The sequence below is a fragment of the Meriones unguiculatus genome, chromosome 2, assembly GCF_030254825.1.
Source record: "Meriones unguiculatus strain TT.TT164.6M chromosome 2, Bangor_MerUng_6.1, whole genome shotgun sequence".
NCBI lineage: Eukaryota > Metazoa > Chordata > Mammalia > Rodentia > Muridae > Meriones > Meriones unguiculatus.
Genome location: NC_083350.1, coordinates 40,901,744 through 40,973,832, shown reverse-complemented (window position 1 = coordinate 40,973,832; position 72,089 = coordinate 40,901,744). Strand labels below are relative to the sequence as shown.

At 42.5% G+C, this 72,089-nt stretch overlaps 1 long non-coding RNA gene across 1 annotated transcript; it reads right to left on the bottom strand.

Annotated features, from left to right (window-relative positions):
- Positions 1–23,425: 23,425 nt before the first annotated feature.
- Positions 23,426–52,125, bottom strand: LOC132652316 (uncharacterized). The gene is made up of 4 exons (XR_009589814.1): positions 51,980–52,125; positions 25,253–25,360; positions 24,519–24,685; positions 23,426–24,344 (listed from the first exon to the last, which is right to left on the bottom strand). It is a non-coding gene; the product is annotated as an uncharacterized LOC132652316 (long non-coding RNA).
- Between the last annotated feature and the right edge of the window lie 19,964 nt (positions 52,126–72,089).

The window sequence follows — 72,089 nt, the reverse complement described above, 5'->3', positions numbered from 1 at the left end:
GCAAGATGTGTTAAAAGTACAACAGTTCCCACCCTTGCAGAATTAGAGGCAAGGCAAAGGGTTAAAAAAAAAAAATAAAAAGATTAGTAGGTTTCGTAGAAGGTAGGTTGCTATTGCTACATCTTATAAAAAAGCTGTTAGACTGATTCTGAACTGCCGTGACAGTCTTCTGGCAAAGTGTTTATGAAGAGCCTCTCTAGGAGAAGAAAACATCATGAAGAGCTAGTATTGATTATGAAGCCGTGGCTTGAAGGGTTAGGGCTCTCTATGCGCAGCCCTGGAAACGCTAGTTCTTGTGGAGGTAAGATGCTAAACACTTCCTGGAAGACAGCAGGCCAGTGCTGAGTTTCCCAGTTGAGCCTCACAATGAGCTTTCCTCTCCATGACATAGTCGCTCAGCTGTATTCCTGTGATCTGGGATCTGTAGCTCCATCACGTACTTGTGATGGGATAAGGTCCTCAACTTCCATGGAACCCACCCTCTTCTCTATTGGGTAAAAATACCAGCCAAAATTGTTCACAGCTCTCCAGGCTACACAAGTAATGCCTAGACAAACTGAAAGAAAAAAAAGAACATAACAAAAAGACAGGCAATTCTCATTCCTTCATGACACTTTGGCAGTTTTAAATTTTATCTTCCTATGTGTGTAGTGGGGGTGGGTGGGAAGAGTGTATCTTATACTACTCTCTTACTTCCACTTTTCCTATCTCCACACTCAAACTCAGTCAGCACGTCAGTGAAGAGCCCTCCTGCCAATGAGAACATAGAGAAGATGTGTTCCTTTTATAATCCGGCTGCATTGTCCGCAGTTTGGCCTGGACTGGGTCTGAGCCTGAGCCTGATTCAAGGCCAATGACTTGAGTTCGGAGCGTCCATTTGCTCATCTGTCAAATGGTGTGAGGGCGGTGACTGCCTCGAATTCAGTGGCGAAGATGATGTGATAAAATGCCCAGAAAGCTTTCAGAAAAGGATCTGGGATTTACTAAGCACTCAAGAAGTAGTTATTTCAATACCCTTTCAGAACCGCTGGCCGGGGAGGCTTGGGAATTGGAAGGAGATGCCGGTTTGGAGAGTCTCCTGCCCCCACATCAGAAAAGAAGCCCCACTACAGGTTTCAGTAGAAGTTAGCTTTCTCAGCTTAGCTTTTCTCGGGAGACTGGCTCTCTGAGAGTGGAGCCCCAACTGCCTGCCTAGCCCCCCACTGGCTCCCATCTTTTTGTTGGCACCTTGTTGCTGCTGAAGCCAGCCCTACAAGGCCCTAAGAGGACTGAGGGAGAATGTGGAGGAGGGGAGGAAGGAACATTAGCCCTACCTCTAAAAAAAAAAGGAAGTTAGAGTGCTTCAAGTACACCCTAGGTGGTACCCCAAGCTTGACACCCATTTTATAAAACCTGTCTTTGAGAAGTTCGTCCCTCACTATGTGGAGGGCAGGCAGTCGAGTGGCTGCTCATTTGTTTAGCTCTGTGGTAGCTAGAAATAAGGTCATCATTTCAGGGCCACAGTGCAGGATAAAATTTACGGGCTGTGTTCAGTGACATATGTTTTACTGCTTTATTATAATACTGGTTTATTAGAGGACTAGCAAGGACATGTGAAAGACACCTTGGACGGGTTTCACATTGCAGCCTTGACTCCTAATAAAACGGGCTGTCCCCACTAGAACCTGGCACAACATCCCACAATACATCAGTCCAAGGAGGCAGCGGCAGGCTGCCTGCCAGGGTCTCCGCACTCACTTCATCTGCTGAGGCTTAAGCACCAAGACTGGTTCCCCTCAGGGCCGCCAGGCCTTACAGCAAATTCCTGGCCTGAAGGGAGCAAGGGCTTTGTGGGAAAATGTGCTGGGAGGAGGGGAAAGGCTTCTGGGGTTGGGGAGCTGCAGAAGGAGGGGCTGGAAGCCAGAGATGATGATAGAGTGAGATTGGGCAGTGCAAGTTATTAATCAATACACAGCCAAATCTCCTTGCCAAGAACACACACTCACTCCTGTGCTGCCAAAAGACCCGGTGGAGGAGTTGCTGTCAGAACTCCCAGCTATACTCACTCATGCAGCTAGTTAGAGCAATTAAAAACAATGTGCAGGTTATAGGAGAGGATAACGTATCACACGGTCCAAAAGCCTTTCAAATGCCCATGATTGATGATGTATTAGTTCATTTGTGTAATATGAGGGATGGTTTTTCAGTTCTCCAACACGCAAGCCTCCCTCCTCCATCTTATCCCAAGAGTTATACCAATAAAGAAATATCCCCGTGCCTCCTTCTGTCATCTTGACACCTGAAATGAATTGACAAGGCTGCACACAATTCATCTCTTCTTTAATCCTTGGTTGCAACATCCAGGGGATTTGTCTGTGCAGCTGTGTCTGTGAATGGTGTGCGCAGAATCTAGGTTTACTGTGATATGAAATCCAGGTGTGTGGTTCTGGTTTTATGTGTCTTGGATTTTTTTTTTTAAACAGACTTATGTGATATCTGTGCATTGCAGATTTGGAAAAACTAGACTGTAAGTGGCACCTGCTTTGATGGACGATCAGGCCTTTCTGTGGAAAGGGCAGCAGATATTAGTGGACAGGATTGCATCGAACACAGCATTGCCACCATGCTTCCCTCTTCATTTACAATGTTATAATTTTGTCTCTGAAGAATGTTTAAGAGCTTTAAAGAATTTTTACTCCTGGTGAGAAAGAGCAGGTGAGTGTTTGTAAACTCTGGTTGGTTAAAATTTTCAGGCCTATCAATTTTTTTTTTTTTTTTTTTTTTTTTTAGGAAAACAATTTAAGAGAGTTTCCCCAAAGGTGCTTGGTTTCCGAACACAGATGTTTTTGGTGGAGCTAGATTCTGTAAGACTCAGAAGATTTCCAAATGCAGACACACGAGAACAAAACAAGTGGAGTGAGCCTATGCAAAATTTGCTTTTAAATTATTCTGTGAATCAAAGTTATTTGATAAACTCTCTGCTGAATGGTTACTGGAAAAATTTCTTTGCAATGGTTTGAACATGCAAAAACTAAAGATCATCGCTTAAACTTACATAATAATAATTGAATAATTACAAAACATTATTATAAACATTTTTCTTAAACTTTGTAATTTATTAAATATAAATGATAATAGAATATATATGCCTGATGTCTGTGGAGACCAGAAAAGAGTGTCCAGGCCCCTGGAACTGGAGGTACAAATGTTTGTGAGCTGTCGTGTGAGTGCTAGGAAAAGATTCCAGTCTTCTGGAAGAGTAGTCAGGGCTCTCCTGAACCATTTCTCCAACCCCAGAGAATATTTTTAAAGAAGTATTTACTGCAAGAACCACAGGAATTGCAAAGCTTATTACATTCAATGCTACTTTCTAGAGTGTTGGTAAAGTTGACTGGAAGTATGAGAGCGCTCAGGAGAAGAGGGAAACAGTCAGCCAGGCTCTAGCTGCTTCGCAGCCTTCATGCCAGTTCCTCTGACCTCAGGGACATTGGGACCTGGGGGCTGCTTCTTTGTAGGATGATGAATTTATGATAATTATACTCACTCATACATTAAAGGTTATTTTGATGATTTATGTCCTTTTTCTATGTTTAAACACTGTGCAAATGAATGACCCTGTATATGTGACTTTGCAAAAATTTTGGATTATAAACCTTTAATAGAGCCAGCTTCTTGTTGAGTTGAGGTGTGAAATGTATATCTGTGTGTTCAAAACTGCCAAGTTTGCCTTCCAAAGAGGATGTGCCAATTCTTACGCCTGCCAGAACTTTATGAGTTGATCTATTCTTTCACATATGCCAACATAGGCATATTCAGCTCTTTGGTCTTTATTCATCTGTTAAATGAAAATGACGTGTCAGGTTAGTCCTCATTTGCCTTTATTTTCTCATGAGGGGAAAAAAAAAATTCCAAACAAAACCAAACCCCTACTTTTGTAATCTGTTTATCTGCAGATATTTGCATTTTGTGTTCTTTTTATTTTGGGGGGTTCTCATCTTTTTTTATTTGATCTTATTGACCTTTATTATTAGTCAATATACCCATTTGTTCAACACGTATGTTGCAAATGCTTTCCCTAGTTTCCCTTTGTCTCACAGTACAGCTCAATGCCCTGCAATCCGGCATTGTGAAAGTGTAGACAGTGATATTTTGAGCCACGGGTGGCAGTTTTTCACACTGCACTGAGGACACTGTCACATAATAATAGGCGACTACCGTCAGGCCTCCAGTGCCTTCCCAATGGGTCTTGGTGTATTTTTCTTCCCCCTAGCATGGTTTCCTCAACGTTAAGATTTTTAGAAGCAGCTTGATAGGCTCTCGTGACATCTGAGATTTCATGTGCTACCATAACTGCCACCTCCCATGTGCTGGGTTCCTTGAGAAACAGATGCTGAAGCAGCACCCAGCAACCCTTATGAAGGAGGTCCTTGGGGAATGCTTCTTGGACAGAAATGGAGATCGTGAGGAGAGCTGGGGAGAGGGACAGAGATAGCCACAGCAGATACCAAAGGAAGTTCTGGGTGGGGTGGCTTTGGGCATGGCAGTTCCGTCCAGCTGGGGACAATGCTTCAAGAACAACAAATCTAGGAGTTGTCAGTGGGCACCACCCACAGTAGCTGACAGCAAACGCTGGTCCTCAGAGAGAGCCCTGAGCCTCATTCTGTTCCTGCTCTTATTTGGCTTTCCTCCTCTCAACTTAAATCTAGCCCTGATCCCTTAGCCCTCAATGCTCTGCCAGCTTATTCTCCCTCTAGTTTAAGCTCTTTAAGAACCTTTTCAGTGGTATTGAATAAGGGCCAGTAGCAAGCCATTGGCTCAAGTTTTTATCCTCCCTTGTCCCCACCGGCTCTTTCAGATTCCTTGACACCTTTCACAGAGATGTGAAAATGCCATAAAAAAGCTCCCATGCTTGCAAATAAAGGGAAGCAGGCACAGTAATTAAAGAGATTAATATGGCTTCACATTTAGGTGTTTTGGAAGATTTCTGCTTCTGTTTTGCCACAGTGAAGGAAGGAGACAGAGGACCGAGTTTAATTAGCCCCAGTCCCAGGCGACTCCTGATTTTCCATGCCTTTTAGCCACTCCACACCAGCATGATGCTGAGTTGGAAGCACCTTTCTGGATGGTTTGATAGGAATTGCGAGTCCTCTCTGAGGACCCCTTTCACAACCACAATAGCCTGCCTAGCAAAACATCACCACGTGTTCACAGCACCACTTCCCTTTTCAAGGCTGCTGTCTTACTGGAATCAGGTTTTGCCCCCATGCTTGCTTTGGCTCCCAGCCACCAGCTGCTTCTGTGCTTGAAACAGGGCAAATGATGGAGAGTGGATAGTTGCAGCAGATGCTGCTGGTACCCTGCCCACATCCCCTCAGCAGGCCCAGTTCTGCAGGCTCTCCTTGGCTTTGATGTACTCAGAACTAATGACACAGGAGGTAGCCCTCTCCCAGTTTCCTTTTCCTGGAGCAGGGCTACGTAGAGGCTTGCTCAATGCAGTCGCCCTGTAGGGCTGGGTCCCAGTGGCTCACAGTGAAAATCTGCTTGTTAGCACACTGCGTTCTGGCTTCCTTCCTTTTCTCATCGCACTCTCCTACTCTCCTACTGCTGTTTTCTGGGATCCCTCTCCAACTCAACACTACAGCTCACAAGCCTTATCTGCCAGAATCAGACAAGCGCCAAGGTGTTGAAGTTGCCAGGCAAAGGGCACCACCTGGGAAATCAGGACCAAGAGTTTATGTCCTGCCTTCTCCCTCTATGCAAAGTCAAACAAACAACAGAAACAAAGCAAGCAAATACCAACAACAATAAAATCTAGCAACATCTGTTATGTTGTCTACAGAGGATGGGTCCTAATTGTCTGAACTGGTCTGTGCAAATGGATTAGTTCTTACATGGCTGGCTTTATAAATGTTTCCAGGGAAGTATTCCAGCCATCCTACCTACTGACTCTTAACTTGAAGTTTGTATAAGCCTTCTAATTCTTGATGTCATACCCAGCATATTACCTCGGAGTTGTGGGAAGGAGGTTTTTGAAAACTTTCTGGTACCCAGAGGCTGGTACAGATGAACACATCTAATTTTGATTGTGCCATTGTTTTCTCCATGCTCGTATCAATACTCTGAGATGATACAGATTAAAAGGGAAAAACAGGGCTTGAGAGTTTTACAACTCCTGTAGGAATTGGGATGTGGCTTTCTATCTGTCACTTTGATTGCAAATTTAAATCATCTCGCATTGCAGGCAATTGGTAGCCTCATAGGGTACAGAATCTGACAGTTTATAGCTCAATCTGTGACTTGCTGACTTTAAAGGAAAAGTAGTAAAAATTAAAATTAAGGGAAACAGACAAACGTCAAAGTCCTGGGTGCTGAGATGGTGCATTTTGTAATGATCACATCTGCTGTGAAGTGCCTGAAAACCAGCCCTGGAAGGTTGTTGGCCCCACAGGACTGCTCACAGTGCAGATGAGCTAGGTAGGGTGGGATGAAGGTTATAGGATTTTATATAAGAATTGAGCATTGTACGCGTGAGGACGGCAGGTTCTTTCTCCCAGCGTGTCTGCTGCAGTTGCTCTGCATCATCCAGGGCACATGAGCCCACAGCTGCACCATGGGGTTGCCATGTCACGGATTAGGAAGGAAGGGAGAAACAGAAAGAGACAGCAGCTGGGGGTGGGAATGGGAACATTTCTGGAGTTTAGAGTTTGATGTTTGATCTTTGGGGTGATCCTGTATGATTGTCATGTCAAATATTCAAGGTTTCGTGAAATTATTATACTTAATAAAGGGAGTTAAGGAGACAGCATTAATGGTAAGATATTAGCTGACTTATGTGGCACGTGTGGAATCCATGCTTGTACTCTAGCAAACATTAGGGGTAGGCACGATTTTATTATTATCCCCCGTTTTAAACATTGTGTATGTGTGTATGTATGTATGTTTTTATGTATGTGTTCAGTGTGTATGTTTAAGGGATATATGTGTGTATAGGATCATGCCTCAGAGTCTATGTGGAGGTCAAAGGACAACCTCTGGGAGTCCATTCCCTCTTTCCACTATATTTGTCTGGAGACAGAACTTGGGTTTTCAGGCTTGGCAGATGTCTTCATTCACTGAGTTGTTTCTCTGGCCTACCTTTCCATTGTGAAGATGAGGACATGAAGGGTGGCAGGCTTGTAGAACTTAGAGTCAATGAAATTGAGGTGATTGGACTGTATCTGCGTCATTCTGATTTGAGTTAGAATGACATCCATGCTTTCAAAACACTTTGCCAACTGAGGCAGAGAGTAGAGGGCATGGCTTCCTTTACCTTTCACACCCTGGGCAGTTTGTTTGCTCCCATCCTCTTTGACTGACACCAAGGGTTCATTAGGCTTTAAATACCTATAACAATCGGCAGAAATCTCCTCTCAGGGACACTGCATATTAATGTAATATAGGACCATATTCTATAGCCAATGAGCTACCAGGACCACATCAGGAGTTGGAATACTGGAGTCTTGTGCTAGTTTGAGTTTCTCCATATGCCAATCCTGGATCAAAAATAAACTTGAGACCAGATGTAGTGGCACATACCTTTAATCCCAGCACTCAGGAGGCAAAGGCAGATAGGTCTCTGAGTTTGAGCCCAGCCTGGTCTACATAGTGAGTGCCATGCCAGCCAAGGGTGCACAGTGAAAGCCTGTATTAGAAGAAGAGAAGGAGAATGAGAAGAGGTGAGGAGGACACTGGCAAGAGACTGATGGACCAAAATTGGAAAAGGAAGGCAGCTAGATAAAGTGGCTTTATCTAGCCACTAGTTCTGTTGGCAACCCCAGCTAAATCATCCTGGGGAGTATCTGGTAGAGATTTGTTCTAATGAGACAATGCTTGTTTTAGGATTACCCTGTTGAGGGGCAAGGAAAGTCAGGCACATGTATACTGCTCCCTTGGTCATGACTGAAAAATACTGAGTGTATGGAGTTGTAATCTTTCCTCTGTGACCCACCAGCCAGGCAGTGAGGCTGTGGTTAGCGACACTTTGGGAGCACTGGAACTTGAGGGGTGGGACCAGCCCCAGAATATGTGACTGTAGGCTCTGTATGAGCTGCTGCAAGCATCCTTGGAGCCCTGAAAACGAGGCGCTGAAGCTAGGTGTTCCATTGTGAATGAGCATCTACCCTGGCTTCCCAAGACACTATCGTGTTTCTCATTACGAGACCCAGATAGCTGGAACGAGGAAAGGTAATACTGGGTATCTTAAGTATTTTCTACAGCTCTTTTTTTTTTTTTCCTTAAAAGCTTTGATTTAAAGGCCAAAAGCTCCCATTATTGCCTCTAAGTCTTTGTTTAATAGATTCGAAACTGTTTCTTGCTCTGCGTGACTGTTACCAATCCTAGGTCCTCAGCTTTGAATGGCTGTACTTATTCCTGTGACAGTCCCACTGGCTCTTTGTGCCATTCTATATGACTACTTTAAATGATAGTTACAGCACTGTTTTTTTTCTCACTCTTTTCAATGGGCCCTTTGTGAGATAAATGGGTAGTTAGCACTCTCTACACAAAGGACTTTGTAGCCTCGATAGACAATTGGAATGATTTTTTTTTAAGAGGTAAAATAACTAATTCATTCTCTAAACTCTTGTCTTAAGAACAAATAACTATTGGGCTGAATTTCTTTTCGCAAATTCTGTGTGTGGGGGTGGGCATGTGGTCTAGAAAGATTGTCTAGAAAGGTTGCTCTCAGTCAACAAGCGCCAGGCTGGTGGGGTGATTTCTAGGTAATGGAGTTGTTCTAGACATCCATGTGAATTTGGGAGAGGTTGGTCTTGCTGGGGTACATCTGCTTATTTTGTGAGATTGTCCATACTGTGTGGCTGTCTGTTTTTCCTTTCCCTTATTGCCCGTGACCCAGGACAAATGGATGACCTAGGCTAGGCTAGCTGAACCAGACATGCAGAGAACATATGCTCTACAGAGGTGGTTCCTAATCTACCTAATGCCATGACCCTTTCATGACCCTTTTATGGTAGTGACCCCCACCCATAAATTATTTGTGTTGCTACTTCATAACCATAACTTTGCTACTGTTATGAACCATAACATAAATATGTGTTTTCTGAGGGTCTTAGGCGGCTCGTGTGAAAAGGTCAGTCAGCTTTCAAAGGGGTTGTGACCCACAGGTGGAGAGCCACTACCTGATCAGAACATCGGGACTGAGGTGACAGTAAGCTCTACCTATACCATGGTGAGAGTTACATGGGTCTGGTACCGCTAACATTCTGAAGGATTCATTTTTCTTAGTTCCTTCCATAAACTTACTTAAATAACTACTTACTGAAAGGCTGTTCCAAGCCATCCATTGTCGCAGATGCTGGGTACACAGAAGTGGACAAAGCTGACAAAACTCTGGGATCACATCTAAAAATAGACACAATTCCTCTCCCTGCATCTAGGATCTTGTGAAGTAATGCTACAGGTCCTACTAGCAAGAGGTAGAATCTAATTTTTTTAACCTTTTAAATCTGGGCTGGCTAATTGAACTGTCTACTGGAAACATGAATCGTATTTTATGCACTGGACCCCTGTTGTACTTAAAACTCTGTGAACCGTACTGTTAAGCGTAGGCTAGCACCTGGAGAATAAGACATCACACAGAAAAGGAGATAGCAGCAGCAGTCAGACTGTTTTCTCCTGAGCTACTTTGATGAAAGCAGATGATGACTGAGTGAGCTTCAGGCAAGACCAACCAAGCGTGCTCCAGACCAGAGGGCCTTCTCTGCTGCACCTGGCCCAGATTTCCAAACCAGGAGACTGTGAAGTAACAAGTAACCTTTGAGAGCGGCTTAGTGTTTGGGAATTATCTTGTGATGGGGAGAAGGCTGGGTGGGGCAGTTTTACGTATCTCTTGTCTATATGCACATCTAAGTATGAACTTTTGGGAAATCTGCTGGAAATTTTTTCAAAAAGGAGTACTTAGTACGCACAGGGTTTGATTCTCAGCACAGAAGAGAGCTCTCTGAGGGGAATATTTGAATGAATCGAGGGCTGGAAGCGTGGCAAAATCGGGAGAGCATCTATTTTAGAGAGAGGACCCAGAGGGGCACATTTTGTACATTCTTGGGGAGAGGAGAGAGCCAGTTGTGAACTGAGGGAGAAAAGGGGTGAGAAATGAAACCGAAGAGCCAGCAGGGAGCCAGTGATCAGCACAAAGATGGAACAATGACCCGTGATTTCAGAATGAAAGGATGTGTTGAGACACTACGGGCGCCCAAGAACCACCTGTGCTTGCTCGGACCAAAGAGAGGAAATGAGCCAGGAAAGCAGGATGAGCAGGGCCAGCCATCTGGAGAAGTGTGAAGGTGTGATGTGTGTTGGGGTGTGTGGGGGCTGGGAGGTGAAAAAACTGAGAAAAAGCATGCAAAAGATAATGGGAAAATAAGTTTCTCTCTTTGCCATTAGTTTTTGGCTCCCCATGCACAAATCATCAAGTTGGTAGATAATCTTCCAGGAAACTAAAGTCCCTTACCAGCTGTTCCTCTTAGACATGCTTCTGCCTTCTTCCCTCTCATGTCTTCTGCACTGAGCGGTATGTAACCAGGGCCATAGCTTTTAATTTTAGCCCGGGAATAAACTAATTAGGAAGATAAGTCTGTTGATATATGAGAGAATCAACCATTTTTCTCTTTTTAAAGTCAACTTGAATTAAACAAACAAACAAACAAACAAACAAACACCCTCAAGCCACAGAACTCCATAAGGGATTACATCAAGTTTTCTGTGTTGTTTTCAGGGTGAAAATTATAAACAGGAGCAATGAGCATAATACACATAATAGGGAGTTTGTGTGTAACAGAGGTTTAGTTCTGCATGGCCAGCTTCATTTTTCAAAGAATATTATGAGTGTGAACCAGACACAATATAGGTTTGTGACTAATTTACTACCCAAAGTCCTGATGCTGTTTTTCTAAAAATACCTTGGCATTTTCTGGTGCTATGGGCCAGTCAGCTCCAAGCAGCATATGCAAGTTAAGGGAGTGCATTAAGTAATTTCTGGGAGCTTGTACCAAGGGTTAGATGCAGAGATGCATTTTCAAGTAAAGAGGCAAGGCAGGAACGACTCCGAATGCCTAGTAGAAGTTAAATGTAAAGTTATAGCAAAACCTCAGGCAGCAAGGAGAGGGTTGACGGGTAGTTTTAGGGAGAAAATGGGGGGACTAGTCAACAGAACCTTTTATATTCTTCATTCAATACCCAACAGATAAGATTTATATAAGGAGCCAAAAGGACTGGTGGTTTTCTAGGAAAGAAGGTATAAACGAACTTTGGTCTTTATCAGTGGTTGAGGAATGTTAATGAAGAGTCAGTACAGAGAGAAGCAAGGATTTTCAATCTCAGTCCTCAGTGGAGAGGAGGTTTGGGCAGCTTCTGAAGGGTAGAAGAGTTGTGACTGGACCGGCACTGTGTCCCTCATACTGCAAGCTCGCCATCCTGTACGTGGTTTCAGTTTGTAAAGGTGGTGGAGACTATGCTTTCCACAGAACTTCCTGTGATGATTGGCATATCTGTATCCATACCACCCATCGAATATCTAAATTAAGACTAATTTAAAATTGTATTTGGCTTCTCTTGGGGTGAATGATAGAGACTGAACCCAGGCCTTATTATGCATGCTGACTAAATGTTCTAACACTGAACTAAATTGTTAAAAAACAAACAAACAAAAACAAAAACAAACAAAACAACAACAAAACATTAATTGGAAAGGCTGGAGAGATGATTGAAGAGGGCCTGGGTTGTGTTTCCAGAATCCACTCTGGGCTCACAACTGCCTGTAACTCCAGTTCCAGGCCCTCTTCTGGTCCCCAAGGACTCCAGAACACATGGGGTGTAAGCATACATGGAGGTACATAAACATACACATTAATTTTTTTAAATAAAAAGTCACGAAGGGTGGTGGTGCATGCTTTTACTCCTAGCACTTGGGAGGCAGAGGCAGGTGGATCTCAGTGGGTTTGAGGCTAGCCTAGCCTAGTTTAGTGAGCTCCAGGACAGCCAATAATATCCAGAGAGATCAAGTCTCAAATAAATCCCAGCCAAAAATAATTTGAGTAGTTGTCCTAGTTAGGGCTTCTAATTGCTGTGATGAGACACCAAAATCAAGTTGGGTAGGAAGGGTTTATTTGGCTCGCACTTTTATATAGTAGTCTGCCATTGAAGGATGTTAGGATAGCAACTCAAGAGAGGCCGGAACAAGGAGGTAGGAGCTGATGCAGAGGCCATGGAGGGATGCTGCTTACTGGCTTGCTCAGCCTGCTTTCTTATAGAACCCAGGACAATCAGCCCAGGGAAGGCCCCACCCACAATGGGCTGGGCCCTCTGCCATCAATCACTAATTAAGAAAATTCCCTACAGCTGGATCTCATAGAAGCATTTTCTCCATTAAGATTCTTTTATTCAGCTGACTTTATTTGTGTCCAGTTGACATAAAACTATACAGTCCCATAGTTGTATGTACTCAGTGGCCATAAACCCTACTGGCAAGGAAAATTCAACATTATTTGCATTAATGGGGAGTCAGGGATTTCATGAAAGCAGAGACTTCACCTGTTTTATTATGGGCCCTAAAACAGAGTGTGATGCAGGGTAAGTGCTGTTGATTACACTAAAATGGCTGAGCAAGACAGTTAATCACACTTGAAATTCTTAAGGCAATGTTTGTTCTCAAAATTTTACTAAATTACTATACCATCTTGGTTCCCATTCTGGGGACAGTTTTGTTTGGCCCAAGATGAATTACAGAAAATTATTATTATTATTATTATTTTGAAAGACATTTGCTGAGGGCAATGACAGTGAGTCTCCATTCTCAGGTCTTAGTGGTATATATATTTTTGAAATGTTTATATCCAATTAATGCTGAAAAATTAAGTCAATTCATTAGAAATGCTGTCACTCTTTAGAGCACTATGGGTCAGTTTTTAAAATAGATTTATATATTTTTATTTTACATGTATGAGTGTTTGGCCTGCTTATATGTATGTGTACCATATGTATGTGGTGTGTGTGGAGGCCAGAAGACAGTGTTGGAATTACAGATAGCTGTAAGCCATTATGTGTGTGCTTGGGACTGAAGATGGATCCTCTACAAGAACTAAGCCATTGCTCTTAGTTGCTGAGTGGTGTCCCCACCCAACTCCTCACTCATATTCTTAGCATGTGAATACAGCCACAATAACTGAATACCCATTGTATGCCAGGCTCAAAATTAGGCACTTTGTAATTACCACTTCTAACCCCATATTACCAATGAGGGAACTGATACTCAGGGATATTCACTTTATTTGTCCTAAACCCACTTTCTAAGGAGTTGGGCTGCATGTCCTACTAAAGTTGATGTTCTTTTTGCTACACTATCCTGACCCAAGCACTGAAACTGCATTTTTCTCAAGGGACCCAAGAGAATAAGAATATAGAAAAGCAATAAAGTTCACTGAAAATTGCTCATTTTGTAAATGTATAACTAAGGGGAAAATGACCCATTATAATAGCAGGCTCTGTGTTCCATGAGCCCCAGTTTCATTACGAAAATCACCAAAGCACAGGGCTGCCCGACGGAAGAAGTTGGTATTTATCCCTCATGATGGATTGCCTCACACAGGTAATAAATATGAGAGTTTTGTGGGGGATGATGACTGAGAAGAAAGATAAGAGTTACACTTGGGAGGCCGAGAACAGGGTGGATAATTACGATGGGAAGTTTATTTATGTCGCCACTTTGGGCTTTTATGGGAAATCCTAAAAGCTACATCTCTGGAGCTGGAAAGTTGGCAGGAAGACAAGAGAAAACGTCCTGTTTCCATCTAAGGGGGTTAGTAACATGGTGGTCATGGGAGTCGTTTGCTTTCAGGGAGTGATTGAACCTGGTGCATTGTGATCATGGGGGAGGAACAAACCTCTCCTACTTCACCTTGGCTGACCCGCAGCACCTGCGAGGAAGGGCAATATCTGACTTCATTTCCACCAGGACTTAGCAAATATGCCAGTAAGTATGTGAAGTCACACCCTGCACAGCATTACTGAAGAACTAGGGCATGAAAAAAGAGAGAGAGAGAGAGAGAGAGAGAGAGACCTTAAGCCCTTGGGCTCAATTCCTTCTTTTGAGTGAACTAAAGAGGAAGTCCAGGAACTGGAATGAGTAGCCTAAGGACTTCAAGTCGGTGTGGAGAACAAAAACTCATTCTTTAATGAACAATGCAACTCTGCCCTTTGGCTCCAAACCACCTGTAATCCTTTCTCCCCATTGCTTTACTCATCTCCCATGGCCTTTAGTTTTCACAATCCTTTCTCTGGAGTCACAGTATTCCATGGGTTCAAGCACTGCTGATAAGCCTGTCTGCTCTTTGTTACCATTGTGACCCCCTTTACACCTAGCAGGTCTTGGTTGCTTATAGACTCGGATGGTGTGGGAGCCTGCTGAGAAATATGGATAGTGATAATAGGACATGTTTTTGCCACAGAGAAACTCTAGGACATTTCTAGAAATTCTAGTTTGGACAGAGTTGTTAAGTAACAAAGCTGGCTGTGGTAACAGACATCTTTAATGTCACATTTAACAACTATTGAGTGTATTGAATAAAAATGGTTCCCATAGGCCCGCAGAAAGTGGCACTAGTCGTAGGTCTGGTCTTGTTGGAATAGGTGAGGTTTGTTGGAGGAAGTATGTCACTAGGAGGCAGGCTTTAAGGTTTCAAATGTTTAAGCCAGGCCAGTGTCTCTCTCTTCTCTCTCTCTCGCACCCCTTCTCTCTCTCCCTGATGCCTCTTCAATTAATGTTCTCCTTTATAAGAGTTGCTGTGCTCATGGTGTCTCTTCACAGCAACAGAACACTAATTAAGACAAGTGCTTACCAGGGACTAGGTTTAATGTCAAAACATTTTACAGCCATCCTCTCTCTTAATTCTTTGGTTATACCTACAAGGTGGCTGCTGATGTTTTCAACCACTGCTGAATAAGGAAATAAGGATGTTAAGCAGAGAGGGCTTAATGTTTTGACCAAGGCCATTAAGGTGGCACATGCCTTTAATCCCAGCACTTTGGGAGGCTGAGCAGCCAGATCTCTGTGAGTTCCAGTCCAGCCTGGTCTACAAAGGAAGTCCAGGACAGCCAGGGCTACACAGAGAAGCCTTGTCTTGAAAACAAAACAAAAGAAAAAAATGCTTTGCATTTGCATTTTCCCTTACTGCATTCAGGGCCTTGTACCAATAGAGCACTAGAATTTCTTTGCTCATCCTTCTCTAGGGAACTCTAGCAATCTCCGAGAACTGGATGCTAGAGTGATGAAGTCCAGGGTCCCTAGTGCTGCCCGGATCTTCTAGGGTCTTTCAGTGGGCCTCTCCCTCCTAAGACGCCTTTTATCCATTGTTCTCTGACCCTGAAGGAGCGTGTTAGTGTAAAAATATAGAAGCAGAGTGCTTCAGGTGATGAATAACCATTACCTATTGAGAATGGATTTAGGGGAGACTCCAGGGCCAACATTTATCCTCCCAAGACAGTCTGTAACTATTCTTCAAAATCTACCATTAGCTCCACAGCCCAGGTTAAGCTCTGCTGTTTCTCACACTACCTTTAAAACACTATCTTAGGTTCAGTTCTAATTCAGAAGCCAGCAGGGTCATAAAAGATTGCTTAGTGTTCGTTGGTTGAGGTACACTTTCCCACCAAAGCCATGTTATAAACATTGGTTAGATTTCTATTCTGGTCCACAAATCCTTACCTTCTTAGCCCTAATGTACCTGTCACTTGGTACCAGTGTTACCGTGGTGCTGTTTCAGCTCCATTGAACTCCTGACTGAAACTGTTACACTAGGAAAATGCAATGAGCTTCGCTCGAATGCCAAACGCTTCCTCTAAGTTGCCTGTGGACTAACTTCCTGTTCTTCCATAAGAGTGACAATAGCCATCTTTTCCCCTCACCCAGAAAATGCGCCGTGAGTGGCATTCGAAAGCTGCCGCTGCTGTGTGGAACTATGAAATATTCAGAGAGACAATGTTTAGCGGAAGATAACCCAAAAGCTAGGTACACTGTCTAATCTACGAATCAGAAAACCCACAGATACCTGCTTTATAGTCCAAAACTACAGAATTTGATCCTCAGAAAGAAAAGAATTTGTACACACACACACCAGAAAGAGGGGAAGGGGGAACATTCCATTGTTGTTTAGTAGCAAAATCTAAAAAACGTGTCCACCAGCAGACAAATTAGGCTCACAACTAAAATGGAATAATATGCTGTGTTTTGTTTGGTTTTGCCACTGTGACCATGAGATGGAAGATAAACCCTTCCCCCCTAACATTGTCTGTTTATCTTGCCTCCACTTTTGGAGGCTGTAGTCCACTATGGCAGCTTAGACTCTGCGCATATGGGCAGACCAACTCTCAGAGAGAGAGACTGAAGCAGGCTGGGGTGTAGCTCTTAAGACCTACTCCTCAGTGATTCCCCTCCTCCAGCGAAGCTCCCACCTCCTTAAGATTCCACAGCCTTCTGAACACCATCACTAACTGGGGACCAATTGTTCGATCATGTGCGTCTTCCGTGGGCATTCCTCGTTGAGTCCTCAACAATGCAGCTATCAACAATTCCAGTTATTACTGTGTCCTCAGGCTTCATATGTGTATGAAGTATGGTGTCACAGTACCGTGGGAGAACATGCGTGTTGCAGGTAGATTTTGTACAGTAGCTTCAGCAACAGCTGAGAGCAGATAAATGATTGTCGGGAGGCTGGCATTCTCTGTGACCGTGTGACGTGGAGTTGAAGTGAACACAGAGAAGCAGACAAAATGAATCAGGCCAGGGGAAAACGACAGAGGCTTCAACATGGAAGCAGAGCTTTAACCTGTAGGCAGTTCAGATCTCATTTTCTCTGTCCCCTGACTGCATATGCGCTGCTTGCTCTTCCGAGTTTTGAAGTTTCTATTCAGACTTCCGAGTTTTGAAGTTTTGCTTCTAGCAGAATCAGAAGTAAGAATGAGATGGAGGAAAACAGAATATTCCCAAGGACCAATTTCTCCACATGTGCTTTCGTGTGACTTAAAGTGAATCTTCTTCACCTGTGACCATAACTCCCAGCATATCTGAATCATTTATGGTCAGAATGTCTCTGATGTGGAGATTAAGAAGTAATATTTCTCACTCACCCCACCAAACAACAACAGCACCACACACAAACATAGAAACACACACATAGACATACACACACACAATGGGGTAGAGCAGGCATTTAAAGATCTAGAGAGAACTTTCGTTCTGTAGCTAAGGAATTGCTGAAACAGAGATGACTCCTGGTTGAAGGAGCCCACTAAGCCATTTATGCTGTAAACGAGGACAGGCTAATCAGAACATTCTCTTATATCCATTGTCCATAGCTTGGCAGAAGAGCCCAAGCAACCTGCCAAGCAGACAGTGCAGCACAATGCTGTTAGGTGATTTATGTCTTGTTGAACAGTCATTTCCCAGTTCTGTGGGAGCATCAGCGTCACCTGCCTTTTTCTGCGCGTTGATAACAAAAGGAGCATCGTCAACACGCTGAGCATTAATACCTCATCAGCATCCACCTCGTGACCACCCGGGTACAGTGAGTGCTCCTGTTCCAGGCACTCTTCTTAAAAGCTTTCTGGCCATTATGTCATTTCATCTGAGCAACAGCCCTATGAGGTAGGTTTTATTATTACCTTTGCATAACAGACAGGGGAACTGAGCCAGGCCTCTGACGATTGGACTCTCCATACCATGCTTTCTGTCAACTTTGGAAGATAATTATCACCATATATATTTTAGGGCACCAACCTACTATCTGAGATCTAACAGCAATAAATACAAAGTAACACATTTGTTTTCCTCCAAATCCTTTTCCTCAGTCTATGCCGATGGGGTGGGAAGAGCCTATCAGTCATTTTTAGCTAATCGTGAGTCACCTGAGTCCATAGTGTGATGTGGCTGTGAAACAAGTCTCCCCCTGGTTGAGTAGATGACCTGCATGATAATGCCATGAAGTGCCAGGTCTGTCATTACCCATTGCTTAAAAACCAGAAGCAGCGGGAATATTTTTGCCTCGGATGAAATCTGCATGCACCGTCTAATCTGATCCTAACAACAGCTATGAGAGGTAAGTGCTCTGTCTTCCTCAGAAGCGAAAGTAAGGCTTGAGGTGCCCGAACGCTTGCTCTAGGTTGAGCAATTGAGGAAAGTGGAACAGCGGTTTCCCAGCAAGCTGCCTCTAAGCCAGGGCCCATATAATTCTGGTCTACAGGCAACTGCAAAGCAAGTTTAGAATGTTTCCAAAGAAAACGAGACTTCAGGAGAAAAAAAGTCCACTGTGATTTCTTCTAGTGCGACTGTCATATAGATACACCTTGTTGCATCTGTGTGGGTATTGTTTTTCCTATATGTTTTCTTTATTATAGGAATTTGCACAGACCTTTGTTGCCTACTTGATTTAATAGACATTAAGTATTGGTTGTGGTGGCACATGTCTTTAATCCCAGCATTTAGAAGAAAGAAGCAGGTGAATCTGAGTTCTAGGGTAGCCTGGTTATATATAGTTCTACGTCAGCCAAGCTTACACTGTGAGACCTTGTCTCAGAAAAGTGAAAAAAAATTGCCAGGGTTGTTGGTTCATGACTGTAATCCCAGCATTTGGGAAACAGAGGCAGGTGAATCTGTGAGTTCAAGACCATCCTGGTCTACATAGCAAGTTCTAGATCAGCCAGGGCTACATAGTGAGACCCTGTCTCAAAAATAAAATAAATCATAGAGCAAAGAAAAGCTGTAAGCAGTATTAGCATTTATTCATAGCTTCCGGAGCTTCACAACATCTGCCTATTGCAAAGGCCGGGGCCTGCTAGGTCACCAGGGCATCTATGTGCCTCAGCTAATTGTCCATCCACTTTATTCACGTAAGTTGCCTCCCTGTCTTCACGGAACAACAGGCAATACCGTCTTCTGTCTACGCCCAGTGAGCAGTAAGTAGAGCAAGTTGAACATTTAACCCGAGATGCCCATAAGACAGAGGTGAGTTTCTCAGCTGTGGAAGTAGCCAAAGCTTGAATCTTTAAGAGAGTACTTGTTAGGTAAAGAGACTAAGATAGAAAACATATGATGTTAAAATTCTGGCTCACTTACAAGGTCTTTCATATGTGCCTTCAGGTTTCAAATCATAGCTGGATCACTTTTTTTGCAGGAGTATTTTCATTCAGGAGAGCAGTGCCTGTTAAATGGGAAAGGGAATTCACTGTGCTGTGTTTGCCTTCTATTCTCCACTGAACATGTATCATTGTGGGTTTTTTTTTTTTTCTGTTGTTGTTTTGAGATGGGATCTCTCTACATAGCCCTGACTGTCCAGTAACTCATTATGTAGACCAGACTGGCCTTGAACTCACAGATTACCACATGCCTATATCTCCCAGGTGCTGGGATCAAAGGCATGTGCCATCACCCCCAGTGACAAATCATTGTCTTTGTGATAAAGAATATGTTAGAAAGGCAGTTGAGAGTAGCCAGATATTTAACTCAATCAGGAGTTTCTTTGTCTATAAGAAGTTGGATATTATTTTCTGCCAGTTAATTTTCCTGTAAGCAATTGGAATGTTCTCGTGTATGAGTGTGGACATTTACAAATAATGTTTGAATTCCTAGAGAAAAGGGTTTTTTTTTTTTTAACAAAGCTAATACTGACACTTTTGAAGGCTTTGGAGAGATGCTTAGGAAGTTAATGTATTAAATAAAAACGAGAACTGTCAGGCCACTAAATGGATTTCTTGTTTATAACATTTCAATGGAGAAATGCTGTGTATGATATTGTTTCCAACGGAATCATATGTAATAGTTTTCAATACATAAAATTTAAAATTTTACCCGCATTTATAAATAAAATATGACAAAAATGTTTATCATAAATACAATACTTTGCATTTTTATTGTACGTCTCCAGGCTCCACACCACTACTGCATAACAATCTTCTGTGAGACATACTCAGTTAACAAACATGCGATTGCAATGTTCTGTTTTGTGCCAGAGCAATTTGTATTGGTGTCACATGGCACTGAGTGGGCAGTCCCATCTTTTGCACAAAAGACAGCTCTTTCATTATTGTTCATTCACAGGCATTAATGGAATATTTTGCTTGGTGGATTTTACTCAATTGAATATGTAAGGTTACCGCTAAGACTTTCATTGCCTGCAAACTCTCAGGAGCATACACAGGGCACCTTACAACTTGAGTCACAGCCCTTATGTTCTTGGAGGATTACTAAACGCCAGTGCCTGTGGAGCAAGGCAGGGAATGTAGTTGAACAAATGCGAAAAACAACAGTGCAAGCACAGCAATAAATGACAAACCACATTTGGCCTTAGCATTTGGGAGAGCAAATGCTGTATATTGACCCGTGTGTAATGGCATGTGGCACTCACTGTGTGGGGGGTGTGTGTGTACAGGAGCTTGGGTTCCAGAGGTTAAGCAGGCTCTGCCAATTACATGCACTGGTGTGGTATTTAGAAGTTGTGAGTGGGTTTTTTTTCTCAGTGTTGTATATGTGAAATAATATTGCAGAGTGTAGGAAGCTGCTGAAAAGCTTTGTAAAGTATATCAAAGTGCAGTGACACTCAGTGTCTATGAAATATTGGTTTCAGAATTCAGATACCCAAATCTGTGTGTGCCTAAGTCTTTTATACAAAATACAATAATATTCACATAAAACTTAGCCAATTCTTCTTTCCTGTATACTGAAGATCATTTTCTGATTATATAGATTATATAGTTGTTTTAGTTAGGGTTTCTATTGCTGTGAAGAGATACTAGAGCACAGCAACTCTTATAAAGGGAAACATTTAAATAGGGGCTGGCTTACAGTTTCAGAGGTTTAATCCATTACCATCATGGTGGGAAGCATCACAGAATGCATGCAGATATGTTGCTGGAGAAGAAGCTGAGAGTTCTACATCTGGATCCACAGGAAGCAGGAAGAGAACTCTGAGCCACTAGACCTGGCTTGAGCTTCTGAAACCTCAAAACCTACCCCTAGTGATGTACTTCCTCCAACAAAGCCACACTTCCTCCAATAAGGCCACACCTCCTTTAGCAAGGCCTCTTACTAGTGCCCCTCCCTATAAAACTATAGGGGCCACTTTTATTCCAAACCACCACGACAGTTATAGATCTACTTATCATACCTAATGCCAGGTAAATAGCTGGCATTAAATAAATAGCTATTATACTTTGTTATTAGGAAAATAATACCAAGAATGAATACATTTAATACAGCTGCATTTTTTTTTCTGAAAAATTTTAGCCTCTATAATTATAGCCCAAATGTGCACAGGCCATCTGCAAACAATATACTATGATATATAAATTGAGCTTGTGGACCTGCATTTAAAGTCCAAAGAAGAATATATATATTAGAATGCTCTTAGGAAGTACCCCTCTTGGGGGTCACGTAGCAGATGCCCCACATTTCAGATGTGTACATTACAACTCATAACAGTAGCAAAATTACAGTTATGAAGTGGCAACAAGATAATTTTATGGTGTGTGGGGAGGGTCACCCCAACATGAGGAACTGTAATAAAGGGTTGCAGCATCAGGAAGGTTGAGAACCACTGCCGTAGAGGTAAAGTGCCATTTTCATCACCTCAGGTCAAAGTAACATATCGTCAATATGAACGGTCATGCTGAGCTTGCTCACCTGTATGTGTTGGTGCTTGTTGGGGTTTTCCTTTACAAACTTACTCCTTGACATTTTGTATCTGGTGTCTGGACATCATCATGCATAGCTCCATCTTGGGATAGGAGTCCTTCTCTTTCAGAATGAAGCAAATGTGACCAGCTTGCTGCTTTTCTAATTGTTACTGAATTCAGCCATTTGTTTACGTCAGTATGAAGTAATGGATTTGAAAATTTTGAATTATCATTCAATATATTACTTCTTTTGCTGGTGGAGTTGAGGCAGAATATGAAGACAGAGAAAGTATGCAACATGGGAAGGGAAAAGAGCCCCTCACCCAGGAGCCTCATTGAAGCTGTTCACCAGCTGAGAAGCAGGAGCTTGAGCACAGCTAAGGACACTTGCACCAGGTGGTGGTGCCACACACCTTTAATCCCAGCACTCTGGAGACAGAGGCAGGTGTATCTGTGAGTCAGAGGCCAGCCTGGTCTACAGAGTAAGTTCCAGGACAGCCAGGGCTCCATAGAGAAACCCTGTCTTGAAAAAACAAAAACAAACAAACAAACAAAAACAACCACAAATGCTGTAAAGGCTGTAGACAGAGTTAATATTCATTTTATATATAGATTTCTTATGTTAAAGTTACAATTAGCTAGGCTTAAGTCCGGAATGTAAATAACCTTGGACATGGCCTTATTCCTCTCCCCATGTCCACTGGGAATCACAAGCAAGACTGTCAACTTTCTTTACAGTAAAGACATTTTATCCTCCTGAGTGCCCATTAGCTAAACTTTCACCTTATCAATTTTGATCCTGTCAGGATCTCCTCAGACCACCCTGTTCTCTCACTGAAAACAACCCTTTAAAGGTGGTAACTTTAAACTCCACTGAGAATAGTGCAAAAGAGGCACAACCCAAAGAGTGAACTTTCACTGTCTCTTGTGGGGCCTGAGCGCACACTTGGATCGGCCTTCTCTTTTGTTTCTTTCTCTCAGAGAAGCCCACACCTCGCTTATCAGTGTCTACTCTTTTTCTCGGCACTTCTCTTTCTCGCAACACTTTTCCTTATGCCTGTATTAAAATGCCTTTACTGAGCTCCAGCTCTTCTCACAGACTGGCTGTTCTTGAAAGTCTTTCCTGCACCAAAGACATAAATTCTAGTCTGGCATGAGTTAGGTCCCTAACTGTCTAGGTTACTCTCCACCTTCCTAATGCTGTGACCTTTTAATACAGTTCCTCATGTTGTGGTGACCCTCAACCGTAAAATTATTTTCATTGCTACTTCATAACTGTAACTGTGCTACTGTTATAGAACATAACATAAATATTGGATATGTAGAATATCTGATATTTGACCCCTGTGAAGCGGTCATTCAACCTCCCAGAGAGGTTGTGATCCACAGATTGAGAACCACTGGTCTCTGTGACCTCTTCAACCTGCTGTGGGTGACAGGGAGATCTGAGCCTCTTTTTTTTTTCCCCATCCAGAATGCCAACAGAATCTGTTCAGTTCTATCTCCTGTGAGCTCTTTCATTTGACTATTGTGTCCCTTGTCATGTCCCAATATCCTGTTTCTGTTTAGTGAGGTTTTATTTGTGTGTGCTCTTGGGTAGCTCCTTACTTTCTTCTTCTGCTACAACACATTTCAGATTTAACTGATATATTCCCTGCCTCAGGTCTAGAATTAGCCATTGACCAATTGATTTTTTTAAATTTTTATTTATTTATTCACTTTTTATCCCGAACATAGTCTCCTCCTTCCTCTCCTCCCAGTCCTATCCTTCTACCCTGTTCCTCCATTTCCCCACTCCCCTTCTCCTCAGAAAAGGAGAAAACCCCTGTATCAACCCATCCCAGCACATGAAATCATATCAGGACTAAGTTCATCTTCTTCCCTTGAGACCAGACAAGGCAGCCCAGCTAGGAAAAAGATACCCAAAAACAGGCAACAGAGTCCACATCAGAGATAGCCCCTGTTCCACTTGCAAGGAGACCCACATGAAGACCAGGCTGCCCATCAGCTACATATGCCTTGTTAGAGTAGATGTGGCTTTGTTGGAAAAAGTGGGTTACTGAGGTTGAGCTTTGAGGTCTCAGATGTTCAAGCCGTGCAGTGTGTCAATTCTCTTCTTGTGGATGTAGAACTCCCAGCTACCTCTCCAGCACGAACGCCTGCATGCTGCAATGTTTCCTGCCATGAGGACACTGTATTAAACCTCTGAACTGTAAACCAGACCCAATTAAATGTTTTCCTTTTTAAGAGTTGCCATGGTCATGGTGTCTCTTCACAGCAATAGAAATGTGAACTAAGACAACCCCAAATCTGAATATTTTGAGATTCCAAATCCTCTGGAAGATTAAGATGAAGACCCTGCAAGAGTTGAGGGGCTTGCAGAAGTTCAGGCAGCTGGCAGGTTCCTGGACTCGGGGCCCTTGAGAGAGGCCCTTGGTCAGTCATAGTGTGTGGTCAGCTGCCACTCACCTGACTGACTGCTGAAGCTGCCTCCTTCTCTGCATTCACCGCTGGGAAAGCCAGAGCTGTAGCATTTCACAGAACTAGGCTAGCAGATAGGGCCCTGCCCGAGTCTGTTTTGAGTATTTGATAGTCTCTGTGGGGTGGAGTTCAGTTGGTAGGCACACAAGGCTGAGGTTTTGGCTTCAGTGCTGAAAGAAGCAAAAGAAAAGATTCTGCTGATATCCTTAACCATCACGGGCTGCCTAAGATGCTGGGGACCCACCTGCTGCTTTGATATCATTGTGCTCACCGACAAAGGGAACACTTGGGTTTTGGTGACTAGTTGTCATGGGTCAATGAGATTTGCATTCTGGGGTCCTTACCTCCGACTCTATGTCCCTGTGTCTGAGTGGGGACAGAGAGTCTCCTGGTGACATGTGTAGAGGCCAGTGCTGGGGGACTCTGCTTCCCTTTGCCTCTCCTGCCCATGTTCCACAGGGCTAGTGAGCAGCCGGCTGGAGGGAGCCCCGGACGCCACCTGCCTTGCTGCCTGAGATTAATAGAATCAAGTGAGGCAACAAAAACGCCATGACAGAACCTTATGCTTGCAATCCTCTCAGTGTCGCTTAGCCAAAAGAGCCCGTAAACAAAGCAAACAGAAGAAAACAGCTGGTTGCATAATCCAGTACTGTTCATGAGAATGAGAAAGGGCCAGGGGTCGGGGGGAGGGTCCTCCTTTCCACATTATAGGGAGTCTGCCGGTGGGAACTTTGAGTCACCCTCGTGTGTGTGTGTGTGTGTGTGTGTGTGTGTGTGTGTGTGTGTGTGTATAGTTGAAGCTCCAGCGTTCTTGGGAAAGGTTAGAACTGGATTCAACTGTAGTCCTTCCCTCTCCAAGGTGGCCGTCTTTGACCCTGAGAGCTATACTTCAAACAACTCAATTTCAGAGATTTCATAGCTCTTTATGAAACCAGGAGCACATTGTGTTTCCCCTGATCCGAGAGAAAAGAGACCAAGGCACTGACTACACACACTCTGTCCAGTGTGGTCGGGGCTGGAGGATGCAGGAGAGGTTGACCTTGGGTGAAGTTTATCTCTGCAGGTAAGCAGCACTCACTGGTTCTTGAGGAACTTCACATCTTGCCCTTAAGGAAGGAAAGGTAGTTGTGTGTTCTTTCCCAAGACAACGGTGCAGGCACTTCAACATGTCCCCAATCACTGGAGTCTGAGGAGGAAGACAACAAATGGGAGGAAAATGTGTCAATGGTTACGACAGAGGAATAGGTTATTGGCTTCTCTTTTGAACTCCCTGCTTACCCTTTTCCAGGAATTATATTCCCATCCCAGATAGCAAATGGGCCAAAGGTTTATAGCACACATGCTAGGCTGCAGGTCTTGGGTGGAGGAGTGGGCCTGGCTACGAGGACTGTGTTCAGAGCTAAATGGGCCTGGCATGGGTGAGAATGTGGGAGAACCAGAGGTGGACAGAGTCCAGGGTGAAATTATCGCAATGTGAAATATCCCCCTTAAGTCTCAATGTTCGGTTCTGTATATTAGAGTTATAGAATGAACACTTGATGCCATTTATCAAATATCTGCAGTCCTATACAAACATTACTATCCCTGTTATATGGATGGAAAAAAAAAATGGGATGGCATGATGGTGCATGCCTTTAATTTCAGCACTGGGGAGGCAGAGGCAGGAGTTCTGAGAATTGAAGGCCAACCTAATCTGTATAGTGAGTTCTAGGACAGCCAGGGCTACAAAGTGAGACCCTTGTCTCAGGCAAAACAAAACAAAAACATAAGGATGGAGGAATGGGCAATGGGAAAGCCAGTGCTGCAAACATCTGGTAGGGTGACACCGAAATGCTCAGGTCCAATGAAATCCCAGGTATGGCTTTTCCCTTAGGACAGTGGCTGCCCCTGCCTCAGCCTTACATCTTCTCCCTACACCTGAGCACTGCACTTTGCCTTGAGGAATTTTCTGTGTACAAGCTCCCTGGATATATACTCACAGCATTCTTCAAAATGGTTTTAACTACAAAGGGGGGGTGGGGAAGAAGAGAAAAGAAAGAAAAAAAAAACTTTTCAAACTTTTTTGTTGCTTTTGCAAAACATATCCCTTGAAGCCTGATAGTCTAATTTTAAGTTTCTAGTATATTAGTTAGATTCTCCCGCACCGTCATTATGTCCAGCTTCTGAGATAGGGAAGGAAACTAAGAAAAAACTCACTTGTAATATGAGAGTTCAAGTCCATCGTTAAGGAACCAGTAAACAAATGCTAGTGTTCTAACTGCATATAAAACTAATGAGGTAAAAAGCAAGTTCCAACACAGACAAAGACAGTGAAAAATACATAAAAGCAGTTTTCATTTTGTTTATGGAAACAGAATTACCGAGCAATGCTATCCCTGTGATGCATGTGTGGGCTCAAATGAACAGAGGGGATCCGAAAGAGGCCCTGAAAACCATCCTAACACCTTCCAGGAGATAAATGCAGACCAGGAACACGCCGAGAGAATTTAACCTCTGTCTGTATTGTTTTAACCAAGAGCAAAGGGAACATGCATATAACAAAGGAAAATATATTCATGTGTTTCTTAAGTAGGAAAAAGAAAATCAATTTTGAAAAGGTAAAATAATCTCGGGCCTAGGGATGTCCACAGCAGTTTCCCGGCTGGAGACTTCTCCTTATTCATGGCTATGCATGACCCTGCTCTGCATTTTCAGCATGCCCAGAGTCAGAACTGAAAGGCAAGTTTCCCTGGACTTGGTCACAGGAAGAGTTTGCTTTCCAGCCAGGGTGAAGGACGGTGCATGGAGGGCAGGCTCTGCTGCAGAGGAAGCAGGGCTGCAGGGTCCAAGCGGAGAGGAGCCTCACTGTGTGTGTGTGTGTGTGTGTGTGTGTGTGTGATATTCCTTAACTGGTGTTAAGTTCATTTGTGGTTTGTTACAGCAAAGGGTTCAGTCTCTGAAGGGGATCTTACCTGTCTTTTAAATTGCTCTTCTGGAGTCATATCCAAAGCCCTGTTCATTTACCCCTTTGGTAAAGATTCTGACAAATCAGGCAGCTAAAGCCTTTCCCAAACATCGAGCCATGAGAACTCCACTGCTCTGCTGACAGCACCTCTCCTTATTAATAACTTTAGCAACTTGTGAATCCTTAGGATCAAGAACAGAAGTCATCCTAGTGGAAATAAAGTGATGAAAATCAAAACCTGCTGCAGCTTGCATTTATCACCCAGGCCTGCCAGGGGACCAGGCCCGCCTGGACTTTCCACCCGGGGGACATGGCCATAAAAATAGCGTCTACTGCTCATGTGCGCTGGACTGACCTGCAGAGTCACACCACTTCAAGAGGGATCTCTATTAAATCTCTGGCCTTGGGGAAGTGGAGTAATTAGAAAATCGAGCAAAAGCCTTGGCTTGGTGGTCTACAGAAAAGCTGGGTGAAGGGATTGCAAATGATGCCCACAATCCCTCTTAGACCTGGATTTGGCTTTTTCTGGAACTGAGGAACTACTGTTGGGAGCGTCTCTTCTATATAAATGTGTTAACTATTTGATTTTATGATCACACTTGCGGAAAAGCAAGTGTGCAGTAGTACTGTTGGGTTTGACTGTGAAGTGTATTCTGAAGGCTTTCCTGTTTGAGGCTTGCTTGCTAACTGCAGGGGTCATGGGAGAGGCCACAGCCCGGAAGGACCCTGACTTCACTGTTGGATTCATGAAGCAGTGGTGATACTGAGAGGTGGGAAAAGTTAGGAGGTAAGGTCTAGTTGGAGGAAGTAGGCCACTGCCTTTCAAGATTCTCTCTCTCTCTCTCACACACAACACACACACAGAGTTCAGTTCATGTAACTTTTTCCTTCTCACATTACGTCAAGTATTTTGACTCACTGCTATAAAGCCAACTGACAATTTTACATTAAAATACTTTCTTTGACGTCAAAGTCCATTTGATTTGTTCTGATAACAATTTTTGTTGTTGTTGTTTTGAGACAAGGTTTCTCTGCATGGCCTTGGCTGTCCTGGACTTGCTTTGTAGACCAGGTTAGCCTCCAACGTACAGTGATCCGCCTGCCTCTGCTTCCCTGAGTGCTGGGACTAAAGGGTTTGTCACCCACCTAGTTCTGATAACATTTTTGTTGACTTCCTGTCTGCCATTGTGGGGCCTGGTCACAAGATAATGACAGCTCGTGAGGGCGCCATTTCTGCCTTTTTGTTTTCTCCTAGAAATAGACTTATCCCTGACTGCAAACTTTCTAGGAATTTATAATCTGGATCTTTTTTATTTTATTTTTTTACATTTTCTGGTGATATTTTTGTAGCCCTCTGCTCAGCAGAAAAGAAAGAAAAGAAAAAATCAAGGCAAAGGCAAAATTTAAAAATTAAGAGTTTGAATTTCAAAATGTTTCTTAAGCGAAAATGGAAAGGAACTGTGTCAGATGAACAATTGCTGTGTTCCACCCTCAGCTAGTGATAATTTGCATTAAGTCCTAGTATTTGAATACTATGCTCCTGTTGCAGGGCTGCTTATGTCAAGTAATATGCTGTGCTCATACAATCAGGTACAGTTGGGGCTGAGACTTATGATCACTCTACCTAGACCCCTGTTTCTGACCTCCTCAGAAACACAGAGCACAGTTTTGGGAGACATTCTTCAGAAGGCAGTCATGTCCAGGTCATGCTCAAACGGGTCACACAGTGGTCATACCATTGATGCTGACCTTCCTTCATCTCTTTTCTGTCTTACATATATGTGTTTAGACTGTGCTGTCTAAATATGCCACTAGGCTCACCCCCAGGTTAGTGTATAAGCTCCATAAAGTGAAGATCTTTCTTTCTTGTCCACTGTGTTCCTGGAATATAGCATGTGCTTAATAAACGCTGGTTGACCAGATGACTGAGAGTTCAAACCTGCCTGAATTGCAGAGAAGGAAAAACATCTCTCATCAGCCATTAATGGGTTCCGAGCTGAAAAGAGGCTGTGAAAGACAGAAAGACAGATTAATGAGGGGAAACATACCAATTCTATTTATTTAATCTTAGCTTTGTGTGACACAGAGCCTCTATAATGGAAGCGAAGGTCTATTATATGCCTAATTTTATGATTCAGTTTGATGAAAAGAAAGCAGCAATGGAGGAAATGGTGATGGGGTTAACAAGGTTCGTCTGTTCAGATTCTTCTCTGTGACCATTGTGTGTGTGTGTGTGTGTGTGTGTGTGTGTGTGTGTGTGTGTGTGTTGTTGTTTAAATCTCTGCTGCGCTGCTATAGGAAGGGCATCTTTTACATGAGGTCTGACCTGTTTTAGAGGAAGATAAGAAAAACCTAACCTAGGCAGCTGAATCTCTTCTGAGTTAGAGACCAGCCTGGTGAGTTCGAGGCCAGTCAGGAATACATAGTAAGACCCCATCTCAGCAATAACAAACGAACAAATCTATTCTGGCTCGATGTGGCAGCTGGTATTGTGAAATACCAGCGCTTAGGAATGCTTCGAAGCAAGAGTCTCACCATGAGTCCAGGCCAGCCTTGGTTACAAGATGGAATCTTGTCTCAAAATAACAAAGGTAAAACAATGAACAAACAGGATGGATAAAAAAATCCATCCTAGGCGTTATGACCTGTTCCCTAAGTGCCATGGTGATATACTTGGGGTCACATGACCGCCACTCCACACGATCTGCCCGGAAACCTAGTCTTTTCCTTTATTTACATTTAAGCTATTCTCTTCAAGGTTTAGAGATCTACGTGGAATAGGAGGCCAGAAAATTGTATGAGCCAGAGGTGGTAGATGATGCAAAACAAACAAACAAACAAACAAACAACCCCCCAAAACAAAAACAACAAACAAACAAAATAGTGTCATCCAGACACAATAGGACTGATGCGAAATGAACTCACAGAGATTTTGATAACAGGCATAGGACTTGCACAGATTTAAGCCCAAATGGGGTTCCAGCATTGACAGAAGTAAGTGGACAAGAGGGTCCCACTGCTAACCAAGAAGATGATACTGGCAAAAGGAAAGTCAGTTTTCTCCAACAGTGTCTCACTGGGTATACCAACCTTATGCCCAGCACCCAGGAGTATTTGGTCTTCATGAGTTTCCTTTTTTTTTTTTTAATTTTTTATATTGTATGTGTGTTTGTATGTGAGAGCATTTTGTTTCATTTTGACATGTTTTGTCTTACAGGGTTTTTTTAAAATTTGTTTAATTGTCTGAAGAGACAGAAAGAAAAAACATGGTGGTTACGGAGGTGGAGAGGAGTGGGAGGAGCTTGGGGAATGGAACACGTGATCAAAATACTTTGTATGAAAAAAAAACTAGATAAAAAGTTTTAAAAGTTGATATAACTCAGCCAATTTTAAGTTAAGGTAGTATGAGTCAGTGAGCATAAAGACTAGAGTCTAAGTTCTCAGGCTTCATCAATTTTGAGAAATTACCTTCTTTTGGCTTGGTCCCAAACCAAACCAAGCTAAACAAATGAAATGATAGCCTCCACCTGAAACATAAGAAATAACAGAAAAATAAACTACAGTCTCTGGTGGACAAATCATATGATTAACTAAGGTTGTGTCATTATCATAAGAGCTGTCATGGAACACCATAGAGCAAGGCTCACCACCAGCCTGTTACACAAGCAATATTACAGTAAGCAGCGAGCTCTGAGTCTGTCCATCATGAGGCACTTTCTGGAGAGAGCACTGAGGAAGCAGAAAGGAACAATGACTCAGCCATTATATCTGACTCATCTCTGACACAAAGCACTGCAGCTGCTGATTTTGGTCTCATAGGCATGACTGACATCACTGCTGCAACCACGGGACTCCTGTGTCCCCAGAGTGCTGCCCATCAAGGAGATGATACTGTCCAAAGAACTAGATGACATCGAAACTTCAGGAAATTTGAAGAGCTTTGTTAGATCAGCTATGTACTTGACCAAGTCTGGTAGACAAGACGTTAGAAGGTTAACATCAACATTTCCTTGTACATCAAAAGAGCAAGTGACAAACTGCCCAATCAGACAGTTCTGTTCAAAGTCTGTTCTGAGATGATGGAAAGCATCCTGAGGTCCTGACATCCTGGAACTATCTGCAAGTTCAAGACTCTGCCCATGGCTTCTGGGTGACACCGAGATGTTACTCTTTCATGTTCCAACCCATAAAATTACAGAGAAATTTGGAGGAAATATGATCTAATTCTGCTCCAGAGTGATATTTGGTAAGAAATACTTTGAGTTATTTTATTTTGTTTTATGGACATTTATTCACATAAGGTGAGCGTGTGTGTATGTGTGTGTTCCTATGTGGGCCACAGGTTGATGTCAGGTATCTTTCTTGATCACCTCTCTATCTTATGTTTGAGACAGAATCTCTTACTGCAGTAGTTCTCAGCCTGTGGGTTGTGACCCCTGTGGGCTGTCAAATGACCTTTCAGTGGGGTCTCCCAAGATCATCAGAAAATACAGGTATTTACATTATAATTTAAACAGCAGCAAAATTACAGTTATGAAGTAGCAGCGAAATAATCTTATGGTTGGGGCTCACCACAACATGAGGAACTGTATTTAAGGGTCTCAACATTAGGAAGGTTGAGACCATTGTATTACTGAACCTTGTGTTCATGATTCAGCAAAACCAGTTGGCAGGTAAAGTCCCCGGGATCCTCTTATCTCTGTCTCCTCAATGGTAGGATTATAACTGTGTGCTCTCATGCTCGAGTTTTTATGTGGATGCAGGAATCTGAATTAAGGTTCTCATGCTTGTGTGGCAAACACTTTACCAACTGAGCCACCTCTCTGGCTCCTACACATATAACTAGTGCAGTTGTATCTTTCAGTGAATACCATGCATCTGTGTGTATTTGACTCTTCCCAAACAGCCTTTTATAATAGCAGTCATCAAAAACGTGGTCCAACATTAACCAGACGGCAATGTTGCCAGATGCCTTTCACAGTCACCAGATCCTAACTGGGGATGATGATGCATGCTTCTGTACCATGAGTGAGGACATCCCCTCCTGAAGGTGGTTGGCCATGCTGTGCTTTCTTGGCTTACGGCACAGCCCGCACTGACTCTGTCAGGGATGGCTGGTGAAACTGCCTACATCAGCTTGAATCCCCGTGCTCATTACTTCATCATCCTCGGGCCTCTGCTTTTTTATTCAGAGTAGTTAGGGCATTGACACACTCGGGAATCACTGACATATATTTTGCATAAGGAGCCTCGTATTTTATTAATTAATTCATCAGGAGAAAATGTGCTTTGGTGACTGATTTTGGGGGAGGAAATTCAATGTCTCATTAGAGATCATAACCGTAGCTTAATGAAATTATGTATGTCAAACCTAATGACATTTGACATTACGGCGTGCAAGGTTCTCTCTAAATGGGATGTGACTTGGAGGATGACAAATCCAGGACCGTCTTTGTTCCACTTTCTCCTCAAACAGAAATGGGAGTTGATTGGGAATGTTGAAAGCTAAGAAACTCTGGAGCTTGCTGTTGCATTCTTAGTAGCTGGGGCAAGTCCATCTGTCTCTAAGTTATCTTGGTTAATATTATAACTTAGTGATTAAAAGAAAAGAAGGAGAGTTGGGTACAAACCATGCTTTTCTCAATTTAGCTTCCCAGAGGCCCTAGGGAAAAACAGTCTCTAAAGCAAACTATATGGCACATAAGGTTTGACCTAAAAATCAGTCTAGTCTCAGCTGATAGGCTAGAACAGAGAAATAAGAAAACTGGCTTGTATAAACACATCAAGGAATAGCATGTGGCCTGATTCCATACTGATATACCAACTTCCCAGCAGGTTTTGTTGTTGTTATTGTTGTTTTGGCTTTGACAGGGTTTCACTATACAGCTCTGACTGGCCAGGAACTAGCTAGGTAGACCAGATAGCCTGAAACTCACAGAGATCCATGCACCTCTGGCCACCAAGTACTGGGATTAAAGGTATGTCCACCACACGTGTTTCCCCAAAGGCTTAAAGGATACTTTCGGGTTTTGATTTTTTTTTTAATAGCTTATTGTTTTTGTCAATATTTAGACATTTTCTCACCAATATTTAGCCCTTCTTCCCTTTTCTTTTTATGTATGGGGATAACAAAGAACTAAAGTTTGCTGTGCAAAAGGCCAACCAGGAACCAGATAAAAAAGGAAGACAAAATTCAAGAAGTGGCCCTGCTACTTTGATTTAAATCAAGTCTGTGGTGGGGTTGCTTCATAATTAGGAAAAGTCATGAGGGTGTCCTCAATTATCTTCTACTTTTCCTTCTCTTAAATGGTTGTGAGTTCCTCTGAATTCAGGAGCTGGAGAGATGACTCAGTTGGGCCATTTATAAGCATGAGTTTGGATCTTCAACATCCAGGCAAAAAGCTGGGTAGGGCAGTGTATGAGGTCTGTAGCTCCAGAGCCGAGACAGAGGCAAGAGGATGCTAGGAACTTCCTGGCCAGTCTGCTTAGTCAGTGAGCTGCAGGTTCGGTAAGAGGTCCTGCCTCAAAGAGTAAGGTGAGAGTGAACAAAGAAGACACTTGACACTGACCTCTGACCTCCACGGGTATACACGTCGGTACAGGTATCTTCGGCCCATATGTGCAAGCATACGCACACCTTCCATGCACAAGAAACTGTGGATTCATTTCCTCCCTATGCTAGGATGCTAGCGCCTCACAGAGATCCAGTTCCATGCAACTGTTTTATCTGTTTCTCAAGTATCACTCTGGGACTTAGGCCTGTCTGAGCTTTATCTCACAGTACTAAGAAGAATGAATATATTCTTCTGAGTGCGTACAACTACCTTAGGGTTCTATAGAGTTTTGGAAAAACGGCCATTTTTTTTTTAAATATAATGATCATACCTGCCCTTTCAGGACTCTTGTGAAGGCTATGGAAACCAGCCAAGGTTCGTTTGCAAGTGAATTCATACTGTTTTCATGTCTATATCTATTTTTTGTCGATTGTGTTTACTTAAGCTGGTGATACTCACTCATGGACACCAACATTAAAATTCACCTGGAGATGTCCACTAAATCTAAAGTTTAAAAAAAAAAATCTTAAAAAAAAAATTGAGAAAGATGTGTGCGGTTTAGAAGTTCACCTCTCTGGCATGCAAAGAAGCAGTCTTACCTCCCTCCCGATTTTGCATGTTCTTGGTTTCTTAAAGCCATAGAAGGAGAACTGGATGGGTATCTTTGGCCATCACAATGTCATCTACGCATGTACCGTAGCACCACCGAGTCTGTGACTGTGAATGCTCCTGGGCAACCTGCTGCATCTCAATGGCTTTAGCTCACTGGGGACACTGTTGGTTATCCCCAAGAAAGTCAGGGACCAGGCACTCCTACAGCATATATGTGTTCTTGCTTAAATTAAAGTCAGAGCCCCTTTCCAGCTGCAGCAGGACTCTGTACAATGGCACTCCTGTAAGCATTTTGTGGAGCCCAAGGTACACCTCTTTGGAGCAGGGTCTCTAACAGAACTCTGAAACAAGCAGTAAAGCTCTTTTACTACCCGATACCCTTCATTTCAACAAAAGCTGCATTAGGGTTTGCCTAGACTGACGGGCCTTTGTGGAAAACTAGCTCTTAAGTAAATACCATAAAACATTCTTAATGCCACTTTAGCAGGAGAGGGTCCTCCACGATGTGTGTGGCCAAACTTGGAGTTGCTTTACCTCCTAGCTCTGCACCCTGCATGTGGAAATGATTGTGAGCCCTGGGAGCAGCTGCAGACATGGGGCGGAGGCTCTGTAGCAACACCCAAAGCTGGTTATGGAAGCCACAGAGCAATGTCAGTTCTGTTGTCCAGGAATGTGTTCTCAACACAGGTTTCCTGAACACCCCAAGAGGCGCAGGAGAGAAACAGGGATACCTTTGCTGTTTTATGCAGACAAGATTTATTCCCCCTCAGTGAGATTTTAAGTGGATCTGCAGAATCACTTCATAGACCACATTCAGTGGGTGATGTTGGTGTGACACACACAGCTCTGAACAGTCAGCACCTCATCCCGAGTATATGACATGTGGGACTATAAAGGCAAAAGAGAAAAATGAATTGGGTGATGTGATTAAATGGTTAATGAAAGTTTAGCATTTCTGCTTAAATGTGCCAGGCAACTCTGTTGCCAGGGACAAAGTAGATTGCATGCTTCCATCATCAAAATCATTCTCAAAGGCAGTGGTCTGAATGAGCAACTCCAGGATAATGATAACCAGCCATGTAGAATCTCGGTGACAAAGTTACTAACTCATCCCAAGTTGCTGTTTTCACTTTGTTACTATTCTTGGTGCTGGCAGACATGTCTGTACTCAGGCCATCTACTTGTCTGTACTGACATTCACTTCCTGCACCCATGCTGTCCCTCCAAATAAGACTGTAGTGGGTCCTTGTCAGGGAAGAGTAGGGGCTCCCAGGGCTCCTCCCGAAAGCCGCACAAGCAAGTGGGATCTATCAGTTACATTTTTAAGCTTGAAAGATCATCTTCTTTACATTGAAGGTAAAACTTCCCTCTCTCATTCTGGAGTGATTTTCTTATCTGGAATTTAGATTCCCGAGGCCATCTGGGGACATGTGTGAAGCCTGTTGCGCTACTTTGGAAATAGGTATCTGACTATACATCTGGCGAATTCTCCTTCCTTCTCTACTTTATGGGCCATATTTTCAAAGTCCAATTTAAAAACGTGGAGTGGGTTAACCTCAGCATAAATCCAAGACACAGAAGATGCTTTCATTTAGCCCCTGATTTTCGGAAACTTGAAATGGGATGGCCTTCAGAAGTGTTTTAGGTTGAAGAATAAAAACAGACACACCAAAAGAAGATTTGCCAAGCATATAAATACATAGGCGTTAAGCTTCCTTCTACCTAAACCAAATATAAATGGAAAGACAATGAGTAAACCGCACACATAAACAGACACAATCCCCAGCGGGTAAGTCATAAAGATCTGACAGCAAGGACCACATGCCTTTAAAACTCCCAGACTTTCTACTCAAATAATATGTTATTTGTCCCAGGTTTACAGTTTGTCCATTCCACTCAGCATCCTTGGCACATGAGCTGTCTGCTCATGTGTCTGGCTCTTGGCGAATGCAGCTGCTCACAGTGAGAACAGCTTTTGAGTATCATTCAGACCCCTGACATGGCTCAGATTGTATAAAACAAAGATTTGTAGCTCTTTGGGGATGGTAGATGTGTTTAAAGCAAAATACCTTCTCACTTCTTTCCTGTACTTGAATGTGGGGAGCTAATGCCAGAGCGGGGAGAGGCTGTAGGCACTTTCTTCCTCAGGGTACCAGGATGTTTCCCAGAGGAGGCGAGCAACAGTGGATTGTTGGTGGATATGCTCTCATCCACTGGAACAAAGCCTAATCTGTGCTTTCACAGTGCAAAATAACGTCAAATGAACACGCATGTGGAATGTTACCAGCATTTTTTCCCATTAACAAATGTGAAAGTATTAAGAACTACAAATCACTGCACAATGTTATTAATGTATGGGAAGGAAGCACATTCACCATTCTTTCAGGGTGAATGCGCATTAGGTTTATAGAAGGTGGATTTCCAGGGAAAGGAACAATTCTTTCGTCTTTGCTGCGTGGATATATTCAGTTTTGGTCAACACAGATTAAAACATCATTCTGCCAGGATGAGTCCCTAGGCATTGTTATGTGGAGGATTGCAGGTTGAAAGGCGAGGGGGCTCACACCTTGAACTCTTTCCCCAGTTTCTTTGACTGCCTTGGTATGCAAGGACCCATGCTGTGACCAGTGTGTTATTGCTTTGCAGGGAAAGGCGGGGAGCCCAGCAGGGGTCTGTGAACAGAAAAGCCAGTGAATGGGTTGGCGACTCCCATGCAGCTGGCCATCCGGTGGCCTTGCTGTGAGTGATTGCCGACAAGCCTTCTAAAGTGCTAGCTATTTCCAAGAAGCAGGTGAAATATGCGGCAATTACAGGGACAGCAGCAGCGGAACAGTTTACAAAAGGGTAGGAAGGCAAGGCATTTTACCTTCCTTGGAATGATTCAAGAGACTCGGTAGCTTTGCATAGCAACTAAGGGCTTCAGGAAGAAGGCAAAGGTTCTCTGGGATAGCCATATATACAAAGTCATTAGCGCCCCGCGGGGAAGTGTGAAATTGTCCTGTATGGGGGGTTGGGTTAACTTGTGTGGCCCCGATTGCAGCCTTTCTCCCCTTAGCCATTAAGAACAGATCTTTCCATTTAATCAGTGGGTCTGGAGCCCCAAATCACCAAAGCTATTGGGGTCCCAATGCCCCTTCTTTGCCAGGTGGCCTCATTCTGTTTCACTGTATAGTTGCATAGTTAGCTACAGAGAGCCCTCGGTTCTGAGACTGAGGAAGGAGCATGCCTGAATCTCATCCTCATCCCTCTCATCCTTTCTATGGATGGAGGAGGGGAAGCCACGTGTCCGTTTTAGATACATGGATTCTTTTACACGATTTGAGAGGTCTATTTGAATTTAGAATAAAGGAATGCAGGTCATCTTCTGGAGCTGACCTATTTATGACCACACAACAATGGGCTTGGCTTCAGAGACACTTTCTAAGGAGTCAAGAGGAGGAGAAAAACTTGTGAGGGAACCATCAGCAAGTCTGATTAGCAGACCAAGTGCCTTGGGTCGGTAGGGTAAAACCTACATAAAAGAGCGAAAATCAGGAACACAAAGGTTCATTTAATTAAGCAGCTGTGGCTCCCTTTTAGTGAACAAGATCAGCCAGTCGATCTGATCACCCTTCTGGAGCCCTGCTTCCTCTCTACGCATAAATAAGCTCAATAATGACGACCTAACAGGAAAACAACCTGGAAACAGTCTAAGCGCCATAAGTAAGGGGGGGGTGGTAAGCGAACGGCAGTGCACAGGCAGTGTGGTGTGGTGCACAGAGCTTAAAAATAGAGATGGACATATGTGCTGGTGTGGAAAATATCTAAAAATATTGGGCAGATAAAAGCAAGACGTTGAACAATTGTACATTAAACTTCCTTTTGTGTTTATAATGAAAACAGTGCTCTGCTCGGGTAGCTGGGTGTGCCGGTGTGCTTCCAAGAAGAGAAAGAGGGTGCTTAGACCCAAGTAGTGAGCCTAGGGATGGGAAAGGTGAGGGGCAAGGCTTGCATTTTTTCAAATTTTATTCATAGTTTTCTCTGTTCGGATTTTCTAACCCAGACCCTGTATTATGTACACAATTTGATTATGGAGCATTCGAATCTTTTCTCTTTTTTGTGCATTTAATTATTTATTGTGCTGTGTGTGTGTTCATGCATGTGTGTGTGTGTTTGTGCGTGCATCCTGTGGTGTGGAGGTCAGATGGTGACTTGCAAAGGTCAGTTGTCTCCTTCTGCCCCGTGAGATTCTGTTTGAACTCAGGTGTGGTAGCAAGTGCCCTTCTTGCCAGCTTTCAAACATTTTTCTGATAAGGAAATTAAGATCTGAGCTTGGTGTAGCAATAAGTTAAGTGATTGTGCAGTTATAAAAATAAAATGGAAGCGTAGCATCTAAATTTCTTATCTCTCATTTTTTTGAGCATACTATATTTCAGACTGTAATAGTTACAATCTACTAGATATGGCTTATTTTATGACATTTCAACAAAGCATGTACTGTTGCCTATTTTTCTGCTAGTTTTTTGGTTCATGCTCAGGAGTGCCTTGGAGATAGATCACTAAATGTTAACAAGACAAGATTTGCCAACATTTGACTGTGATTGATGGATAGCAGGCTGCTCATTTGATCTTTCTGGGCTTCAGTTTCCTCAACTATTCGCCAGGACTCTATTTCTGTAGCTCTAAATTTGCATATCCATTTGCCCATGAATTTGTTTTACCTCAAAATCCAGAGTAAAAAGTAGTGGGCTGTCCAAGAGTTCAAAGACAGAGGAGAGAGAATGCCACAAAACTTTGAGATTAAGAAATAATTTCCCCAATAACCCCAAACTGCCCCAGCACACACTGATACAGGAATTCCATCATTTCCTTTCCCTAATCAGCACTTTTCAGCTCTTGCTTATTCATGTGTTTTTTAATCACATCCATTTATTTCATGCATGTGTTGTGGGGGAGAAGGTCACACATGGCACCGTGTGGGGGAAGCAATAGGACAACTTGTGAGGGGAAAGGTTAGATCTCTTTCAACCATGTTGGTACTGGGGGTTGAAATCAGATCGTTAGTCTTGGCAGTAACAGCCATCCACTCACTGAGTCATCTCATCAGCCCTATCGTTTATTTGTTTTTGAGTTATGAAACAGTTATGAGCCTAGTCCAGTGGCCCAGATTAGGCTCAAACTGAACTTGTTTATATAGCCAAGGTTGGTCTTGAACTCCTGATCTTCCTGCCTCTACTTCTGGGGATTAGCTGTGTCACAACATCTGCCCCTTTAATTTTTACAAAAACAAAAAAAAAATCCAACTTTTTGTGTTCATTAGATCCACCCCAGTTCCCTGTATGCTGTGAGTGTGCTCTATCACTGAATTCTACCCACAGGAAGCATAATACATTCATCACTCAAAGTTTTATTGAGAGGCTGGAGAGATTTATCCGTGGTTAAAAGTACCTGTGCTGCTCTTGCACTCAGGTTCTCTTTCGGGTATCAAGATCTGTTTCCGGTAGTTATATTAGATGGCTCACAGGACACTGAAAACATGTGGTGTACAGACAGACAGACACACGCACACACACATTTTTAAAAATTGAAAAGAAGTACTTTAAATTAAAATTTTTGTGGTGTGGAAATGAAGACCTTCATTCAACTGAAACTTTTGAGACAGAGAGATCTCTGAAAGGAAAGGGGCTGGTGAGCCAACACTGACATGAGGTAGACAAACGAAGGACCAAATTTGGAGATAATGTCCTGGGATGCCAAACAGACCCCGAATGAGAGCCATGAGCCCTGTTCATTTTATTTTTTATTTTTTGTCAGCTTTGTGGGAAGGAAGGCATGATAGCCAACATTGCCTACAGCTGAGAAGGGCGAACAGCACGCCAGGTGTAGCGTAGGGTTGGGAGGATAGCTGTTGGTTAGCATTGTAAACGGGATGCTGTGATGTCTGATGATGCAGATCATCAGTCTGCAGATTTGAGCCAAGTCGTTTATGTTTATGTAGACGTGTAGGCCCTATGATTTTAGCTGAGTGGTTCCATTCTCTCACTACTGAAAGCTTCAGAATGTTTTCTTCAACAGCAAGACCAAAAGAAAATGGTCTCCCTTTATGTTCAGCTGCTATAAGGGGTCAACAGCTGGGTAGAAGTGCAGCTGGACAAAAGTGCATGAGCCGATGGGATGGACTGAAGAGCGCCCAGGAATACCTAAGTTTCAGATTCTGCTTGGCATCCCTTGCAGCAGGGCCCCTCTGGATGTTCCTGGAGCTCCCAGCCAGAGAGCCTAACTATGGATCCAAACGCTCAATGCAGTAAAGAGAAACAACCATCTTGATTAGCTACAGATAGAAGACAGATAGACAGGCAGACAGACAGATAGATAGATACATAGATACGTAGATAGGTATAGAAAAATTTACTTACAGGTTGGGTCAAAATGGGGCAGAGAGAAAGTCCTAAGTTTTACTGTGGTAGTGTGACTTCTGGATAGGCAAAGAAAGAGCCAGGATAGACACGTGCAGGCGGCCTTTTACCTGAGAGAGGAATCTCGCCACCAAGTCAGGGCTCATCCTGATAGCTCACTTTCATTTAGTATGCCATTTTCTGGGGAAATTCTAATTCCTAGTTCCCCATTATGTGAGCTCAGGATTGCTAAAGGAAACAACAACAACAACAACAACAAAACAACTTTGCCCTTCTAGATTTGATGGCTTGCTTTGGGGGTGAGGAGCTCTGATTTCTATGACTTGCTTCCAGAGACAGGAATTGTGTTGTTCATGACTCATTTTTGGGGATGGGGAGGATAGAAAGAGACAGGAGAGCAGAGAATGAGAGAATAGCTGAGAGACCTTGCTTTGGGGATCTTCGGTCCCCTTTAATTCCAAGTTCTCAGTTCAGCAGACTGTAGACCCTCACATTAGGAAATCAGTGTGCCGAGGCCCCACAACTTCATTTCTCAGGTGTTAGAGTTATTGAGGAGGGAAAGGCGCTTTTAAAATTCTGTATAATAAAAGATACATTAACAAAAGAGCAGAGTAACAAATTCATCTAGTACAGGTTTGATGTGACATTGGAAGCTTCAGGAAAAGAGCTCCAAAGAATCAGGGCGAAATTGTGTATTTCAGGCAAAGCTTTGTGAATCTTGGGCAGCGATGCAGAGGAGTGACTGGACAAAGAGGCTTATGAGCAAATGTGGTAAAACAGAGGGATCTTTAGCAAGACCTGTTTGTTCTGATTCTTCTTTGTGTGTATTCTGGCATGCGAATACTCTTTTCCTGTGGGTGTAGGGAGGGCAGCTACAGAAGGTCGTGTAGTGGGGAAGTGGGAAGAGTCCATGTAGGTTTTACAGCCTGCTCCAGAGGAGCATAGTTGAGAGGAAGGCAAGAGTGACCTTCGTGTTTCTGCTGTTTGATTTTTTTTTTTGCCTTATTTATTTTTATTTTGTGTGCATAGATGTTTGGTCTGCCTTTATGCGTCTGTACCATATGCGTGCAGTGCCCACGGATGCCAGAAGAGACCATCACTGGAGTTACTGATGGTTGTATGCCATCAAGTGAGTGCGGAGACTTGAACCTGGGGCTCTAAAAGAACAGCCAGTGCTCTTAACTGCTGAACCTTGTCTCCAGGACCAGTTTTTGTTGTTTGGTCATAATCATAAGGCGGCATAGTTTGGGTTGCATGTCTTAGACCTCTGGAAAACATATAATCTAATATTCCTGTGCATTGGGGCTTATCTTAAGTGTGGTATATTAATTAATTTTCTTTTCTTTTCTTTCTTTCAATTAAGAATGCCTCTATTTATTTTATTTTATTTATTACATATACAGTGTTCTGCCTGCATGCGAGCAAAGGGCACCAGATCTCATGATAGATGGTTATGAGCTACCATGTGGTTGCTGAGAATTAAACTCGGGACCTCTGGAAGAGCAGACAGAGCTGTGAACCTCTGAGCCATCTCTCCAGCCCCATTAGTGGCTTTTCTTATCTCTGTGACTAAAGATGCTTAAGGAAGAAAGGGTTTGTTTGGGCTTATTGTTTGAAACTGTGGTCCATTGTGGTGGGAAAAGCTTGGTGACAGTAGCGTGAAGCAGCTGGTCACGGCGAAGATTGGTGCTCAGCTCACTTTCTCTTTCTACCAAGTCTGGGGACACCACATCGAGGGTGGGTCTTCCTGCCATCATTACCCTACTCTTCTAGATCATTTATCACCGAGAAGCCACGAGGCTTCTTTTTCATGCTTGTGGATCCTGTCAAGATGGCAACCGATACTAATTATCTCAGGCACACATTCATGGGTCTTGGTTTCCTTAGGTGGGGATGAGGGCGGGGGCATCACAGCAATAATTTTTCATTTAAAAAATCACACTTTTTTGTTTGTTGCGTGTGTCTGATCACACAGGCACACATGTTTGTGGAAGCCATAGGATACCTTGTCAGTATCAGTTCTTGTCTTTCCCTGTCTGGGTCCCAGGGATCCAGCTGGAACATCAGACTTGGTGGCAATCACCTTTACCTACTGAAACACCTCATCAATGAAGTACCCGCCCTTTAGCAATCAAGCATCAGGCAGTTATTCAACGAGCTTCCTTCTATAGAATGACTGCTTTTGGCGGCTGGCTGAATCTATGTATGTGGCATCTAGAAGGAACATAGTTGGGTTTGTATGGCTGTGATAAAAGCCATGACCACAAAGAGCTTGGGGAGGAAAGCATTTATTTGGTTCGCACTTCTCCATCATAGTCCATCGCTGAGGGAAGTCGTGGCAGAAATTCAAGCAGGACCTTGAAGGTCAGGCCTGATGCAGAGACCATTGGAGGAGCGTGTGGCTTGTTCCCCAAGGTTTGCTCCCCACGGTTTTCTCATACAACCAAGGGCCACCTGTCCAGGGGTGGCACAGTCCACAATGGGCTGGGCCCTCCCACATCAATCACTGACTAAGTGCTAAAGGTTTGTCTAAAGGCAATCTGGTGGGGGCATTTTTAGTGTCAAGATCCCTGTCCCTGGATAACTGTAGCTTCTGTCAAGTTGACACAAACAAACAAACAAACAAAACTCCAAGCAGGACAGAGGGAAAGATTCCCGATCCTCCCTGAACTTGGTTTCTTCGAGACCGGTAAGGAGTGCACTCTGTTGCCGTAGTCACTTCCCAGCTCACCCAAGGATAAATCTGCTGTGTGACTTCATGAGAGACAGAGCAACGTGTGACCTCTGGAATTGTTCTGCAAGCGCTGGGACCTGGCACTTGTCATTCATGTGATTTTGCTCTGGGAAAGCAGTGGGGCTCACCGGGGGCCAACAAACTAATGTGTTTCATAAGTCTATGAAATTAACACCACAGCGCTTAAAACACCATTAGTGTAACAATAATGTAAATAAGAGTGTGTAACAGTAAATAAGAGCGCAGCTTCAGGAGCCTGTGATCACTGTCTTGTAACAAAACAGTCAGAGAGTCGCTCACATGCTTTCATAAACAGTAGCTGCCCTTTTTACTAAGACAATGAACCCAGGAGAATGAACTATGTCTCCAACCCCTTATCATTTCATTTCTTTTCTTTTTTTTTTTTAAAGATTTATTTATTTATTATGTATACACTATTCTGTCTGCATATACACCTACATGCCAGAAGAGGGCACCAGATCTCATTACAGATGGTTGTGAGCCAGCATGTGGTTGCTGGGAATTGAACTCAGGACCTGTGGAAGAGCAGCCAGTGCTCCTTACCTCTGAGCCTTCTCTCCAGCCCCCTTTATCATTTCTCATTGTGTTGGGTAATGGGCTTTTGTCCAGACCAGACTGGATTTGAATTCATGATATGCTTTCCTTTCCCAAGTAGTTATGCTCACAGATGCATGTCAGTATGTCTGGCCATAGTTCTTCTTTGACAGATTTTTTTTTTTCATGTAATAAGACTTTGTAGTGCTGGGAGATGACTTAGTGGGTGCACATACCTACCCTCAAGCCTGACAACCTGAGTTCAATTCCCTGGACTCACATGGTGGAAGAAAAGAATGTTAACCTCTGCCAGCTGTCTTCTGACCTCACACAGAGGCCTGGCATGGGTACAGGCAACCAATGCACACCTACAAAATGAATAATAAATGATAATGCGGCACAACATTTGAAGTCTTCACTAACGTTTTCTGTTACCTGCGGCCGCCGTAATGCATTGCTCTGCCATTTATAGAAAACAGGCATAATGTCTTTTCTTTCTCAGGTGCCAACACTCCAGGCCTAGGAGGAGACAGGGACAGAGCTGAGTGATGAGATTTACTCCATCTCCGACCTGCTTACTGGCTGTGACATAGTTATGGTGGCCAACCAATGTTGATGAGGAAATCCCAGACTTCCTTTTCCCTTCCAAGTCTGTTTATGAGTGTCTGTGCTGATGCTGGACAGCAGTTCTCAACCTGTGGGTCCAGACTCCTTTGGGAGGGCTCACATCAGAAATCCTGCGTATCAGATATTTGTATCATCATAACAGTAGCAAAACTACAGTTATGAAGTAGCAGCAAAATAATTTTATTGCTGGGTCAACCCAACTCGAGCAAATGTATTAAAGGTCACAGCCTCAGGACGGTTGAGAAACCGCTGCTTTAGGAACTCTGCCTTTGAATTAGGTAATGGTTTGGTTCTTCAGCTAGCAGACTTGTTTCCCCAGGCACGTGGTCGGGGTCTCACATAGAACTTCTTAACGTTTCCAGAGTCCTCCCCCGAAGTGTTTCTACCTTCCCGGCCTTGACCCTCAGCGGGCATGCTCCTCTCCCTTCCTCTACCTCTCGCGAGTTTATAGGCTGTGCCACCATGCTTGGTTTATGTTCTAGTGGGGTTAGAACGTAGGGTCTTGTGCATGATAACGAGGGCTCTACCAACTGAGCTACCTTCCCAATCCCAAATCAAAGATTTCTGGTAAGTCTACAGAACTAGAAAGTTCCCCCAGAATTCAGGCAGATGAATGACTTGGTTCCTGGATATAGAGAGCCCAATGGTATGGCTCCTGGTTCCATTCCCAGGTGGTCAAAATGAAGAGTTACTGACGGCTGAATAATGACAGGGAGTCTCTCCGCTTCTGCAACTGTTGGCCAGCGCTGCGGTGCTCCGGAGCAGATGCCGGGCTTTTAACTGTGTGAGGTCTCAGGCTCTTGGGGGAGATGTCCATATGGATGGAAGCTGCGCTGTGAGGCAGAACTCCCACAGGCTCCCACAGTGTCAGAGGCTCTGCCCGCCAGAGGCAGGACCCTCCTCGGTGGTCCCTAAGTCTGCACGGCACCTGCTAGCCAAACATGGTGGTGTTCTGTCACTGCATGAAAGCCACCTGCAGCGGAGAGGGCCTGTCTGCACAGAGCAGCCTGTGGGAAACCTTGGATCCTGTTGACAGCATGGTTTGCCGACAGGGGAGTTACACATCACAAGGACAGAGAAAAATAAAATAAAGATTAAAAAAACAAAAAAACCCAAAACCCCCCCAAACCCTGTGAGACTAGCCAGGCCCAGGGAAAAGTAGGAGTCCCACACGGTTAGCAACAAAGTGTTATCCTGTAGTGACAGGATGCGGGGGTTAGAAACGTTGACCAAAATTTCAAGTTCAATGGCCCCAGGGGTCACATTAGAGCAAACGTTGATGCTCACATAATCTAATTAAGTATTCACATCTTTGAGTCAGCTTGGTGACTTTAGACTTTCCTTGGTTTGTTTCAGCTTATAAAACATCTTCCTTCATAGTTACTATCTCCAAAGCAACAGTTTACATATAGGTGCTTTCCAACCTGTGATCCTCCATGTGTCTTTCTATTAGCTTGCGGTGTAAGGCCCTCTGCAGTAGAGCAGGGCTTTGTTTGGCTGGGAGCTGGCCCAGGAACATAGACAGCAAGCTAGTTTAAAGAGTGTAATCTGGCTGTATCCTGCAGGCAGCCACTTTGATCTCTTGTACTAATAATCACAATTGTCAGAACGTAGGGGGTGGTGGGGGCTGGGGGGGGCTTTCCTCTCCCTTCCCTTCCCCCTCCCTCCGGAAGTCAGGACTTTTGCTGGGAGATGTGAGGTTATAATCTGCTGCTAATTATCTTCTTACAATTAAGAAGTTGAGGCGGATGCCTGAAACCTCTAATACAATTCAGCCGAAATGCCCCCTCCTGTGACCTGTTTGTAATAGACTTCCCTCCTCTTCACTCTTCAAAGCAGGCCTCTGCCAAAGCCACCAGCTTCTGACTTTGAAGCTCCCTCGAAAAGCAGAAAAAAACAAAGGCCAAAAGTCAAGAGCTTTCAACTACATATGTTTTAGCCAAATTCACAAATGCTTCCTTTTTTTGTTGTTTTCAAAAAGTTACCTTTAGTGAGCTCTTTGATCTGGAAAAACAGAAACAGAAACCAAGACACCCCATATTGATTTTTTAAAAAAATTATATTTAACAATTGGCCTAACTGCAGATGTCTGCTTCTTTTAATTTTTTCCCCCCTGAAGATTGAAGTTTAACACAGAAGTAAACCATAGAACAACAGGTCAACTTTTTTTCTTTTCTTTTCTCCTTGCCTAGTCTTTAGGCTACTTGTCACATAATAGTCTGTTACATAAAGGTTCTGTCATGACTCCTGGTGGGAAGTGACCTTTGCTGAGCCCTGTGAACAACAGCTGTGGTCTAGTCTCAGGGTTCAGCGTCTGTCCTCAGGCAATAGGACATCATCCATCTATAGCCACCCTCAGATGTACTATCTATATTTATATTATGGAAATAATCCTTCATAAATTTATATTAAATTGACTTATCAAGTTCAGACATACATGTTTGCAAATTTATTGAAGACAACAAAGTTATCTTAGTCCATTGTACCTAGACTGTCTTATTTTGAGAACATACTCAAGACAAATGTTCAAAACTGAAGGAAAACCAAAGCAAGCACTTTTCAAAAAACTATCAAGAAAATGGTTAGCTAGAAAAGGGCCTAGCTAGAAAGCTTGAAGCCTTGAATTGATGCCCATGTTGTATAAACAGGTGTGGTGGTGCACCCTTGTAATCCCTACATTCTGGAGGAGGAGACAGGGTCATCAGAAGGTCAAGGCCATCCTCAGCTACAAAGCAAGTTCAAGGCTAGTCTGGAATCAAAAAGACCCTATCTTAAAATAAAAACCAGGCAGTGGTGGCACACCTCTTTAGTCCCAGCACTGGGAGGCTGAGGCACGTAGATATCTGAGTTTGAGGCCAGCCTGATCTTCATAGTGAGTTCCAGGATAGCCAGAGCTACACAGAGAAGCCCTGTCTTGAAAAAATAAACCAAACCAAACCAAAGCCAACCAACTAAACAAACAAACAAACAAACAAAAAACCCACAAAAAAACAAACAAAAAAATGAAACATATGGGCTTCTTTAGGACTAGAAGCCAGCGTAGCTCATGGCACTTGCTGCCCTTTCACCCATCTTCAAAAAAGTTGACAACTGCTTCCGAGTCAGCAGGGCCTTGTCAACAGAACAGTCACATTCAGATTATAAGGGAAAAAACAAACAAACAAACAAACAGTGTTTCTCCTTTACTGATCTTAGGATCATGGACTGAGGTGCTTTAAACTAGGCTGACCAAGGAAAAGTAAGGAACAGAAGAAAAGAAAACAAAAGGTGTGTGTGTGTGTGTGTGTGTGTGTGTGTGTGTGTTTGAGAGTGTGCACACATTTACATATGCTCATGGGAGAACTCAGCGATAAGCCAACATTCAGAGTGGTTAGGATTTGGCTGTTTATAGCTCATTTACAAAGAACAATGACCTGTAGTGACACAATGAGACAGAGGAAAAGGGCTTTGAGCGTTGAGGGGGATGATTCAGGGGAGTGCAAGTACATGGCAAAGCTAATGGTAGGTGCAGTGTCCTTAGTGTGACGTACGTAACTTTGGAGTGACCGACTTTGCTGTGTTATCAGTAATGTTTTTCAGTCACAAACCTCCCACCCTCTTCCCTATTAAAAAATAATTAGGGCTTCCTTTTGCTATGATAAAAATACTCTGACAAGGAAATTAAGGGAGAAAGGATTTATTTAATATTCACTTATTTTCGATACAGGGTCTTACTGTGTACTCATGGGCTGGCCTGGAAGTTATTATGTAGACCAGGCTGGCTTTGAACACACAAAGAACCGCCTTCTTTCTGCCTCTGAAAAGCTGGGATTAAAGGCCTGTGCCACTAAGTCTAGAAAAAAGGTTTTTTGTTTATTTGGGGTCTTTTTTGTTTAGCTCACAGTTCATCATGGCAGGAAAATCAAGGCCTTGAGAGCTTTGGGCTCAGAGGGTTTGAAGAATTCAGGTTGCAGGAGAGTCAAAGTGAGATCTTCTGATTCCCATCCTTGCAGACACTATGTATATATCTACCTGCCCATATACCCAGGCGGAATCTCAGGGATCTAACCAGCTCTGTGCTGTGGCCCTTTTCATAAAGAATTATAGGCAAAGGTTTTGACACACTGATGGTTCTCAGACCGCATATGCAGTGGAAACCTGGCCAGGTTAGGTTAGATCAAAACCTTCCTTTGCTCTGATTCTCAGTACTTTACTTCTGAGTCTTTATAACAGGGATGTAAAAATCAGCAAACTGGCTTTCAATAGAGCTCCTCAAGTGCACATGCTAGAGACGGCTGCCCTCATAGGCTGCCCTTGCTTCTTCCAGCATCCCGGTCTCTCCTTGGAACAGTACTTGCATACTTGAAAAAAGCAGCCATAGTTTTATTCTGTCATAGAAACTACATAAAGCATAGAGGATTTAGAAATTATTTCAAAGAAGGACTGAAACATTTTTACCTTTATGTATGTATGTACCTATGTATTTATTTATTTATTTATTTAGTGTGTGTGTGGTCAGGCTCTGGGACAAACACTGTTAACTGTGGAGCCAACTTGCCAGCCCAAGAGAGTTAAATCATACTGTTCTGCTCCTGGGAAATGGTATTCAAAATGCTAGTGTATTTTTCTGTGCCTGAAAATTCTTCCTTAAAAATAAAGAACTGGCCTAGCAGCTCTCTGAATTTGGGGCCAGCTTTGTTGAGAAAGTGAGTTCCAGTACAGCCAGGGCCACACAGAGAAACCCTGTCTCGAAAAAACAAACTAAACAAGCAGATTAAAAAGTCTGTTATACTGTAAATTGCTTTTTATCTGGCTTTAATTGGAATTTTACTAGTGCTATAATCATATCACCTGAAGTTCTATTTGCTTTCTACAATATTCTCAATTACAAATGTCCTGTGAAATAACTGTGCAATTGTTATTTTGCAGTGGAAGAAACAGGAATTCTGGGGATTGTCCTTTCCATTCCCCCTCTCACCAGACTGTCTTATTTTATACTGTGTAGCTCAGTTTGCTTGTAAGCTCTAGGTTAATGGGCTGTCAGCATTCATCTCCTTTCTCAGCTTTAACCTTCTATAGCCAACTATCTCCTTAATAACATAATTTAGACCTGCAGATGCCCAGCAACCTACGCAGTCTAGAGCTTTGTGAGAGTATTCTGCATTGGGTGCTGGAGGGCTCACACCTGTGCCATCATGGCTGCGGTCCAAGCTACCTGCTTTGCTGGTCTGCTGCAATCTGCCCTTGACCTTCTTGAGTTTATTCACTACACAGCAGCCAAAGGATCTTTTCAAAATGCAAATGTGATTATCCAACCATCAGCTCTGAGCGCTTGGCTTTGCTCTGCCCTTCCAGTAAAGGCTAGAATCTTTACCAAGCCCTGCACAGCCGGTCCTGAGGGTCTGCACTCCTCCCCTCCCCTCCCCTCCTCTCCCCTGCCCTCCCCTCCCCTCCCCTCCCTTCCCCTCCCCTCCCCTCCCCTCCCCTTGAGCTTCAGGTATCACAGTGCTTCCTACATGCTGCACCCCATCACACATTGCTTCAGGTCAGTCACCTGAAACTCTTCAAGGCTTTGGCCCTTGTTCCCTCAGAGGCCACACCCTCCCACCACCTCGCTGGGATGAACCTCTCTTTTTCTTTAGAGGTCAGTTTGTCATCACAAGTGTGAATAAGGCTTTCCTGGATCTCTGCGCCCATATCAGGCTCCCAGTCTTAGCACCGCACTGTTCCTTTTCTTGTAACAATTATTATAATCAATTAGAAATTATACCCATCTGAATAATTCTCAGATTCAAGACTGTATTTTCCTGTAGACTACAAACTTAGTGAAAACAAGAAGCACTTTATTGGCTCTGCCATTATGCCTTCATTCCTGGATCATGGCATTGCAAGTACTTATTAAAAGTACGTATTGGGTAGATGAGTTAATATATAGCTTGTTTATATTGGTAATAACTAGCAAAAATGGAGGCGAGAGTACTTCTGCTATAAAATAATTTTAGGAAATCATAAAGCTAATCACACATACACAGATGAGGTATTAATGTGGGATTTCTCCTGACCATTTCCCACAGTAGGCAACCCACCACTGTGTTGTATTATTTCTCTCTACTCCAACAATGCTGTCTGTCTACACAAAAGGAGAGGCTTTGACTGCTTGCTGAGAATTTAATAGTTACTTCCTTAGTTTGGTTCTTACTTCTGAAGTAAATCTACTTTTGTTTTTATTAATATCTAAGCTTTGGCTTGGGTACTGTGGGGAGAAAAATGATGAAGAAAGCATGGAAAAAATATGAAGAGGAGTAAGCAGTGTGACAATGACAGCAAAGGGAAGTTTCAAAAGGTTGGGGGTGGCATGTGCAAAGAGCATATAAGAACCAAGTAAGACCCCCAAATTCTCTAACTCAGCCTTCTCGTTTTACAGATTTACTTGACGTGGCCACGGTCTTAGATGTAGTCCTTAAAAACTCCAGCACGGAATTCTGCACATGTCCTCCGTAGAAGGTGAAATTCTAAAATACTTATGTAGTAAGCCTGGCACCAAATACTAATTGGGTGTGCATTTCACACACCCCGGATAGTCAGTATGGGGAACAATAGGAAAAGGATACAGAAGCCTGTAAAATCTCCCCCCCCCCCCCGTATGTTTCATACAACCCTTTGTTGGTTGCAAAACACTCGTGTGCGCCTTGTATCCTGCAATTTTCACAAAACCTTTGGAGAAGAAAGGGCAGGACTCTCAGTCACGTGCGGCATTGGGAGACACACCCAGGAAAATTTCACAACCTGTCCAAAGCCACAAGCTGATGAGTGCAGAACCAACACAGACCCCTAGACTCTGAATTTGGCACTGTTTCCATTCCCTCTTGCTGCCCAAAGACGCTGTGTTAAGTGTGAAACCTTAAGCTGAGGTCTACAAAATCTCCATGAAGTTTCCCACAGGGTGGAGGCTCCCCTTCCAAGCTTCAGACTGAACAAGGAATAATGTAGAACCTGATTTGCAATGACCCTGACCCCTCCTAGGCTCAGCCTTTCCCTTTCTCAGCACCAGGCAGGCTGCCAGATCTCACGGAGCAGTGGTTCTGTGGCAGGTTCAGCACGGAGCATTGGCTTAAACTTCTTGTATTGACAGTGATTTTTGTCTTGTGAACACAAACAAAGCCTGCCTTATGCATTCTTTTTATACCTGGGAAGGATTAGAATATATTTCCATTTACTAAACGATTTGCTCTAATGCAAATATCATAACAACAGGACAGTGGTTCCCTCAGAAATAATGTATGCTCACCCTTCCATTTCAACAACTCAGTGAGTTTTTGGCGAGTTTTGAATGTGTTTTTTTATAGTGACCACGAAAAGGCATTTGTTTCCTCCCTTTCAACTAGCTGGGCTGGCGTTTCCTTACCTTTTCTTGACATGGGTTCAGTGTTTTGCTTCTGTCTGCCCTTCCAGCTGGTAACCTGCAGGTACTTGGATGGAAGAAGCCTCCTTCCACCCAGGAAGTGCTCCAAGTCCCACCCCAGACACAGAGACACTCACACATCAACACACACAAACGCCACCGAGTACAATAGTTTGACGTACAGGATGCGCCGCAGAGAGGTCAGTTCCCTTCCACCCACAGACCTCTGTGGACCAGTTCAGGGCAGTGAAACTGGCTGGAGTTCCTGCAAATCAGCATCCCGGAAAAGGAAGGTCTGGGCGAAGGGGAAGGAATATCCCATCCTGAGGAAGAAAGATTAGGTTCGTTCTGTATGACTGCCTGGGGATAACTTCCAGGTTTACAATGCGCTGCAGCTCTTAATTTAGCCTGCTATCGGTTTAAGATTACTAAACTGTATTTAGAAGAAAGACACATTCATTATTGTTATTAAGCAATCTAATTTTAGAACTATTACCAGAATAAAACTCAGGAATATAATAATATTTAACCAGAAATGTGACTAATAAAACTCCCTGAGCTTCCACATTTTCGTATTAAGGACTGTAATTAAAGTAAATAGTGAGATGGGGAACCTCCTTTTGGGTGATACAGTGAAGAATGAATTGCTTTCAGCAGGCGTATTTTGGATAAAGGGGCAACACCAATGACAGATAGACCTTTTTATATTTGATACCATTTCATCTTAATATTGATGGTACAGCATATTTTTTTTAAAGTTTGGCTGAGTGGAGAACACACTCTATTCTTAGCTAGTGCAGAAATACATCATGGCTACTAGGAAGAAATCTTAAACATATAAATTTCCACATTTTTTTTTTATTGCTGTTGTTAATTTAGGGCCTCACACATGAAATGCAGGAGTTTGACCCCTGGACCACAACCTTCCCTCCCTTTTTGTTGTTGTTGTTTTGAGATTCATTGTGTGCGGCCTTGGCTACTCTAGAACTTTATATGTAGATTAGAATAGCCTCAAAGAAATCTGCCTCCAGAGTGCTGGGGTTAAAGTCGTGTGTAAGCACACTGGGCAATCCTTCCCCTTTGTTGAGACAGAAAAGTCTTGCTACATAGCCCCAAGTAGCCTCAGACCCACAAGCCTCCTGCATTCTTTTAATGTGTATATCTAATTTTCTTCATTTGTCTTTTTTGTCTAATTACCTTGGCTATACTTCTCATATAATGTTAAAGGATATGTTTTTGTTGTTGATGGTGGAGTTGATGGCCTTCTTGACTTCAGTAAGGAAACTTCTGCTTTGTTTAAAATCATTGTCTTAGTTATCGTTCTGTCTCTGAGGAAAGCCATGGCCAAGGCAGCTCATAAAAGAAAGTGTTTAATTGGGGGTTTGGTTACAGTTTCAGAGGGTTAGGTTATGATCATCATGGAGAGAAGCTGCGTTGCAGGCAGGCAGGCAGGCAGGCAACAGCTAGAACAGTAGCTGGGAGCTCACATCTGCTCTGAAAATTCCAGGCAGAGAGAGAGAGAGAGAGAGAGACAGAGACAGAGACAGAGACAGAGACTGAGAGACACACAGAGAGAAATAGAGATAGAGACATAGAGACTGGGCCTGACTTGGCATTTTGAGACCTCAAAGACTACCCATGTGACACACCTCTTCCAATTAGGCCATACCTCCTAATCCTTCCTAAACAGACTACCAACTGGAAAGCAGACATTCAAATGTATGAGCCCATTAAACTATATATGCTAGTTTAATGTCTGAGTTCCTATTCTGTTTCTATGTCTGAAATTGCTGGTAGTTGTTGAGGAAACTTCCAGGGTTGAGGCGTTCAGGGTTTGATTGGTAGACATTAAAGCCTTGTCTTCACCAATGGCTAATTAGTGTATATATCTATCTCCAGGACTTGTACCAGAATCTTAAGTGGTGTCACAATAATGGTTGGAAGTCTTGTCTTGCATGCTAGGACACTGCATCACTATCTTTAAACATGGTCTGCCATTAAACATGTAGTCTACTTATTGCGTGGAGATCCTTGAATTATTGTGTTTTCTTTGCTCCAAGTCCTAATGAGTGGATTCTTGTGCTAAAATTTCTGTATATTTTGTGTGGTAAGTACTGACTATTGTAGTGGATAAGGGTCTAAGTTCAAATACGATGTGTATGTGTGTCTGTTTTTACTGTTTGACCTTGGGCAAATTACTTATTATGTTTATACTTCATCAGATTGGAATAATAGCAGTAATTGCCTCTCAGGGATGCTATGAACTTCCTATTGAATCACATGAATAGTTGGCATATGCTATGGTAGTTAGTAACGGCTGATAGCTTTTTTTTTTTTTTTTTTAACCTGTGGCTAAGTTTCCCCTGTCAGCCTTCCTCTCAAGTATGGATAGCTACCTGATCTACCTACTTCTCAGGTCTGTCTTTGAGGCCCTCCTACCTGTTCTTAGGCTCATGTTGTAAGGATAAACTGTTAGGATGTGTTTATCTTTGAGATGACCGGTATTCTTAAACTATTCGGCCCTGAGGTAGTGTTACAGTTGTCCATCTGCTAATATAAAAGACCTACAAAGACTTGGTTCTGGCTTTACTTCTGCTTACCTTTTACCTCACTAGTTGTGAGCCTGTCCTCCTCTAGAGAATTTGGTGAGAATGTTCATCACCTGGCCCCCAACCGTCATAACACACATTCATGTGATTTTCACTAGTGCTTTTCCAAGAGACAGTGATTTTGTGATAAAGGATATCATCTCACCTCAGCAAAATTGCTTTTAATTATCTTGAACCAGAGTTCACAAACATTAAATCAGTTAACCAATTTGTTCAGTTAGTACATGTTCATTTGGCCCATATGCTCGAGTTATCACTGTGCCAAAGCGTATAATATAAAATAAGGTAGCGATTTACCCCGAAGCAGCCGTGGTGTGAGCTGAATGTGGCATGTGTAGGGAGCGAGTAAAGCCTCAGTGAATGTGGGTGGTTTGACATGGGCTGGCCATGTCAAGGACCAAGGCCTCCGCCCATGGAAAACTGGCAAAGTCTTCCCTCTAGCCAGTCTCAGGAGGTTGGCAATGTCTTCTCCTGGACTCTGTGCAGATAGATGTAGATAGTGTCCAAAAACTAGCAACCACAGCTTCCTCTTCATGAATGTTTACAGCCTGAGATAGCCACCCTACAGACATCTCCTATCTAGATTACCTACTGTTCCTGTTGTGTTTTACTGAGTGAAAGAGCAGAGGTTCTGCAAGTTGAATACTTGGTTCGGGTCCATTAGATTGTGGTCAGTCCACTGGACCCCAGCTTTTCTGCATATGTACCCGTGTGTTCTTTCTTCATTCCCTAACTGCCCCAGTGAGATTTCAAGAACCCAAACCATGCTGGTTACAGCAGGCATTGTGATATCCATTACCTTAGCACTAAGACAGGATAACTTGTTTAAGGAGATCCTGGGCTACATGATGAAACCCTGTCTCAAAGAAACAATGGCAAGTTCAAGTTTAGTTGAATAAAGCAAAGACCAGAGACTATGATTATCTGAGACCAACCTCTTAAGATGAAAGTGTGGGTTGATAAACAACCTGTAAGGAACATGAGGAGATCCTAGCTGAGTCATGCAACTTTTAAAATAGAGCAACATATTTAAACATGCTTTTCTGTTTGGAGGTCATGGGAAAGTGTTATAGCCCTCCTCATTTAATAAGCTGATTGTCAACATTTTTTTCCCTCTTAAACTGAAGAAAATCATGCTCATTGGAGCATCATAATTGCTGGTAGATATTATTTTCTGTTATTGTTGATGAAATTGATTCAACTAATTTATTTAATAGTTCTTGTAATGTTTTCTTGACTTTTCTATGTCTGCACATACCTATGTAATTCTTATATAGCTTTCTTTAAATTCCTGTTTTGTTTTGTTTTTGTTTTTGTTTTTTAAGATAGGTTTCTTTGTGTAGCCCTGGCTTTTCTGGAACTTGCTCTGAAGATCAGGTTGGGATTGAACTCAGAAACCTGCTTGCCCTGCCTCCCAAGCACAGGGGTTAAAGGCGTGCACCACCACACCTGCTTGTTATTCCTCTTTATTTGTTATGTAACTTAATAAACATTTCATTAAGTTATCTTTGAGAGAGAAGAGAGATGATATTCGTGGAACTACTGAGGACTTGAAAGCTCTGCATATTGCCCAATATACACCACTAGTGGAATACTGTGGCGTCAGCATATTTACATTTTTTGGGGGTGGGGGGAGGGAAGGAGAATGGAATAGTTGATTATGGATCTGTTTAAGAGCTGTGCACACCTTAATTCCAGCACTAGGGAAGCAGTTTGAGGCCAGGCTGGATTGCTTAGTGAATTTCAGGTCAACCAAAACACATAGTGAGACCCTGTCTTGGGGGGGGAAAAGGAGCATCTGTTTACAAATGGAGCAACATTTTCATACTTGCCTAGTTTTTACCTGTTTTTCCTCCTTTTTAGACCTTGGTTTTTTGTTTTGTTTTGTTTTTTTTTTTTCCTATAACATTTGCTCTTTTCTAAGCTTATCTTCCTACTTACCCATTCTTTCATGAGGACAAGAACTTTGTCTTGTTCACGGCTTCTCCCTAGAATCAGGCATATATTAATTATTGTTACCCAATGTTCTGGTAAAATAGAGTGCTACAAAGCTGAATTGCATGTTTAGGCTTAGAGTAAACAAGTTTGTGCTAGCTTAGGACTTTATGTCTTACTTTTATCTTGTATATGCTGTTAATGGTTTGCTGAAAGTTTAAGCTTTATAGTCTGATGCCGATTCATGGGCCTGGAATTGTGTAGACCAGTCTGGCTTACAGAGATTGGCCTGCCTTCTGCCTTCAAGGGCCCAGATTAAGGCATATCCCACCATGCCTAGCTCTCTTAGACACTTTCTTGCTTTGAGTCCTTGTAGATCCTCGGGAGTGTGGGCTCTGTTTTACGTTTGTTTATGCTTGTTTATGCCCCCTCTAAAATCCAGCTTGCTCGTGCAATGCGTGTTTAATTTAGATTTCCCTAGTGAGGAGTTGGCTGAGTGTTTTGTTCAATTAGATTCTGGCTTATCCACTTCTATGCATTGCAGTGATCAAAAAAAGGCACAATATTTATGCAGGTCGAATGACTGAAGTAGTTAGATTCTGATGGATAGTGTGATCTAATATTGGTAAAAAATAAACTAGAGGACAAGAGTGATGAATACATCTGTACCAAGATGAGACCTGCTGAACGTCTGTCAGTTTTAATTCTTGAAGATTGTTCATTCTTCAGGCAAAAAGGATATGTAATGGTGTGGAATGAATTCTCCCTTTTTTGTACTATTTTTTGGCAAGTAGGTTAAGAAACAGGCTAAATTCATTTTTGTCCATGTTTAAAATATTTTTCTTAATAACTATATACTATCGAAAACAGCATATAGGTTGATTTTAAGAAATACCATGCTCGTTGGCTGAGACTACAAGATGTTACCTAGAAAATTTCAATATAAGAATTTGTCTGCTTTCTTTTGCATAATTGGTTGATGGTAAATCAAAGTTCATTCCTACTGCCTGTGACAAATCCAATGCCCGTTAAGCCTGGTTGGTCACAGAAAGCCATACTTCCTTGTGATAAATGACTCAGAGGCACGATAAGGCTCAGGTACTTCCAGTGAAATCTTTCTTGTCTTGGAAGAGGAAACAAGGTTGCAAATTTGAAAGTGGACAGTAATGATCAGTATTGGATGCTATTCATAATCACAAGCATAGGAAGTTAATTAGTTTTTATTAAGGTAACTGAGTTGTTCCCAATTGAAAAAGTGCACATGATTTTATAAGTGAAAAATAGTCTATAAAGGACACGAACTCTCATAATTTTATGTAGGCTGGGGTCAATGCATCCTGAGTGGTTTAAAATGACACAGATACAAGTGCAGACCAGTTAGTCCTCTGTTTTATTAATTTGATTTTAATTGTTTTCTTACCTGTCTTAGAAACTTTAACCTTATGAGTATAAGAAAATCATTTCCACAAAATATGCTTGGCTCAGAAGTTCTTTCTAGACCAACATTATAAACACACATATGTAAATGTATAGACTAGAGCCATGTCAGCCCACCTGCTAGATTTGTTGAAGTTTGGAGGTGTTACCCTTCAAACACCATCCAGTCTTTATCTCATAGTAATCTGTCCTTTGATGACCATGCCAAAGGATCAGTCCTCTCAGACTTTGTTCATGGCAGGAAATGGAGCATTTACTGTGGGCAAAGATATCCACTTAAAACCTGTCTTACCATGATATCCTGGTAACACTATTTGAAGGCAGTTGGGATTGAATTTATAAAAATGGGACCTTTCAAACTCAGAAATGCCTATCAATGACACAGAACAATGTTATATTCTCCAAATATACAAAGCATTTATTTACTGTGAGTTTGGAGTATGAAATGTGATGGTCACTGACCCACAATTCAAGATACTCTTTAATTCACTGTGGGAATGTTTTACTATCGAATGCTCATGCAGCCTGAAAGAGTTGATTGATGTAGTTTGCAAAAAGGACCTAACGTGCTCCCCAGCGAGTCGTTCACCTACCTGCAGGATCTGGCTGATTGTGGAAGAGAATGTCCTGTGGACAAGAGTGAAAACAGCAAGGGCTACTGATAAAGAGGCCCAAGGTCAGGAAGGAATCTGTCTGATTCTAAGAGGCAAATTATGAGGAAAGCAATCAGAGTGATCACCTAGACTGTGTCCTAGGGTCAAGATAGGACAGGACAATTTATATGGTACTTCCTGTTCCTGTTTTGCTTGAATCTGTAAAGTCATCAGGTTTAAAATGCTTAGCGATTGTACCAAGGTGATTAATGATAACAGATGCTTAAATATTGGCAATAGTAGACACACGCTTCCTACCTCGCTGTGTTGTTTGCTTCCACCTCGCAGGAGCCTCCAGGAAAGCTCCTGCTGTCTTTATCTTTAGAAAGAAGCAAGTCTGTCTGAGAGAGATGTTCCAAATCATGCCCATGGCATCCAAGCAGGGAGGCGACATTCAAAGCCTGGGTCCAGTTCGGAGGCTGAGATTCTGCTTCATTATAGTGCTTAGGCAAACAAAACATGTCCACGGTGCTTTCTCTCTGCTCGCCCCACCTCCGCTCTGACCCTCATCCGAGAGCTTACCGTGTCATCATCAGCATGTTGTTTTTTAAATTATGTTTTGTGTTTTATAATATGCAAGTTTTAGATTTACAAAAAAAAAAAAGGAATAGAAGATAGTGTTTACATCTTTCCCTACTCCCATATCTGTTTTTCCCCTGCTATTAATAACTTTCCTCTGTGTGCTACACTCTTTTACAACTGATGAGTGGATATTGATATAGTGTCATTGACTAGTATATATATATATATATATGACTAGTATATATATATATGACTAGTATATATATATATAGTATATATATATATGACTAGTATATATATATATATATATATATATATATATATATATACTATATCAGTACTGTAAAGAGATCCACTAAGGAGTCCTTGAGAGGTTAGGGGAGAGCCTTACATGCATGTTGCAAAAGGAGAGAGATGATCTCAATGAGAACCAATGCGGGTGGGGGATTATGGGGACTCTGTACTGTCTGTTATTTTTCTGTGAACCTAAAACCGCTCTAAAGTATACAATTTATCTAAAAAACGGGACGGAAAAGCATTTCAGTTGGCAACGGGCTTAAGTTCAGATCACCTGAGCCCAAATGAGAAGCAGGTGTGGCTGTAATGTGCCTATAGTCTCAATATATATATATATATATATATATATATATATATATATATTTTTTTTTTTTTAATGAGACAAGGATTCTTTCCTAGAACTCTCTGTATAGACCAGGATGGCCTCAAACTCTGCCTGTCTCTGCCTCCCAAGTGATGGGATTAAAGACATGCCATCGCCTGGCTGTCTTTTTTATCTATCTATCTGTCTGTCTGTCTGTCTGTCTGTCTACCTATCTACTATCTCTATCGTCTATCTACTGATATATATATTTATCTAATGTGCATTGATGTTTTCCCTGCATGTCTGTCTGTGTAAGAGTATCAGATCTCCTGGAACTGGAGTTACAGACAATATTGAACTGCCATTTGGGTGCTGGAAATTGAACCCAGATTTTCTGGAAGAGCAGCCAGTGTTCTTAACCACTGAGCCATCTCTCCAGCCCCTTAATTTACTTGTTTCTTAAAGATGCTTTCAAAAAAGATTTATTTAGCTATGTGTAGTGGTATACACTTTGATCCCAGGACTCAGGAGGCAGAGGTCAGCCTGGTCTACACAGCTATTTCCAGATTGGCCTGGTCTACACAGAGAGTTCTACAACAATCAGGGCTACATAGAGAGACCCTGTCTCAAATTTAAAAAAAAAAAGAGATAAATTTGTTTATTAATTTTTCATGTATAGGAGTGGATTTTCCTGCATATGTACATATATACCATATATGTGCCTGGTGCTGGAGGAAAAGAAGAAGGTCAGCTCCTGTTTGCGTTTTGTTTAGATTTTTTGTTTAGAAGCATTTGGGTTAGGTTGTTTAAGAGACAAAAGCAGTGAAAAATGGTCTTGTTAACTGTTTTAAGGCATAGGCAGGTCAAGCCTTTTTATGTGCTAGCATTACCCCAATTATAATTACATATGAGAAGGATTTGACAAGTAAGATTAATCATTTGGTCTCCAATTACTTATTAATTGGCCTCCATATGCAGGGTTCTGTGTAAGCACTGAACACAAAAATCATGATTAAGATGGGTAGTTTTATCCCCATAGAGGTTGTAGTCTAGGGAAAGGTGATAACTAAGGTTATACTCCTAAAGTTAGGAGTAAAGCAGAGAAAGGAGAAAGAACCAGGGCAACATAAGAACGTTTGGCCAGTGTTTTCCTGTAAACTCAAGATACTGAATAGTTTAGCTTTTCCAAGCCATACGAGCTCTGTCATTAGCCGTTCATCTTGTGAGTGTGGGCTGAGCACAGGGGCCAAAAGTGTGTTCCTGAAAGTGCATGGTTCTATTGTGATAAATCTTATACAAGCCCTGGATTGCCTGGGCACTCCCTTTAGACGGGCCGTGCAGTGCAATAGGAGACCATCTAAGTCTGCTGCTGTCTGGGCGTGGTTTGCAGGAAAAATTTACACAGAACAACAGTGGCAGTTATTTCCTATTAAAAAACCAGAAAAGACTGTACCATGAGAAGCAGGATTATTTGGTCAAAGGGACACATAGATGTTTTCATTTTTTCCATAGCTGAACACAGAGGCTGGAATGGACCACGTGCCGCCAGCCCGCGTGTCCTTGTTGCCTGAGTGATCCACACAGCTAGCGGCATAATTGATTGGGTCCCTGGGAACATTATTGATCACTGAAATGGCTGAAATAATTGGAGCAGCCAAACTATGGTTGGGTTCAGTCACTGTGTGGCTATCTAATCTTGTCATTTAGTAGTTTTCCTTTGATACACAATTTTAGTGTTATAAAGGATTGTAGAGGTCATCTGCCACAGTATTATTGTTTTGTGAATAAAGTATTACATTTCAGAGAGGTCCCTTGTCTTAACCCAGGAAACACTGTTCCCCAGACTCCTAAAGTCTTATTTCCCAGGACCATTGTAGCATGAGTATGGTTCTTTGTGAATAAGTCTGTCTCTACATATTGATGTTTCTTAGACACTGCCTCGCATTGCAATATGAGTAACCCAGACTGTTGGCCTTTAAGCAAATTTATAAGTAACGGAATCCTGTAGACACCTACATCTCTTTGTAAAGTAGGAATGAGACTGACACTCCAGCTCCCATCTCCATGGCCAGCTGTTGGCTGCTTACTGTTTCAGAGATTCCTAGGAGAAGTGTGGGTGTATGTGTGCTTTGTCAATGGTTTTTAAGTTTTACTCAACTTGCTTAGAAATAGAGGATGAGCTTGAGCTTCTGGTCCCCCTGCCTCTACCTCCTGAGTGGTGGGGTTACAGGTTTGTGCTCCCATACAAGGCTTATAATACAGTATTTGGGACTGAATACAGGGCTTCATGAATGGTAGACAAGCAGTCTATCATGAATAGTAGACCTGTAGACATCAACAGGTCTCATTTCTATTCTTAATGACCAAAGGTAATAGAAAAATACAATGCAAAGAACTTAATTAAAAAAAAACTGCAAAGGAGACTTTGGAAAAATTGATGAAACTGATGATATGTGGATGTTGTTAACTTCTGGCCAATGGATCCGTTTATCTTCTCCATAACTCTGGTGATCATGTGGCCCTTGAGTACAGATGTAACTGTAAGAAGGGACCAGAGACCTGTCTTGTACCATCAAAGTGGCTGAGATTGGGTCATCATAAGGGGATCTGCTCTTGTCCAGACCCCGTCCTGTAGATTCAGTGGAACTGATGATTGATGGCAGTTGTTGGACCAACACCCATCTTTTCTACCCACCAGGATCACTGAAGACAGACACTGATTTTACGTAATTGGGTTCTGAGAAATGATACCACTTTTTAAAAATGTGAGCAACACTTTCAGAAGTTCCAGTAATTATTTCCAAATTGGGGAGACTCTGCTCACTGCAAGAAGACTCTGGAAGCATCCCAAAAGCTGCCTGCTGGAGGGAACAACCTCTTTGTACTCTGTAATTCACATCTGATGGGTCTCCTTTTCAGATCCCATGGGCACAGAAGCCTTCTGCCTTTTTGCACCCTCTTCGCATTCCATAGCTGGGCTGGATTTTCTTTTTTCTCCCTCATCTTTCCAGGAGATGTTTTATAATGCCCCCCCCCCCCCCACTTCATGATAGCCTCTCAGACATTTAATTCCACCTTTATCTTTTTAAAAAAGATATTTAAAAAAATATTTTATTTTATGTGTCTGTGTGTATGACTGAACGCACACAAGTGTACCACATGCATGCAGGAGCCCTGGAAGGTCAGAAAAGGGCAGTAAATGCCCTGAAACTACAGCTATGGGTAGTTGTGAGCTGCCATGTGGATGCTGGGAAACAAACCTGGGTCTTCGGCGGGAGCCGCAAGTGTCCTTAAATGATGAGCCACTTCTTTAGCACCCACCGCCATTTATCGACAGCAAATCTACTCATGTATTTGCCCATTAGAAATGAACTTTGAGACTTCTAAAAAGGCTTATACAGGAATATTCTTAAATACAGAAAACTCCAGATGACCAGCTGTCAATCAACAGTCTACATAAGCAAGTTGTTCTATGTGCTTACAATGTGATTCTCCTAAGCCACGAAGAAAGTCCCTGCTGCGATTCGTAACCCATGGTTGTATTGAGCTGCATGAAAGAATCCAGAAACAAGAGGTCATGGACAATCTTTCCATGTATATAAAATCATAACCAGGTTCTTCACACACCTCTGGTGGTTTTTCTTCCCATGTATGGAGGTGTTTTGTTGTAAGAGGTCGTTTTCCATTTTTCTTTTCTACCTTTTCTCATTTACCCTCACTTAAAGGATTGTATGGGCATGTCTATAAATGCTTGTGATCTTTCTTGCAAATCTGCTCTCAGATGTGCCTGCCCAGTTTCCTTTATGGAATTTCTATGCTACTTTAATATTTCTCTTATGTCTCTCACATGCAAGCTCCAAACCTTTATGAAATGTAGGCAACATCTAATTCATTTGGCTTCCCTTATGACTAAACTAAGCCTTGAAAGCATATAAGCACCTGGTAATGTTTAGTGAATATGTTAATAAATGACTACTTGATTCGCTCATGTAGCAGATGAAGTACAAAAACGTTGCATCAAGGCAAGATATTTTGGATGACTTATATTTTATAGTTTTTTTTTTATTCTGTCCCCCTCAAATCTGGCCCCTTTGCTCTGCTCTCCTACCCTTGCTCTCTGCTATGCCTTTATAGCTACATCAGTGCAGCATAAGTATTCTTATCAACATCATACTAAAGAAGTCTTTGGAAAATAAAACAAAACTATAAAATAAAAGCAATTTGCAATGAAAAGGGATTACACTGTTCAAACGAGAGTGTAGAACTTACAGGTTGGCCTTGTACTTTATTGTAGTCACTGATATGCCCCCAATGAGGCATATCAAAGCAACATGTGTTCAGATTGAAATGGCTTAAAATGTTATATATATATATTATATGTAATATATATATATATATATATATCAGCAATGTGCCTGAAAGATCCAGGAATGAAATATGCCTCTTTCTCTTAGCAAGGAGCAGAAGGCAACATAAAGCAGCTGTAGAAATTAATTCATACAGAGAGCTGACATTTCCAAGCTGACTGTCTCTTAGAGAAAATGATGTCATTCTCCAGTAGCCCAATGGCAGTCATCAGCTAGAGAGGACACAAGCTAATAAGGTTCATTGCTCACCTAGCTTTCTTTTTTTCATGTCTCTCAGAGTGTCCTTGGATGCCCATAATTTGGCACCGCGTTCCTAGAACAATTTTGAAGAGGGGCTAGAATTTTAAATTTTGTCAGAAAATGGAATTAATAAGTTACCACCCTCTTCTTGTGAATCAAAGTAGTTTTCCAGTTTATTCACCAATACCCAATTTCCAGTTGGCATCCTTTTCATGTGTTTATTATTGCAAAAGATGTCAGCTACCAGATTCAGAGGAAGTCCAGACAACAAAAAAAAACATAAAGTGGAATTAAAATGTATTTTCGTTTTCAACATAAATCGGAATCTTCTGGAACGGCGAGTGGAAGAGTCCTTGATTTGACTTTACTCCTGGATAAATTACGGCTTTAAAAGGAGTTTTAAGAAAAGAAAAAAAAAAATTCCATTGTTTGGCTAGGAAAAAGAAAGTAAGAGGTAAACAAGTGATGTCAGCTCTGCTCACAAAGCTTCCAGGCTGTCTTTTGTGACAGGCCACCCAGTGAATGCTTTTCTGAGTTTGGTGTGCCACAGTGCCCTGATTTGTCCACTCTCTGTGCATCTCCCTTTCCTAGCAAGCCCTGCTGGAAAACTCACCACAGCTATCCAAAATGGTCAAAACGAATCAGCTAGGGAACAAAGAAATCTATGCATTGCAAGTATGGAAGAGCTGAATTAATGGTGCTGTGTTTACCCAGGAGTATCCACACTGACCTATCCTTGGCCATCTATTCTTTCTAGAAATGAACTCTGTACAGAGACTTTTATATCGCAGCCAAACTGACACATGAGGGTTGAAACATTCAGACCCAACAGACAGGAGAAATCTCATCTCCTGTGCAACCCAAGTGCTCCAGAATGCTCCAGAAGTACCCTACACTAGATGGCAGGCCAGTCAGGTAATTAATTCAACAGTCAATGGTATGTTGTCAATAATATAATGAAAAGGGAGGTCTTTGTCAAATTGGAAAAAGCAGAGAGTCAATAAATGTAACAAATTAGGTAATTTATAACTTCTGGATAAAGGGTCTGACTCCTTGGAAGTACTTGTCTGTGGAATTAATTCAACTTATGCTTGTTTACACCTGACTTTGTATGAGTCCTCTTTAAGGTTCTGCTCATGGACAAGATAAGAGAGATACTGTTCTTGTTTCAAAGGCATGTGCTCGCAACAGTGTCTTAGTGAGTAGATTCGAAGGAGCTATGTTTTATGAGTCCAGCGCCATAGCTAATTCTCCCAGCACTCCTCCAAATGGGCACTATATTTTATCTGCTTGTGCCTTAATACATGTCTTTTTTGTTGTTGTTGTTGTATTTTTTGTCTATTTTTTTGTCAATGGATATGTTCATTAATAATAACAATAGCTAATGTTTCCTATTACCTTTGATTTGCCAGGGGATTTGGAAGCATTAGCCAATCGATCCTCAGAGCAATCCTATAATTGTATTCCTTTTTATGGCCAGGCAGTCGGGCAGGTGACAATAGTCTTATAATATGTAACTTGTCCAGTGTCAGAGGCTGGAACACAAGTCCTCTAAATCCAAATATACTTCTAGGATATCATGAAGCCCTGCTTCCCAGTGATGGCCAGCTTGGTAAGGAGAGAAAAGAAGTGGAGCCCCTGGGAAGGGACCCACCCTCTGGTTGTATAATTATGGAAGCTATCTGACTGACTAGTCACTCTCGCTGTACATTTTGGTCAAAGGATTGACCATGGACCTAGGCTAGTAAACCCTACAAGAGTGTCTAGAATCATTGCGAACATCATTTTATTCTTTCTTCTAGCCATCTTCTGCAATTCTAACATTATATTAGAAGTGAGAAATCTAAGATTGTACTAAATAGTCAGAGAGTGTAGTTGCTACTGGCTAATTGGTTAATTGTTGATTTTATATATATATATATATATATATATATATATATATATATATATATATATAATGCAGTTTTATCCTAATAGGGGAAAGGCACTCAAGGATCTACCTAGCCTAGGCTTAAGGTATGGTGGTTAGGGCTTAAGGTATGGTAGTTACCCATTTGAGACACAGAGTTGATTTTGAACACGGGGGACATGGATATGAATAGGATATAACTTTCTTCTTATGTTTCATTTTTCTTTTTCTTTACACACACATATAAATATATATACATATACTTTTTTTTCCCGAGACTGGGTTTCTGTGTGTAGGATGTCTCTGTGCAGGATTTCCTGGCCGTCCTGCAACTCACTCTGTAGACCAGGCTGGCCTCAAACTCATCAAATTCAGATATCCCCCTCTTCTGCTGGTATTAAAGGTGTGTACCACAACTGCCCGGTGGATATTACTTTCTTATCACTACTTTTGTGTCTTTGAACATGCTACTCTTCTAGGTCTATTCTTTATCTTTGAAGTGCTTATGGCTTTGGTCCCCAAACAGCTGTTGATGTTTTCCAGGAAGACAAGAAATGGCTTTATGGCTGGCTACATAATGTGAGGTGTGTCATACTTTATGGGAAATACTGCTTTAAAAATGCTCTTTAGATCTTCAGACACCATTGATGACTTCTCTTGGAAACACCAATTATAATTAGAAGTTCCCAGCAAATAAAAAACCTCTGTGTTATCTACATATGCAATTCTGGAAGGCTGCTATGTTCTCTCAATTTCGCCGATGCAGATTGTTGCTTCAATTAAAGTGACTAAAATTTACTTGAGGGATAGTGGAGAACCAGATGATAATGATCAATGAATAACCGGCCTAATTTTAAAAATTACATTCATTTATTTTGCACATCTTTAGATGTGTAGGCAATTGTGCCACACCATCTTAAGCAAGAAGCTAGCCCCAAACTTAATTCAAAAAGCAAAAGATGTAGTTATTTATTCATCATGTATAAATATTTGTCCACATGTGTAGGCTAAAAGAAGGTGTCAGATCCTCTGGAACTTGACCTATAGATGGCTATATGGTGTCATGTGGGTGCTGGGATCCTCTGGACAAGCAGCGAATGAATGCTCTTAACTGTTGTGCCATCTCTCCAGCTTCACCTGACTATTTGAAGCTAGAGAATTGTTGAAGCTAGGCATAATACTAAGAGCCTGTAGTTTAGGTGGGAAAGAAGAGAGATGATGGAATTCCCCTCCCCGTAGGTGAGGACATTAAGGTTGAAAGGGGTAGAGCGTCCGTGTTACTGGGGAGAATGGACATTTCATGGCCCACACAGGGAGGTTAGACTTCTCTTGTCAAGTGGCCCATACCAGGGCATACCAAAATCCCAGTCCTCAGCAAACACTGGTAAGGGATATTCCTGTTCATTGTCAGCATGCAAATCTCACAAGCACAACATTCATGCTCCTCATTAACATTACCGAGTGCTCATTCTTTGTATCTCTGGATCCATCTTTGAGCTCTGAAATGAAGTTTCCTGGGCAACCTTTTCTATGAATGGAATGCATGAGGGTCTGTCCCAAGAGGGAAGAAAGGAAAAACAGCACAAGAAACAAAACAAAGAGTCCTTCCCCCGCTCCCCCCAAGATAGTGCAGTCAAGAGCAGACAGCAGCTATGTTTTCCCAAAGGCAGGTAGAGACCCTGAATGGGTGGCATTCAGTCATGTCCAGAAGCTCACTCCCTGAATTTACCAGGTGAGCCTCCTTTTCTGTTGATTAAGAAAAGTTAAAAGGGGTTTAAAGTGCTCTGGTTAAAAGAAGGATGGACCAGTCTTCTCAGTAACAGATAAGCATCAGCTCTGTCTGACCTGCTCTATTGTTACCTAGGTACTCACACAATCTGTGCATTGTTCTCCTTGTCCTGGAAGAAGGAGGGAAAACCTGATCCCCTGGCTCCAGGTACAAGGTCTACTAACAGCAGACATTCCTCTTCCTCAGGCGGGGGCTTTGCAGGCTAGTTTAACTTATGTAAGTTATTGATAAACTGTTCCAGTAGAAAGAGAGAAAGAGAGAGAGAGAGAAAGAGACAGAGAGATTCAGAAAGTACAGAGGCTGTGTCTGGCTCATTATATATATAAATGAGATATCATTTATGTAATATGAAATTTACCTGTCAGAAGTATGTTACTTGGTGGAATTTTAGAAAGTTTGTGGATTTGTGGAACTTCATAGTAAATTTTAAAATACTTCTCTCCAAAGGAAAGTCAGTACCCATTTGCTGTCAGTCCTAGTACCTACCCTAAACACCTGTAAACCTACTCTCTATAGGTCTGCCTTTTAGATCTTTTTTATCTTGTTTATACAATAACAAGACTAATTGTGATGTGTTTCCTTTCCTTAGCACACCATTTCCAAGGTTCATCCTGTTGTAGCAGTACTGTATTTCTCCTTGTTGTCAAACACTATTGCATTGTAGGGCTGGTTCACATATTTATCTAATCATCCGTTAGTTGACATTTGGCTTGCTCCTGCCTTTTGGCTATTATTAATAATGCCACTATGAATGCCTGTGTACATATTTTTTTTTTCTGTATGTGTTCATTTCTTTTTGGCATTTGCCTAAGACTGGAACTGCTGGGCAATATGCTGATTCTTCATTTGGCATTTTAGAGGAAGTCCCAAAGTATGTTCTTTAGAAGCGCTGCCATTTTACGTTCTCACCAGCAAAATCTGAGCAGAGCAATTACTCAGTAATTTTTTTTTTTCCTTCTTGTAGGATTCTAAAGTGCTATAAAGCTGAGAAATGGCCCTGGAAACTCATTTTGACACTTATTTAGGGAGCCTGCTTTTCTTCTCAAACTACAAACACAGTTGTACCTAATGAGCAGGTGCTTCCAGTGAAGAAAAGGAGGCTTCTGGCTTCTTATTCAACTAATAATAATCTTCATCAGTCACAGACAAATCCTTACTTATCTAGCTTTTTAGGGATATGCATTTATCCCTAATGCATTATATGCATTATATTTTACTATTTCATTTGTTCTTTGATTATAGGCCATCAATACTTGTCTAAAAACCAAGTTTTTATTTTTGTTTGCTTGTTTGTTTTGTGTGTGTGTGTGTGTGTGTATGTGGCATGTACATTTCAACAAGTCTGCCACAAAAACATTTAGTCCAAGGAATAAGACAAGCAATGTAAACAAACCAATTTACATTTGGTCTTTAGAATAAAAGTGTATGCATTCTTTGTTTTTACCTAACCTCTTACCTAACTGAAATGAATTCCAGTGGCCCTCCCTTCGTGCCTCTCCATGTAGATATAAGAAGGGTGAAAGGACATTTTTTTCCAAACTCTGAAGGTTCCATAAGTTAAGTCTATAGAACAAGCCAGTAATGGCTGGAAGATGGACAGGGTGGGGAGAGAAGGCCAGAGGGACCTTGGCTGCTCAGTGCAAAGCGGTCAGCATGCCAGCACGCTACACTGTGGGGTTTTGTTTCCTGATTCACAACACAATCACAGAGTATCCTTTATCATTTCACAAGATAGACTGTTCATAAGACAAATAAATTTGGCCTTAACTCTGGATTTTTTCATTACTGTGTTGTGCATGATATCCCGATTCTCTCTTCTTGTGGACACCAGGAATCTTTCTTGCTTTAATTTTCACATTTGTGAATAGGCCTAGGGTCCAGCTAATCTGCATCAGACGGTGTGGTGCAGAATCCTTGATGAGCTTTCTCTGTCCTACCCATGATCTCACCTCTGCTCCTTGAAGCCAAGGCTTCTCCAGGCATGCACTGCGGGCTGAGGCTTGATCTCTGCTTTCCTTTGGGTGGCTTTCATCTCCATTTGCTGACCCCTGCCTATGAGGATGCTCCCCTGCTCTGAGCTACGCACCCCCTCCCCCCCTTCTGTGCCAGTCCTGGGCTGTCATGCTCTGTTATAACTGATACTCCAAATGCTTCTTTTACATAAGGAGTATTTTCTTCCCTGTGATCCCTCTAAGATATTCATGGCTAGCTAAAAATACCTCAGGATCCTGTTCTCCAGTACAGTTTCAAGGTTAACATGAAAAGTGTTATCACTTGCTTGGGCTGCATGAAAATCTGTCTTATCTCTGTAATAATCCTTTTGTTTAAAAAGCATTGCAGTTCCTCTACTACACACAAGTCTCCTCAGATCCCAAGCAGATGAGGCCTTGCCGGCCAGAGAACGGGTTCTGCGTATCTGTATGCCAGGCTGTATTTGTTTCTATCTAGAGTTCTAAAACAATTAATTTATGATAATCTGTTGTGTCAGCAGAAAAGGATCTCAACCTCACCAGCGCGTCTTTCTAACAACAGACAAACACAGGCGATTTTGATAATGTCTTGTGTGTCCAGTGAAGTGATTTTCCTGTGACTGTCTTTTAGGGAGAATTTATAATCGAATCAGAAAGAGAAAACACTGGGAGCCAATATTGTGTCAAGTGTACTGCTAGGCTAAAGTCAGAACTTTCATGGATAAGCACTTAGACATGGAAAAGGCACACAGAGCAGCGGTCAGGAACGAGATTGGGAGTTCACGTACATTCCTCCATTGGCTTAATGGGACATTGGAGTTTCTTTTTAAACCAACTGGATATAATAGAATGCTACTTCAATTTTTTTTTCAACTAAAGTAATTCACAAATCAAAAATTGAAATTGTACACATTTTTATATAGCCAGTCATTCAGGTAGTATTTGAAAACTTCTTTTTAAAAATATGGCTCACAAGCTGGGTAGTCGTGGCGCTAGTCTTTAATCCCAGCATTTGGGAGGCAGAGGCAGGCTGAGGTGAGTTTGAGGCCAGCCTGGTTTACAGAGGGAGTTCCAGGCTCCAGAAAAAGACCCTGTCTCAACAAACAAACAAACAAACAAACAAACAGGCTCACTAAGCGTTACAATGTCTCATCTTGGTTGTCAGCTTCGCACACCTGGAAAGATAAAACCTCAGCTCAAGAACTGGCTGTAAGACTGGTCTGTGGGGATGTTGATGGGGTGTTTTCTTTTCTGCTAATTGACAGGAGGGCCCCAGCTTGGGAGCTATCCTCCATAGGCAGGGAATCTACTGTGAGCCAGGGAGCGAGCCAGAAAGTGGCACTTCTCCGAGGCTTCTGTGTGAGTTCCCGTTTTGCTTGAGCTCCCTCTCTAACTTCCCTCAGAGACGGACTGTAAACTCGGAGATGACGTAAGTCGTTCCTCCCAAGTTGCTTTGGTCAATACTTTAGTTTAACAACTGATGGCACACTAGTACACCGAGTCAAAGTGCTTGCTGCCAAGCTGTAAACTCCGGTCTAATCCTGGGACCCACAGAGCGGAAGGAGAACAGCAGCCTTTTCCACAGGTTATCATGACTGCTCCATGCAGGCTGTGGCCTGTACACACACACACACACACACACACACACACACGAACAGAAAGTAATTACAAGATCTTAGTGTGTGTGTGTGTGTGTGTGTGTTCATACCATGTCATAGGACAGCTTGTGGGAGTCTGTTTTTCTCCTTCTGTGGGAGGGATCTCAAGAACCAGGGGTCATGAGGGTTGGCTGCAAGTGCCCCTACACCCTGAATGATTAACGTCCCTGGCCCTTACAAACGTCACCCAGCTTCTCTCAGTGCTTTAGCACACGTGTGCTGTCTTTGTTTGTTTGTTTTTGCTTTTGTTTCTTTCTCTAGTAAGAAAGGCTACAAAGGGAAAGGACAGGAAGCAACAGCGTCAGGACACTAATTTCATGTCTGACGGCAAGTGGCTTAAAGCTGGGGACTCCGGTGTAAAGGCTCCAAAGAGGGTCTGCTTTTGACTTAACCGGTAGTGCTTATTCTGTTGAAATACGGGGA